At 44.8% G+C, this 72,089-nt stretch overlaps 1 protein-coding gene across 1 annotated transcript; it reads left to right on the top strand.

Moving 5' to 3' along the window:
• The first annotated feature begins 32,817 nt into the window (after window positions 1–32,817).
• Window positions 32,818–60,989, top strand: LOC142588895 (uncharacterized). Its single transcript, XM_075700708.1, has 3 exons — window positions 32,818–32,854; window positions 37,154–37,332; window positions 60,421–60,989. The coding sequence occupies exons 1-3, from the start codon at window positions 32,818–32,820 to the stop codon at window positions 60,523–60,525; spliced, it is 321 nt and encodes a 106-aa protein (XP_075556823.1). The 3' UTR covers window positions 60,526–60,989.
• The last annotated feature ends 11,100 nt before the right edge of the window (window positions 60,990–72,089 follow it).

The following is a 72,089-nucleotide window of genomic DNA, read 5'->3' as shown; positions in this document are numbered from 1 at the left end:
CGAAAATGTCGAGCTGAAATCCTTCACGCCTTATGACGTTTCTTTTTTGGAGAAAGCATGTAGAGAGAGATCTTGCTCAAAAATGTATAACAAGTCCTCCCCAACACAGAGTTTCGTAAGAACACCATTCTTTCGTAGCTGCCGCAGATAAGGCGCTAACAGCCGATACTCCCTAGCGTGCCTCCATTCATTACAGTAAAGATATTAACATTCAACTACAAATACAACATACTCCAGCGCATGTCGCGAATGATGGACATTGCACCGACGCAGCGTCCGTGCATTTGTAGGGATGTGTATTATACAATTTACACACCGTAAGCACGCCCGGACACTTACCCACCTATGCGCACGCGCACAAAAAGCGGACAAAAAAAAAAAAGAGGAGGAACCTGACAGCTTCCACGTGTCATCACTAGCCGTAAATGATAGAGCACAGCTCGCAGCTGCAACTGTTTTAAACAGGCGCCGATAGCCGACATCACCGCGGTGTCAGTATCGCACCCCACGCCGACAGCCGTACTTCTCCAGTCAGGCGAGTCGCCGAGAAGTAACGTGGTACGCTCGTTAATGAGACCTTCACCGAAAACCGGAAGCGCCTCCCGCTCATCCTGTCTTCAAAAACTTGGGAAAACAATACGCCGACTCATCTTTGTCACCGAACAACGCTAGTGATGAAACGGCACGTGCGCCTAGGGTTACACTCGAAACAAGGAAGCCCAGCAGGGTGCGTATTGTAAGCCCCAATCAATAGAGGGCTAGCGGATGAGAGAGAGAGAGAGCTCTCGGAGACGTGGTGGTTTGAAACAGAGCGCGAGGCTCAGAGCCATCTGGCGAGCACTGTGGGCGCTTCACCCCCTCCCTCCCCCCCCCCTTCGTCTCGCCCATTAGAGCGCGAGCGCCAAGTGTTCCGCGAGCCGTAAAACGCAAGCAGGCGCGTAGGGATGACGCTGACGAAGTTATTACGGTGAGCTGGGCGGTGGTAGTACGCGCTGTTCTGGCGCGCCTAAATAGCCCCTGCCTTACGCCACGCAAAGGGAGGCAGGCCCCTGCAAGGCTCACCTAAATATGAAACCCCCTTTTGTTTTAACCCGTCCAGCTTCGCGGCAGAAACCGACGGCGTAACTCACGCTTTACTTCCGTGCTGCGTTTTCGCACCGTGACTCTGGCGCTGGGTTCTCCGAGCGGGACAGGCTGGTTGGTGTGCACAGTGACGAAGGAAAACGTATGAATTACAATATGCTCGCAGAGGTGCTCAGTTCGTTGATTGTGTTTTCGTTTGCCGAGAGGGCGTCACATTTACAGCTTCTCCCCTGCTTTGTTTTCATTGGTCGGGAACGGAAGAGTTGCGATGGTGTACACCCGCGTGCGAGTGGGAACAGCGTGGAGACATAAATACGAAACGTGCTGTTTATTGCGCGGCACGTATGACTCGGCTGCCGCCCCAATAAACTTTGCAGCAGGTGGAGCTTAAGTGCACATATTTTTTTCGTCTTTCTTCTAGTCTGGCGTCGACATATGTTGCGCACCACGGAGGCTTAAAAATCACATTGCAGGTATTGAGCATGCGTGTCCGGTATAACTTTGTTCGCAAGTGTGAACGCTCTGTCGTCAAGTGGGCTGAAGAGAGAAAGAGAGAGGAGGGTACAACTGGGGTGAACAATTAAGCAAGTAAAGTTGTGAGTCAAGCAGGCGCAAATGATACGAAGAAAGGCGCAATAATGTTGCAATGGGCTAGCTGGTTATCGCGAACCAAAGTTTTCAGCACTGCGCCTGCTCTCATGCGTTTTCCTTCTGTACTGGTGACGCACGTTGAAGTCACCAGTGAAAACCAAGGAGCCGGTGGGTGTCAGCAGTAAGTTGCAGTACGTGACAATATATCGTGCATCACAAGCTATGTGGAAGCACCAAGGTTAGCTTCAGACAGCAGAATGACGACAGCCTAACATATCGGCGGAGCACATGCTTGGACTTGATTTCCAGGCACTTTGCTGCGTGCACACACAGTGTTCCCTCTATCCCGTTTTCCTCTTTCTGTTCCCTCTCTCCCTGCCCCCAGTGTAGGGTAGCAAACCGGATGCTCGTCTGGTTGACCTGCCTGCCTTTCCTCTCTTTGCTATCTCTCTCTCTCCCTCTCTCCTTCTGTCCTCGTCTTGTTTGCGCGGCAAAGTTTTTCTAAAAAAATTAAAGGGCTGTCTTCGAGTGTTTGACTAACTTGAGTATCCTCGAGGTACTAAATAATTAGTGCCAGGCTACACAACTAAGTGAGCAAACGGGCCAGTATATAATGTTCTAGAGCAGAAAGTACGTACAGCGTCGCTATAAGGTGTCACGATACCGTGAACTGCAAAACATACCCGTGTTCCGTGGATAAGGCGTGGCGCCGCTTAGCTCGAGATCATTTGTCTGATCCCGGCCGTGGTGGCCGCATTGTGATAGGGAAGGAATGCCAAAAACGCTGGTGTACTTAAATTTAGGCGCACATTAAGGACCCCGAAGGTACAAATTAATCAGCAGTTACGCAATAGGATGTGCCTCATAATAATATCGTGGTTCCGGTACGTAAGCTTCAAGAATTGTTTTTTAAGTGTGAATAATGCAAGTGCAAAGCTAAATGCGAGAGCTTTCCCACGCATCTCAATTCAAAGGTTTTTCTGAAGCACGTAATCTTTTTCCCCAGTCAGCAGGAGAAAAGAAAGGAATAACTGTAAACATAAAAAAAAAGAAAGATAGCTCACCCTTGAAGAGGCGAAAACGAAGAGAGATGTTAACCTGGCTGCTTTTGGGGCAGCAAAACCTGCAAGAGCAGCACTACACGTGGTAATTACCAATGGTGCCGTCAATAGCACTCTGACACCCTTGACTTCACGCGTTCATCGGCCTGTGATATAAGCACAGTCGAAGCAGTGGGTCGCTTTCGGTTCCAAACCGCCCGTGGTCACGGAACGTGAGTGGGCGGCCATCACTTCCGCTCGTGCAGTCACCGTTAAGCACTAAAATTACACGTTCGGTCGGCTTGCCTGGTCTCAGAAAGAGACAATGATGGCTAAAACGTGGGAAACACGCCATCAACATTCTATTTATGTTACTGGAAGACGCTGTATTCGATACACGCAGTACCTTAGGCAGTAACTTGATGCCTTGTGCCTGCATCAATCAAGTCAAAATAACTAGCGTACCAGGTTTTATGTTAAAACATGCAAACATGACCCGTGCTGCCGATTTCCTGTACACATTTCCTGGGTGAATTATAACATACATGTTATTTCTACACATTGCAAAAAGTTGCCAAGGCATCCAAGCGTTCGCAGCTTTGTCATCAATTAGAAAAAAGAGTAATGACCACTGTAAATGTGGGAAAGTGACTTTTATAAAGGTTACCATGTCTAGAGTGTAACTGCGTTAAGCATTTCTCTCCGACTCCCCCCCCCCCCCCTCGTCCTAGCCCCTCCAACACAATTTCTTTCTTTTGAACATTCCCGGCACACAATGTAGGTGTTCCACAGCCACCACTTAACTCGTGCCTTGGCTTTAAAGGTATTGCTTATGTACTCGACATGTCTTTTTTTTTTTTTCGATAGCTCACCCCGTTCAGAGTAGTCGATGGCTTTCCCGTGAAGATTGCACCGCAATCTCACTAAAGTAAAAAAAAAGTGACCTGGAGCATTCAAACACCCCTCCAACGGCGCAGAAAGAATTCAGTCGCCACTTCAATAACCAGTGAAACGAACTAACTGGAAGCACAAAAGGGAACGTTCCCCCGAGCCTGTGGGAAGAAACCCATGCCTCCCCTACTCCCAGGTGCTCTCCAGCTCTCCCCCCCCCCCCTCTCCTACCTCACACACACACGCACGTTACCCATCTTGATCTCTCACCCCTCAACTAAACGCGATCAAGCGGCACCTTTGCTGAAGTTACGGCAAACTCTTTCCAACTGAAAGGGCGCTGTTGTAGCCACCAAAGGGCAGTCGTCGCGCGATGCCGGTAGTGTCCCTTGATGTTCAGACACCATGTTTCTTTAATTTACGCTGTACTTACATGGCGTTAGATTTTGTACTTAGTTTAGCACAGAGGTCCTTAACCTTTTCATGGTTGGTTATGCCAAACTAAGTGTGTCAGCGGTGTAGAGAAAGACGCAAGCAAATAAGGAAAACCGGCCGAGCTTGGTAGACGTTGAGGGCATCTCGTTTAGAAGGGAATGCTGGTACGCATCTATCCATTCGGAATAGCGTTTAGCGGTGAGACGTCTGTGCACACTTGACTCGAACTGAATGCGCCGCTGTTGTGTATAGAGTGATCCTGTGTTATGGGAAACACCCAATTAGTACTTCGCAGCCGACTACAACAAGAGTGCCCGTTCATGCCCAGAGCGCTAAGGCTACATTTACCGGGTTTGCTTAATCATCACAGACTTTCTTTTTCTTGTTGCACGAGAGATGCCTTAATGTTGCTGCACTACTTTCTTTATTACTAGTAAGAGTGGACATTACGCAGTGGTTGAGTATGGGCCCAGTACGTCAGCTTGTTAGATGTTTCTGATGCGGGTTTACGTTAGCGCTTTCTGTGTATTAGCGTTCTGGTCGCCCTGTCCCTTTGAAATTAGGTCTTTGTGCTAATTTGTGCCCCGATGTGGGACTGCTATTTTATTTTAAATCTGCGATGTCTTCATTGCTCATAAATAATGGTTCATAGCGACGTGAAACTGTGCTGAGTGATCTTGAACATTTTTCTGCGCATTTTTCTATCTGTTTTAAGAGAAGGCTTAGCGCGAGCCATAATAAATACTCCGATAGGACTTCTTTTAAAATTATTGTAACATAAAAAAGACAGAACAGGAAAACCCGATAGATATATTCTTTATTTGATGCCAGGTATGTTTTAAGCGAATGTATTTTAATTACGCAACGACACTAAGCAACTAGAATGTATGGTTCAGGCCAATGCGCTGGAGAAGAACTAGGGGCGCCTTTGCTGCACCCAAAGCACAGCCAGCGCTGTTCCATGGTACAAGAGCATGGGTACTGCTCAAGGAATCTGTCGTGTCATTTTAAAGCGGATTTCAGAACAGGTACTGTAGCCTGAAGTGTGCACAAAAGTACAAAACATGAAATTTCACTGCCCACGTTACACAGTGGCAACAGCATGAATTGTTAAATTGTGCTTGGTTTGACTAATACTTCGTAGAAGCGACGTTTATTGTACAAAAGTATGCGCAAGAAAAATCTGTAAAGCTTCGTGTTTTTGCTCACCACTCATGCACAGACGCTGGCACCACTTCTAAACCAAAATGGACGCCACCCACCGCTTGTCTACTTTAATCGGGTCGGCCTCCGCAGGTCACGCACGTGCTGAGGTCATCGGAGATCCAGCTGTGATGCGTCCGGTGAAGCGTGAAGTCAGCGCGCTAAGCTACCTGGTTGGCGCCGGCAGAAAACATGCCAGAGGGAGCCACTGGCGTTTGCGCGATCGAGATCTCGTACGCCACTGCTAATTTGTCAGGCTTACATCGTCAAATAAGCTGCATTTGGCTGAGGAGGCGAGCCTTTTTGCCCCCTGCTGGCAACAGTTGTTATCTTAGCACTCACCAGTGACTCATCTTGACTAAGCATCAGTAAGCACGCTTCTTTCTCCGCTGTGGAGCTAATTTCTCATTGTTTCAAAACGAGGCGACCTGTTTGGGCTGGACTTTCGTGCAACCAATCAGAGAAATCTAATCTTTTCTGACAGTTGCTCAAAGAACGGTTATTGATTGAAGTTTTGCAGAGCCTGTCGCATCGATTTATTGCGCAGTAATGAATTTATACGCAAATGTGTGCTAACGGGATATCGCTTAGAGTTCATGACGTCCTGCAGTGGGTTTCACTACATGAATGACGATGAAGAAAAATTGGAATTGTAGGTTTTAGTGGTTTTGTTATCTTCGTTTGACGGGCTCCTACATGACAAATATGTGCAGTCATGCCTCCTTCAACCACTGACAGTGATATATGCGTTGAATCACGACAAACTATTTAACAGGTATATGGTTCTGTTCGCGCACACAGATTTCTTGCTACTTGAACGCGATAAAGTAAGAAAAAAGGAATAACAATAGAAAAAAGTAATCAGTTTATTGAGGCTCCGCATATACCGGCTGATTTACAAAAAAGCCTGCGGCCGCTACTCTAAAATGTTCCGCGGTTTCGTCCGCGAATGCGAAAGCACATCGCATTTATAGTAGCAGCTGAGAGGCTTCCGGCGACAACACGCCTACCATTTCCGCAGAAAGCACGCTTAACGACATTGGCCATTAGGACCGATTTGGAGCGCACAGTCAACAGACGAGAAAGGTACACAAATTCGCACCTTGACACGTTCCGCTAAAAGGTTCGCACATCTGGCACGAGAAGGTATATATGTTTAATCTTCCAACGGTCTCCACACCTATCGCGGTCACTTTCCTTCGCGTTTTTTGGATAAAATGTACAGACCGCTATTTTCAGCAGCGGAGCTTGGACATGTGCCTGCTGAATATGTGTCAACAAAGGAAGAGTCTGGGTGTGACGCCCCGTCAAACTAGACACGATAGCAAACTTGCTTCAGCTACGAATGTATATATATATATATACTAAAAGCCTTCGCTTGAGCTGCTCCACGCACGAAGCGAGGCGTGCGTCGCCGCCAGCGGTGTGTCGCGCACGCAAGATTCCACTCACGTGAGCGTGGCCGCTACTCACCCTCCAAATTTCAGGGGCTGACCCGTAAGATGAAATAAAAAAGAGGAGGAGAGAAATTAAAGAGAGGAGGCAGGGATGTTAACCAGGAAGGCGTCTGGTTGGATACCTCTCGTTGGAAAGAGCAACCGAAAACTAGAAAGGAGAGAGCGAAAAGAAAGCGGCGAACGTGTGAGCATGCGCGTATAGCGCCCAAAGGCGCTAGCGCAAGCCGGTGGTGTTCGAAAAGCATTAAAGTGCCTTCGCTGCACTCCGGGCCGTAGATAAGCGGGGACGGTGATCCAATAGCTAATAAGCACGGTTAAATGAGAGAGTTCGTGTTGGTTTATGCCGAAAATATAACGCCAAAGCCAGACAAAGACGAATGGAGAGGACACCCTGATGTGTTGTCTCCCTCAGTTTCTGTCTGGCTTCAGCGCTAAATTTTCTAAGTGTTCCAGTGACCTCTGTTCAGATAGTGAGCGACAGTTTAGTCACAGTGATTCGTTGGACATTTTTTCATTTCATTTTTTTTTTCATTTCATTTTTTTCATTTATTATACCCCTCAGGGCCAAGGGCATTACAGAGGGGGAGTGGTAAATACAAAAGGAAGACAAAGACAGTTATTTACATGAGTGTTTAAATGGCACCTGTATATACAATATTAGCTAAGGCTTCACGGAACTGTTCATAATTAATAAGGCCTACAACTTCGGCGGGAAGATGGTTCCAGTCACGCGAGGTTCGCGGCAAGAATGATTGTGAAAAACTTTTAGTGTTGCATGACAAAATACCAACTTTGTACTGGTGATCAATGCGACGGGATACATAAATTGGATGGGGGATGAGGTGATCTCGTAGGGTATGGTGATGGTACAACTTGTGGAAGAGGGCAATACGAGACACTTTTCTGCGAGATGCCAGCGATGGGAGGCAAAGATTAGATTTCATGTTAGTTATACTCGCTGTGCGGTTGTAGTTAGCAAGAATAAAACGTACAGAGTTATTTTGAACCATCTCGAGGTCAGTGATTAGATTTTCATGAGCAGGGTCCCATACCGGAGTCGCGTATTCGAGTTTGGGTCGTATTAATGTTTTATATAACAAAAGTTTCAAATTAGTAGGTACGTTGAAAAAGTTGCGACGTAGGTAGCCAAGCATGCGATTAGCGTTTTTGATTATGTTTTCAGTATGAAGAGACCAGTTCAGGTTAGAAGTGATGTAAACACCAAGATATTTATATGAAGAAACTGATTCCAACGACATGTTGTTAATGTAGTACGACGGTATTATAGATGTTTTCCTAGAAACACGCATGACTTTGCATTTGTTAATATTGAGCTCCATTAACCATTCATTGCACCAGTTCCCTATCGTGGTAAGGTCTGACTGAAGTAATTCAATATCGTTAGCATTGGTAACTTCTCTGAAGATGACGCAATCATCAGCGAATAGATGGATATGGGAGTTGATAAGCGAGGGAAGATCATTAATGTAAATTAGGAACAGTAGGGGTCCAAGGACGGAACCCTGTGGAACACCTGAACGGACTTCTGTAAAACCGGAGTTAATGCCGTTAGCACAAACAAATTGCGAGCGGTTGAGAAGAAAACATTCAATCCATTTCAAAAGGTTACTGTCTATGTTAAGTAGTTTTAGTTTATGAAGTAATAGTTTGTGACACACCTTGTCGAATGCTTTTGAAAAATCTAAGAATATACAATCAGCTAGTGATGATTTGTCAAGAATATGGTGTAGTGCATGTGTAAATGATATTAATTGGGTTTCACAGGAGTAAGATTTCCGAAAACCATGCTGTGCTGACGTAAAAAATGAGTTCAATTCAAGGAAATTAACCAGGTTAGTAAAAATAATATGTTCGAGCATTTTACAGCATGTACTGGTGAGAGAGATGGGACGATAATTATGAGGGGATGCTTTGCTGCCAGATTTATACACTGGAATCACTTTGCCTATTTTCCACTCATTAGGTAGCGTACAATGGTCAAGGGATTGCTGGAAAAGTTTGGATAGTATAATGGAAGAATAATATGAAGTGTTTTTTAAGAATTTCGAGTTAATACAGTCGTATCCGGGAGCAGAATGAATGCTTAGTCCGTCAATAAGCTTAACGACACCGGATGGAGCAACAATTATGGAGGGCATGGTAACATAATTACGGTGCTGTGTACTTGGCATATGTGTGCTGGATGTGGCTGTGAAATTTTCTGAAAATGTATGGTTTAGTATGGTGGCAGAAAGGTCAGAAGGAATTGGAACACCGGAAGAGTCTGTTAAGGCAAGGCTATTGTCAGTCGAAGGCATAATTGCACGCCAAAATTTTTTAACATTAGTGGTAAGCATTGAAGGGAGAACCTGTGATTCGAAGTGCTTTTTGGAGTCTTTGAGCGCTTGCACATATGTGTTCGACGCCGCAGTATACGATGCCCAGCGTTCAATTGTGGGTGAAAGCTTTGCAATGCGGTAGAGACGCTTCTTTTTATTTGATAAACGCTTAATGTAATTATTGTACCAGGGAGAGTTTGTGTGAGTTGTAATGGTGCGTTGAGGAATGTACTGTTCAGTTAGATGGTTGACTATAGCTGTGAACATGTTCCAATTAGTTTGTACACTACGGTGTTCAAAGCCATTAAGGAAAACGTCAATAAACGAAGATAGGGCATTATTTATGGCCTGATAATTTGCTCTGTAGTAGTCTCGTATTATCTTTTTCTTCTTTTTAGTTTTCGGACGGTCTAGTTTAATATCGAACTGTAGAACTAAGTGGTCGCTAATTCCTGGCAGGTACGTTACAGGCGATACTATATCGGGTTGATTAGTGAAGACTAAATCTAATGTATTCGCCGTGGTAGCTGTTATTCTAGTTGCCTGAACGCAGATCTGCACGAGTGAGAATACTGAACACATATCTAAAAAGTCACGAGCTTGAGGTGAGAGTGGGGATATTAAAGGGGGGTCGGTATTCCATGTGATGTTTGGTAAATTAAAATCGCCAAGTAGGAACAGCGGTGATGAAGGAAAGCGTGTTGCAATTGATTGCAATTGCAATTGATTGTCTTTGCATATGAAATTGAAGATAGTGGCACAATATGTGTTCCCTTAGCAGCCGCGAAATTCAAATGAGGCATCGTCAGCCAATCCAATTGGTGCTGAGCAATGAAGGGTTCTCCTTGTCATAAAGGACAGAGAAAAGATGCCTCGCGATGGTGAATTCCGGCTGGAGAAGAAAGAAGCTGCACCCAGTGCCAGTATATGGAATAAATCATCAAAGAGACGCTATAGAAAATGACACTAAACAAACTTAGGCAGGTAACGCATTCTTTGAAAGCACCGTTTTCATTCATTTACCAGAAAAAAAAATGTACTTTTTATGAAGACATTGCACTTCAAATTGCCCATTATTTCCTCAGTTTCGTCCCTAAATCATGGCTTTCAACGTATTTTTTACACTGTATTTGTGCAGTTTCTAAGCTGAAAAAGTTTTATAGACTCGTTGGATTGAATAACTAATTTCTTCAAAATTCAACGTAGTCCTTGCTTGGCGCTCTTCGCGCAGACATGACACATCCGCCATTAAACCTCACGCGTCGTCAGTGTGGGCTTTAATCCCCTGTATCCAGTCAAATGAACCAGAGAAGACGCTGCCAAAATATGTGACGTTGCAGTAAGCGAGCGCGTCAACGTCACGGCGGCATCGCCAGTCCTTCCTTTTTTGCAATTACACTGACCTGCCAAGCATTTTTCATACAGTAATAATGGTTATTTTGCTATTGAAATAGTGTAATTTACATATACAGCTTCGTTAATCCGACTTCATTCTCCAAGTTCAACCCACACAATGTGGCGAAAGGTGGTGCCATTCAGACGAGACAAAACTGAGGCGACGACTGAAGCGATGAGATAATATTTGAACATAATAAAAAAAACGAATTTTAGTTACGAAGCAAGGTCCGGTAACAAGCAGCGCACCAAACAATCTGCACTCGGGTAATCTATCTCGAGACATCGATCCTTCGAGAAAGGGCTAGCTTATTCCCCCAACAACAACGTCAACGAGAAAAACGCCAACGTGACGGCGACGACAGTGTCAGCGTCTCAGATGGCAACCGCTGATGTGGCTATGATGGCTGCGTAACGCTCGCAATGTTGCAAGGTTGCCGCGTAAATTTGGAGACCTTCCGCGGAAGCAAGAAAAAGGAGGAGGTGACACAAACTCGATGCAGGAAACGAAGAGTTCGGTATATGTGTTCCGCAACGGAAGCAGCCGTAACTCAACACGTTGTTCTTACGTACTGTTAACCGTGCTATCAATGGCAGGCACCTGATCATATCGATTTGGTGCAAACTCTTTATCTGCTATTACCTCTCCCTCACTGAGGGATAGTGAACTGGTTCTTCTCTTGCGACTGAGTTCGTGCCTTAACCTTTTCATTTATCTGCTTTTCTATCTCAGCTTTCGTTCTGGAACAGCCGGATGAGGCACTTATCGTTTTTGAGTCAGTGCTTGGTGTAAAGCTCATTTCGCGTCATTAGGCTCCCAGAAATTGCGAAATCTCATTTATTTCTCAGCGTCAAGTTTTCCTTTCAGAGTGACCTGACGAGCGGATCCCGTAAGGAACGCGAATGGGAGGACAGAGGCTACTGCATGGGGGGAGGGGGGGGTTCGTGCAGTAAGCCGATTGCCCTCGATGCCCTCAGTGTAGGGAGGGCGCAGGCCGTATGTAGTTTTATCTGCCTCACCGCCTTTTTTGTTTGTATGTTTCTTTTTTGTCAACTCTTCGCAAAGCTTTCACGTGCTCCTTCATTTTTTTTATATATTTCTTTCTGGCTGGCGGAACACAGACAGGAAAAAGAGGTACTCTATGGCGAAACTGCAGAGTAGCGCACGAGAACCGTATGCTGTGTCACGTTCGATGACACGCCATAATTTCGCGTGACAGAAAGTCACTTATCCCGCCCACGTGATGCGTGCGCAAAATCTGCATGCGTGACCTCTCCATACGCCCTCGTTCGCGTCATTTCACCTCCCGCTTCACTGCTGCCTTACTGTATAGGTAGGCTTCATATCGAAGAGGGGGGTCAGGACGCTTCGTCGGTGTGTGCTGTATACCTGCGACATCTGGATACGATAGAGAGCGAGAGAGGAGGAAGCTCATAGATGAAGATGACTCGCATACAGCATCACCGCGAGTAACGCGTTCATTGTGGATGCTTTGTCCTCGCGACTCAAGCTTAGTCTCTGGCAAATTGCTTGCTTCTGTGCAAACGTATGTTTATACTTTCTTTTTAATTCCTTATAACTAATGCGATGAAATGTTCATAACTGATAAGGCTATCTGAGAAATTAATCCCGCGACTTCCTTAGCACTGTTCAAAGGCAGCTACGTATGACTTACGCTTCTCCTTTTTCCCTTCATCAACGTCAATCCCTTTTATATTCAATTCACGAAGGACGCCCCTCTACGCAATACTGAATTAAATTTCCTTTCATCAGCACTCTCCATCTAATGCCTGCAAATTTTTTTAATTCATCGAGCAGTCTAATCCTTGATTGTCCGCGACGGTGTTTTTCGCTCGTCGGCAACTCATAGTTACTTTAAGATGCCACACGTTGATTGTTGTCGCAATTTATAACTTGCAAATTCATTTCTTCCCCCTAATATAGCGCCAGCTATCCGCGTCTGCACTTTCAGTCATATTGCGTCCTGCTCGTAAATCTATACGCGCAGGTACATTTATATGCAGGATGATACTAACGTCTTCTGCAGAGTTTTAAACAGCGGCAGACGGTGATATAATTATCATAAGCAGACCCTTATTCTGACAAGCGCACAATGTTGGCCTAATGATGACGCAGGCAAGTAAAGTGTTCAAATTGCTGGAGTTCTTATTTCTGAGTTAGAAACACGTTTTCCTGGCTATACCTCCATCGCGCCATTGGGTCATATAAAATTATTTACAAATTTGCACTAAATTGTAACGTTTAGCGTTTGCTCGCTGCCGCAGTCGATATAAGTGACACTTTCGGCCATTCTCATGCGAAAAGCATGGACAAATAGCTTTTAGCAATGTATGCTAGCGTGAGTTTTCTCGGAGTGCAAAAATTTATACAGATAGTCAGACCAGTTCATGGGTTACTTATCGCACTGCACGGCAAAGTACTCAATGAAAACGTGATGTATTTGCGGGCATGGTGCTGCTTGAAACTTTGGCCTCGAGGTGTTTAGTGGTGCAGTGAGAAAGAAGCAATCGCTGACCGAAAGTGCGTGGTATGGTTGCAATGAAATTTGCTTAGTAACAACTGTTAAGCTAAGCTAAGCAAGCAACGACGCTACAAAGCTTTTTTATTGACCGGAATGGTTGAGATAAACTAATTTACAGACACAGGGTAAGGCCGACTGACGGGTGACGTCGACAAGTGAATATCACTGGGAGAAGCTTTCATCAGATTGCGGACGACAAAAAAGAGGCGTTGCATTATAATAATGATGATTACGAGAAATCTTGAGGCAACTTTGCAACACACAGACGAGCTATACCTAACAGCACAAACGCATAACATGGTGTTTCTCAAGCGCGAGGCCACGTTCACGTTTTAAAAAGTTATTTTTCTTTTCTGTTGACATTCCAAGAGTATTTCTTAAAAGCATTAAGGCGGATCCGTGATAAACATAACGGAACTATGTGAAACTGACGTATCTCAAATGTGCTCTAAAACCCATACATACTAACATACATACGAATCATAAATTAATTGCTAAAAAGTAGGTGAATGTTTACTATTGCATTCGCTGTTTAAGGAGAAGAAAAAATGCTGGTTCGGCAGTGCACAGGAAATACGTGAAAGCCGTTTGCATAATGTGCACTAGAAACCTCCTATTCACATAATGGCCACGAAATTAAGCATTGAAGGTTACCCGACGGCTTATTACTAATAATTAGGTTACGATAATAAAGAAGATAACCGAGGCTTCTTCAGATTGCTGCCACCAACATGAAGTTTGTTTCATCCACGTAGACGTTGTCACGTTTTAAAAGAATTCGATATTGGTGTCTTAACAGTGAATAAAAATATTCGTGGCGTTGTTCAGTTTCGGCAAACCGAAGGTGACATCCATGACTCATAGAGAGCAAGAGGCAGGTAGCAGCGGTCGTAATGTAATAATAACAATGTTAAATTCATGAATGACCTAGAGGTTGGAGAAATCGTGCTGACGTCGACAAATAATCATCGAACGATAGGACCCCGTTACACTATCCCATTACAGGCACTCGCAGTAAAGCACGAAGACTTGTGTTTTTTTTTTCAAATCTTATAAAAAGCATATTATCTAGCATGTTCTGGAACACTGGTTCCCACAGATTCGATCCCGTTCGTTACTTCTCCGCTTCCTTCCCACCGGCGAAGTCACACGTTCCATTCGAAAACTACATTTATTATTTAGTTTTCTTTGAACAATCCTCACAATCAATCCTTCATTTCGGGTGTTCTACCTTTACGGCTTTTCAAACTGACTTTTATTTTATTTTTTTGCAGCGGTGGTGTACGCATCGTAACAATAAATCGACGATGAGGGTGGCCCGCTCGAGGCGTTCGGGAACGACCGGCACGCTCGCGAACTCGGCAACGCGTCGAGTGCATTAGGAGCCGAAGTCAAGAGAGCAGGAACCGAATGCGGGGTCGAATTGTGTCAAACACGCGCCAGCGACGGGTCCTGCTCTCGTTCAATGCACGCCTCCCCCGTACGTACAACACCGCACCACCAACCCTCCCCCATTCTGCCCCTCCCCTACCTCAGTAGCACATGGCCCACCCATTCTGCCCAAACACAATGTCGGGGAGCACCGTGCTTCTTGCTTTTCAAGTCCGGTAGGGTATAGAGTTTCGCAAGTAGCGACGCATGGAAAAGGAAAAACGAGAGAAGATTAAGAATAGATAGGAAGAGGTCAGTTCGGATTAGATTGCAAACCAGGGTAGGCGACAAACTAAAACTGACATTAACCGAATGAAGAGTGTGGTAGCGGTGGTGTGTATAGAAAGAGAAAGCTAGGAAACTCAAGGAAGGAATGGAATGATGACACCAGTTGGGCAGGTAGAACGGTAATGGAACGAAAGCCCAAGATCATGGGGCGGAATCGTGTGGGCACTTAGTCTTGGAGGGCTAAATGGTGATTTCAAAAAGCGACTGTCAAACCGGTAAATTTTCCAATTACACTGAGCTACACTTGGCTAATATATTAAATTTCTAAATTTTTTACTCAATACCACCTCCTTCAGTACGCAAGCGCCAGCGCAAGCAGGCGCGTAAGCCCAAGTAGTAAATTACAGAAAAGGCGTTTCATTTATTAGAATTTAAAGGGACGAATGAATCAGCTAACCCACTCCTAAAAACGGCACTGGTCCAACTCGCTGCATTCCGAGGAGCTAAAAGAAGGAAAATTGCGGGGATCTCCATTTTCCGAGGCGGAGTCAGAATGGAATGGAGGAAGCCACACTCCACAATTCTGCCACGTGCCCATAAAAAGAATAATAATAATAAAAAGTGCTAACAAGAAATTTGGCCTTAAAGTATTCAATTTAATTTTCTGAAACAATCTACCTGTAAAAAAATGTGTGATGTTCCGAAGGCTGGCTAATCTATAGACTATCTATAGGCTTCAGAGAAATAAATAAATAAAAAGAAAAACGAGCCGGTTTGCTTCGATGCGCGGAGGGCCTTGACTGCACCATGGCTCTGCGGAGCGCCGCCACGCACTCGTGTGTTCGCACTATGAGTGAATGAGACTGCACCTGAGTGTCCACGGCAATTCGGCGGCGCGCGAGTTGCTCAACAACAAGATTCTTCTTGTAAGTACGATGTGAATCTCGTCAACGTCAAGGGAATAATGTCGAACACTTCTGCTGTACTTCGGCAAACGCTTCTGCGGACACCCCAGATCACGCTTTTCATTTCTTATGCAACACTCCGAACAATAACCTCTCTAAAAAAAAAAAAGCTAGATTGACCGAGTGAGCGTAGAAGCAGATCACAATGGAGACCGGGGTTGAAGGTATTGCGTCACAAAGCGATCTAATGACTTTTAAAATGGTAACGCGAACCGAAGGGGCAAGTTGCAAAACGGGAACAACGCGTACCGCTGCCTCGATTCGCTTCGTTGAAGCATATCGAACCCCCTCTTCGCGCCTTTACAAAGCGAATGGCTGTCATGCACGCTTTTGAAAGCAAAAGCAGAAAAATGTATACGAATAGAAACGAATGCCTAAGACACCGTCATATTTTTTTTCCCATGCGTCGATAGCTCTAGGGGGTCTCGACACCGAACGCGGCACGTGACCGCCCTAGAAAGTTTGAAAGATTTTAAAAAGCGATTAAAGGCTCTATAGACAGACAGTGCGGACGCAGACGGTTATGCATCGGGGTGCCGATGTAGCGATACCGGCAAAGTGAGGGCAGCCACTACAGGAAGGGCAACTTGCGTTCTTGTTGTGACGATTTCTCTTTCGTGCGCTTTTGTTAATGGAACTTGAGCCATCGGTCTTCTTGCCGGTGCATGTCCGAAGAGTTCTATAGAGCTGGGTGCTGATGGAACGAAGAGACAGCGCCTTCTCAACGCCTTCCGGTGCGCGCACGCCGCATTTAACGCATTAGCGCAGTTTCTATTCTGAAGCTTCCTGCATACGATTGTGTCTGTTCGAAATTTAGCGACAGTCTAATGCGCGTGACCAGCACATTGGACAGAGTGAAAAATGCGGCCGAGTTTAATCTACTAGAATGTTAAAGCGCGCGGCTGTGACTCACAAGTGGTCGTGTTGCCCCTTCGTGTTCCGTGTGGGTGCATGACGTAGGAGGCGTGACAAAGTTAAAAGTGAACCTTCTTACGAAAGGACTTAGACGCTGATTTTGTATATTGTCACCACTTCAGCCTAATATGAAAATCTATCTTTAACGTTTTGGACTATTTGCAGAAAAATGGCCTGGAATCGAGGTTTTAGAGATGAATATTGTACAGACGTATCCCTCCTTCTTTTTTCGAACGCGTTTTTTTTTTCGTCTCCTTTCCTCCCTGTCCTGCGCAGAGAATATGAGGCCAGATGCCGCCGTGTCACCACCTTCCATACCATACTTGCTCACGCTGACCTCTGCCATTAGCATAATAAATTCTTTCTCCGCCTCTTATCTATGACGCACGCAGAGTGGAGACATGCACTCGATTTCTTCTGCCCACTTCTTGGTGCTTATGCGCGCGTTATTCCTTGCGCGTACCTTACGTGATTAGCCAGAACATGCCTCCTTTTCCTTAGAGATAGCGATATTTCTCGGTTCGTAATCTCTTCAATTTCTTGTGACAGAAAGTACAGAGGCCTACCATTGTTTTTCTTTTTGGCAGCGTAATCGGACTTTCCCAACCAAACCAAGGAAAATAAAAACCCGCTGCTGCTTCTTATTGATTGTGGCGTTGGGCAGTGGAGCTCGAGGTCACGTGTACGACACAAGGTGCCATGGCCGCATTTATATGGGGACCGAATGAAAAGAACCGCAGACGACCAAAATGAATGTGGAGTAACCCACCCTCCCACCCTTTTACAACGTATCTCATAATCAGATTGTAGTTTTGACCTGTGCAGTCTCACAATTTAATGTTTTAATCAAATAAAATTGTTGCGTTCCGCCTTCTTACTTCATTTCTTCAAATCGAACCTTACCTTATGAGCTGGTACAACGTCCCATCACAAAACAAGCGTGCTTGAAGGACGCCTTGCTGGGAGAGGTTTCGATCTCCATATGGCTAATTGACATGCACCTAAATCTCAATGCACGAGTATTCTTGCATTCCGCTAGTATACCATAAATGCAGTCGCCACTCACCAGGAAACAAATCCGCGACCTAAAGCCATAGCCACTGTAACCACCTTGGTGAAAATATAGCCACTTTCTACTTTATCATGTCTAAGGGTTGTGTTTTGTAATGAGGAACGCGAGCTCAGCGTGTTACAGTGGTCGTCGGGACAAACCTGGCCGTTCAGTATACCGTTGCTCTTGTGGCAGCACAACAGCCTTAGGGCAGGCGTACAGATCGCTTAACGTTATAGGTCGCTGCTCGCTCCTCTGTGGCAGCTCTGGCTGTGCAGACAGTCCGACCAACCCCTCTACACCCCCCCCCCCCTCCCCCGCTGTATCAAACCTCCTGGCGATCGTTCTGCATCCGACGTGAAAGCGAAAACGCGTGCTTGCGTGCCGGAGTACGTCAAACTATACATAGGAAGGGGGAACCCGCGTGTTTTTTTTTCGTCGTCACCGCACAGCAGCCCTCTATACTGGCAAATGCCCTCGCTGCACACTTAAAGCCACACACCCGTCTCCCATACCAACCACCACCCAACCTAACAACTCCTCTTTGGCATGTCAGAATGGTCACCGTTGTACCCAGGCAAGGCTGCTTTACAAACGATTCAAATGACTTTTTGACCGTGAGAAGAGAGTTGGCCGTCCGTAACGTGCAGTCAAAACGATTCCTTTCTTTCTTTCTTTCTTTTTCCTTTTTGTCTTGTTTTTTTTAAATCTATTTCGTTTCCGTCTACTCCCGCCTGTGGCACGGAATTTTAGCTGGCATAAGTAAGATGGTAGGCTGGGAAATGTGGCATTGACTTTACACCTTAAATTAGGGCAATGAGCTTCTTGACCAATTATGACTTGAACATTTCTATACTATGATTTCTCCAGATCTGGTAGTGCCACGGTAGTAATCGGCACTTTATGAAGTACTAATTGCCGCTGTAGAAGTGTATCTGTACTCGTTGAACCAGATGGGGTTTATACAATAGGTCCCACATAGAAATTCTAAGAGACGCCGGTAAAGTATATTTGACCGAAACGAGACAATTAGTCAGCTGGAACATTGCAGCGCCTAAGTTCACAAACTCTCTCGACAATTTGAGTCAGGCGCGTTTATTTAGTAATATATGAAGTCATTCACGAGAAGTGAATAAATGCTTTAGGGATGCTAACTTAAGTTTCCTCCGGGCCCTTTATCTGATTACAGTATTAGTATCAGTTTTCTTTTTCCTTTTACTCTTTCGTTCTCATCAAAAGGCACTTTCTACGGAACTATACAGATTAATGTGTTGGCATCTTCTAAAGACTCCATTAACACTTCTGTGGTTATGTTCAGTTGAAGCACCTGAAGGTAGCGAAAATTAATTCAGCTTTATCCCCCCTCTTCTATTCCTCCTCTGAAAGTCGCCTCCCGTAGCTCGAGAATTTCTCTGCAACAATAAACTGCATCATTATATCAATCAATTAGTCGATAAATCAACCATCCTCGGGAAACAAGCGCCAAGCAAACAAAAATACATACACACAACTAAGGTTTCCTTGTTTCCACAAAGTAACAACTGTTCCCAAACACAAATGCTTAAAACCTGTTACCGAACAAGCCAACGTGCATTTCAGCAAAGGAACAAATTTAACAACGGCACGTACCTCGACAACGCTTTCACACTGTATAACCGTGTACAATAGGATTGAAAAAAAAAAATCGAAATACGTCGAGCCGGGCGTTTAGAAGGTCGGAGGAGTGGGGATCGCTTGCCGGGAAGCCACGCGCTTCGCAAGGAGTATAATGGAGCGAGTCTAAAGTACCGCGCGCATACATTCGCTTCCCGAACCTGGGTCACACCGCACGCGCACATATACGCCCGTGCAAAGACCAGCGGAGAGGAATAAAAGAGTCTCCGCTGCTTTCTACACAGCGAAAAGATAGATGGTGCCGGGAGCCCTCCCTTTTTTTTATCAGCGACATGACACAGGAAGAGCTGTAGAGTGTACACTTCACATGCCCACGTGACAGGCTCCAACGCACGCAAGGCGCAGACGTATACGCATACAGTATACACATACGAACGCATGTGCAGAACTAGAACAAAAGTACGTTCTGGCAGCGTTTACGGAGAGCGCCTTGCCAGCGGGGGTGCTTCCTTCCGTCGATTTCGAAAACACATAGAGACGCATCGGTGTGGTGAGATTGTTTCCCTCTACGCGTGAGCCTCTTTATTCTACGCATCATTTCGGACAACAGACACGGTTGATGGCATCCAAATGGACCGGCGATGAATTGTTCTTAGGTCGCTTGTTGTTGCTGTTTTTTTTCTGCTATATTTATTGAAGTTCTCCCTTTCGCGATGCGAATCAGGTGTACTGACAGTTCTACTTGCGCTGAGAAAATAGCTTGTCTGTCGACAGTTGGGGTAATTAATAGATTAAGCGGGTAAGTTGCGTGTGGTAGCCTGTTTCTACAATTCCTGTCTCATTGATAACTTTAGGATGGGAGTCGTGCGGGCGGCAAGTTTGAGCATCTCTGATTATTGTGAGTCATGCTGTTGCGTGAGCAGAGGGGAAAGCTACCGTCCCGAAGACAACTGTAAGCAAAAAAACTCGTTTTTATTTATTTATTTATTTATTTATTTATTTATTTATTTATTCATTGGGAGTAGCGCGTTTTTGGCAGTGTCGAAGAAAGTCGATTGGGACAGCAAGAACGTTTGACGTTAGGGAAATAATGGGCTAATGCCACCTGCATGAAAATTTCCCGTTATGTTTAGAGTGATATCTTTCACATTCTGCTGTAGAAATATACAGGTCTTTTAGAAAACGCCACGTTTCCTTCGCGTTTCTTCTTCCTGGCGTAATTCGATATATACACGCATTGTCACAATTAGTGAAAATCGATACGATGACAATGCCTTCAGTTGGGCTGCCTGGCACACGTTGCTAAACATATTAGTCAATGCTCTCTCCAGTGGTTCTTTTTATTGTGTCCTGTGTCACGCTGTTTAAGGCTGCTGTTTAATAGCAAAGATATGTTGCGTGCGATCAGGTACACAACTGCTGTGTTTCGAGACCTAAAGCACGCAGCTGATGAAAATACGTTCTTCATGTCTCTGTACGCCAATGATAAGCGGGGAAAAAAATTAAATGTACCCGTTTTCTTATCTGACGTTAGGGCGCCTTTAGCACAACTCAGAAGCAGCTTATTCGAAGAAACAGTCAAAGCCGTCTTTTCATTGGCACTGCACTTTTTTTGTAGTTTTCCTAATGTTGTTTTATTGCTATTAAATTGATAACTTATCACTTATCGTTCACTGGTTTCATTTTGGATGTGCGTCTAATTGTGTTTATAAAATGCCTATCAAGCTGAACGTCTACAATGGCTGCGTTGTAGTCCTTTGAGGCTAGGGGTACCGAGACTCCGTGCGGCGCTCAACACTATTCACAAATGAATTAGGACCAATTAGCTCGGTGGTGCTAGGACCGGCTCGATTGCGAGTGAATATTTCCGCAGCGGCATAATTATAGGCTCCGATCTCAGTCATGGTGGTGCGCCACAAAGCTTTCCTTTGTTGTTTACTTTGTCTTGATGACAGCATGGTTATGAGCGCTTGCTGAAAAGAACTGACACGCAATACATACAGCCAGTTGCAAACTTCTAACTGCTGTCATAGTAACAAGAAGAACAACCATTGCTCAGAAGCTCCACAGGGACATCTATCGACAATGGACAATTGTGTCCGTTTACGGCAAACAAACAAAAAAAGAAAAGCTAAGAGTCCAGCTTTCCACCGGTACTTGCAGCTGGACAGCAGTAACAAAAATAAGGTGAACGTTTTGACGAGCGTTTATGTACCCGTATGGTCATTACTAAAAGGGGGTGACCCCCAGAAACGCTACTGACTGTGCACGTGCTTTTTTTTTCACGCCTCGACATTAAAAAAAAGAAAAGAAAAGACACTAAAGTAGCAAATGCGGAGCCGGTCACCTCAACTGACCACAGGCTAGCCGGTGGTGGAGCAGAAGGTGCCGGACCGGCAGAAACCTTTTGGCAGCTGCGAATTTCGCTGATTGATGACCGACGCCGCACACTGTCTGACAGCTTTCTGCAAACAGACTCGGGGCGCTCAACTCTCCCTTATGAAAATGGTTATGCCCTTTATGTTTACTGTATGTTTCCCGCAGTTCACATGAGGAAATGTCCTTTATGTTTCCTCCATGTTGAAATTTGGCCACTGCTTTTATGTTTCCTTCGTGTGTCCTCCCTTTATGTATCCCTTATGTTACCGTACTTTATGTTTCCTCCATGTTGAAATTTGGCCACTGCTTTTATGTTTCCTTCATGTGTCCTCCCTTTATGTATCCCTTATGTTACCGTACTTTATGTTTCCTCCATGTTGAAATTTGGCCACTGCTTTTATGTTTCCTTCGTGTGTCCTACCTTTATGCATCCTTTGTGTGGCCGCAGTGATGAAATCCTGTATTTTACGTAGACATGCATAGATGAAGAGTTCCGTGTGCACATTTTATTTTTATAAACATTTCCTGAGTTAGAAAGTTTTGCATTGGTTTTCATTGTAAGGTTACTGTTCCCTACATGATGCAGCGCACGGATTGAAACTCTGCTATGGCACAGAAATTCATGCCAATTTGTTCGAAAATTACAAACTAATTAGACTTCATTGATTATTTCAGTATAACACTTGGAGTGCCATGTGTACGTTCCTCACTGCAGTGCTGCTGTTCTCGTTATGTCTTTGTTACTAATATAAAATGTAACGTTTGGATAGAAAGATCAGGTTGGATCAGTGCTCGCACTTTTAAAAGAAAGTTTTGACTATACTTTGCAAAGGTTTGTCTGAAACTACGAACAGTTTATTCGACTATCTGGATGTTACTGCAATTTGCCACGTCTGCTCACAGCAGACCTCTGGAATGTGGTGCTTGGGACCTGAAAAACAAAACAAAAGCCAATCTTTTTCACTCATTCAAAAATATTCATATAAGCAAGAACAGCCTGGCCTGTATGCACACAGCTAAGAAACGTGGAGCAGTCAAAAACAGCTCATAAAAACATCAGGGCAACACAGAAGCTTTTAACTAATTGTTGTTTGAAACAGACTGAGCTGCCAGTCCACTCAGGTATTGAACTGCTCACAAATTCTTTTAAACATTTCTGCAGCAGCTGCTAAGTAGTACATGACATTTAGGAGTAGGCAACTGGCCAACAAATCTTTGTGTGCCTGCTTGTACAGATGTCTCGTAGTTATATCTCAAGTGGTTACACTGTTATATGGTAAAATTCAGGCGGGAATAAAACCAGCAGCAAACATCAGACTACCTGGGAAATTATCACCAAAACTCAAATATCTAGTAAATCAAACGAACAATCGATTACGAAGGATCTAAAACCTAGGCCGCGATTTTGTAGCGATCCCTTTGCCGATGCTACTCCTTTTGCTCATTGATCTGACCGACATTCGGCTATCGTTATTAACTAGAACAGCCAGCCATGGAAGGTGGGTTGTAAGAGTGGCAAACATCGAGCGGAAAGCATCGCAAGAAAATCGCATCCCATATTAGGCAGTGCTACAAGCCACTGTCTTTAAGAATCGCAAGCACTGACATCCTGTTCTTCGGATGAAAATATTAATGAAAACGAGCGTCTGATTGACATGCCTCGATTAAAAAGAAATTTCGCTGCTGTTATGTCGGTCTATATTTGCCCTGCAATATAAAAGACAAATACGCGAGCACGTCGAACACAAACAATGCAGACAAGTTCTCGCGAAGCTGGACTTCAAACTGAACACTATGAATAAAGTAATCTTCACAGAAGCTAATATCTGTTCAAGTGTCAAACATCGCAGTCGTGTGCCAACTCGCGATGCCCGTGACACATCGACATGTATTACACACGTAACTTGCGGAAATTCATATCTACGTAAGGATTTCTTGCCGGGAAACTACCGAGAAAACAGTAACTTTCAGCGTTTACGTAAATATTTGCCCATTAAGTCCCAACGATCAGCGGTGGTAGCACATCACTCCATAAAGCAAGTAAGCGGTAAGAAATAATACATTTCACGGAAACTCCCCTCGTGAAACGCTTTGCTAAATGTGCAGAGCAACATAGTCAACATACGCTCAGAACGTGTTCTGTTGTCGTTCCACAAAGCTTACTACATGAACCAGAAGCTGCGAGAATGCGCGCAAGCATCAGACCTGCTTACCTTCAATGTGGTCGGCAAACGGCTCCTTCGTCTCGCAGGCACCACGCGACGACGCTCTTTCCGGCGCGAACACTGTCGAATTGCCGATGAACACCCGCGCACGAAAGCACAACTTTCAACAAATTCTTCCACGCACCATAATTCGAAGCAAACAGTACCAGGTATTCCACGAGCGAACGCGGACAGGCGAGAACAAAGGCAGCTCGGACGGGCGCTGTAGTACACATAAGACACTGCGTATCACAGGAAACATAAGGCGAACTAATGGCGTTACACGAGTCCAGAGGTTTCTTGATGGTTAATGCACACGGTACGGATCACAGTTTGTTTAGGCACTTCGAAAATACGATTAAATTACCGTGTAACTGCAACGAGCACTCTCACCGCACAGCACAACGTGGCCCAGCTAACCGTCACCCGTTACACTGCGGCAGCGCCGCGCTGCGGTTAACCAGTAAATTTAGCCTCCGAGATCTGCATTTCCTTTTAGAGCGTACATGTTGAAAAAGCACGGCCTTCGAGATTTAAAAAAATCGTAGCTGGAAGGAAGGCTGGTATTTAAACACAAATTATTGAGTTTAAAGTGTCTTGGTGCGCTGCCTTGTTCTTTAAAGTATACAGGGAGATTTTAGACGAACTATGCACGAACTTTTGGCGGCGGACACGAGCCAATCAGCGCGCACCATGTGCAGCTCCGTCTGCTTGCCATGGCGCACGGTGTGCGGGCAGCCGCGATAGCTGTGACACCCACCGATCAGAAATTCGGAATCACCACACATATACACGCTTCTTATGGCGCCCAGTGGCGTGTTTTTGAGAATGTCAGGCCTTATCTTGAATAGGTGGAACCATATTTCCCGTAGCGTAAGGAATAAAGGCAACAAAATGTGGCGATGGCTGGCTTGCAGCGGCAGCGGAACGTCGGCCAACGTGAAGCAGGCGTACTGCTTGCATGCTCGCGTAATCAAATACGGCCATACCCCGCACGCAACTTTCATACTCAGCCAACTCACAATTATAAATTATTTAGTTGTACGCCCAAGCAAGCATTTACAGGATCCGCGCTGCCCTTCTTCTACGCGTGCTAATATCGACACAGCAGTTACTCGTACTTGTGGTCAGCACGAAAGCGACGAGAACAGCTACTTAAATGGTTGTATAATCATATACGCTCACTAGCAAAGCGGCAGATTGGCCGCGGAGGCGTCCGCCTCTATTGCGGTTCATGTAGCGCAAGCCATCGAACACTGCGCGTCGTGCCACCGCGTCTCCAGCCGCCGCGCAATTGTTATTTGTCGTGAGGGATTATTCGCTGCATGAGGCTTTGATGTACGCATGTAGTGTTGATGGCGCGTGGTGATCAATACGGCCAAGATAGCTAGGGAGGGGGAGGCAGGTGCACCCCCCCATTTTTTTTTACTTTGATACGCCAGTAGTTAAAGTTAATACATCGTTCAGGTAGACGATCTATCTGTAGCATATGTAAAAAGATAATCACTATATATAAGCGCACTCTATCTTACCTGGATGTGCACTCGAGGGAGTACACAGCCAGGTAACATAGAGTGCCCACACAGGTAACATAGTGCTCATATATATATATATATATAAATTAAGTAGATTATTTCCCAAACTGGAGGCGAAGCGGAGCATCTGAAAGACGCCTGCTATGAGAACCGTCTTAAACACTCAATCAACTATATTTTATAGCCTAGCTGGCGCACAACTTTCATGAAATTCTTGCATATTAGGTTAAATACTGCAGATTTCTACATATGGCTTGCTACTGGAGAATAGCAGGTTGAAAAAGTAAGAAATACTTTATCTATTAAAAGAATGCATGGCATCAATCATTATATACACCATCCTATTTCATGGCATGCTCGATTTTCCGCACAATATAGCCACAATTAGTGCCGGTCAGCATGTCTAGTGCGAGGGGTGCAAGCAGTGCCTTTTCCTTGAATCTGCCAGTGACTAACATACAGTACAGATAGCTCTAACTGTACTATTCGTAAAAGATGCTTACTGCGCACATTCTGTTACCTACATGTGCACTCAAGTGCACATGTAGGTAACATATAAAGAGTGCATGCACCATATATAGATTAATGCTCTATGTTACCTACGTGTGCACTCAAGTGCACATGTAGGTAACATATAAAGAGTGCATCCACCATATATACATTAATGCTCTATGTTACCTACGTGTGCACTGAAGTGCACACCTAGGTAACATCCCGCCGTAAACACAAAGGGCACATACTACAATAATTATAATAAGGGTTGTTTTCTTGGGGCGAAGGAAAGGATAAGTCAAGATTTAGTACTTACAATGACTCTGCAGAGTGTATCAACGGCTGTCACAAAGTACAGATATATCTGCCTGTATTATATGTACAGACAGTTGTTATGTGCACTCTATGTCACCTACATGTGCACTCAAGTGTACACGCAGGTAACACATAGTACACACCCAGTTAACATCCTGCCGTAAACATAAAGGACACATCCTAGAGGCATAATAAAGGTCACTTCCTCGAGGTATACTTTAGGATGAGTAAACATGTGGTACACACAAAGTTGGCGTCCCGGAGGTCACACAAAGGACAAGGAATCATAAAGGTCACATAGGGTACAAGAAGGAAACATAAAGGAAACATAAAGGCAATGACCATTTTCATAGGGGCTTACACTGGACCATACAAGCCGTTGGCGTCATGACCGGAACACTGTCCAGTTGGGACCAAAAATATATAGCAAGAGAACTGGCGTAGACAGGACAACAGATTTATCTTCACCTAAACACAATACCACTAAAGTATCACTACGACGCCAACCGACATTCGAAGCCGCCGTTGATTTATACATGCTCTCGCAGAAACATATTCCGAAATTGTCTTCGAATTATGCGTGATCGAAACACTACTGTGCTCAACGAATGCTTAAGAAAAACTTGAAGCCACTATTATCCATGTTAAGTTTACGTTGTTATAGGTGCCCATAACGCTAGCAGGTGACTCAGCAGAATCGCATTGTCTAACAACGGCTCCGCACACTCTCCTTAAATACGCAGCCATCAGGTGTCGCTAATGGAGCATTGCCCGTCTTCAGCATCGCTGTAAAACGTGCCCGTCAATCTAAGCACACTAACACAATTACGTAAATGATCAGCGATTTCAAGCCCGCGATCGTTCGAAGTCGAGCACACCCATAAGGCCAGTATAAGACAAGGAACCGAGCAGCTTACATAATTTTTTTACGTGAATGCTCCGCACCTGTGGTTCTTATCGCTTTCAAACCTAATGTGGCACCCTAGAAAAACACGCTTCTTCCAGATCCTTTCTATTTCTACTCTTATTTTAGGGAAGCCTGCAAAAACAATAAAAAATGCACCCGACCCGCTGAGCTTATAAGGACGGTCACCTAGTGTGTAGGCCGGGCGGAGTCAAATCAGATTATCGGAATGTTCCGGGTGCGACAGTTCCCTGGAGACTGTCGCTGAGCTGGCGTGTTATTATTATAGCTCTTAGGAGGACTGGAGTTGGTAATACTCGTCATAAATACCGATAACTGTCGACCTCCGACAGCGCAGCAAATGACTCGCGTGGCTTCCCCTGGTCGGAAGACGAGACAAGGACGGCTTTACGCGCAGGAGATTGTCCAAATTTGTGGGGACTATCGTGTAGCTTCAGCGTTCGCAAGCGTATTCCCTGCACTTGCTGTTTATGAGCCGATCTGTTGCTCGTATACTCCCGGTGCCATAATTACAAGGGCGGATTGTTCTCAGTACTGCTGTTTCCGTTGTCTTGCTGAGCATTACCACTGGCTTGCACCACCCGTAGATGCGACGCATAGGAAACAAGTTGCAGAGCGAAAGTTTTACTTTCTTTTTCTTTTTTTTTTTTAGAGAAGATGCATGGCTACGAAAAATCGGGAAACGCGAACTGTCTTTCGTGAAAGCGAACATTGCCTCCATTCTCGGCAGGATATCACTTGGTGCTTAGCTTTTTTTTTTTTCCTTTTCACTAATAGTATACCAGCAATGTATTTATAATAATGCGATCTTTGGCCAACATACTCATTGCAAGGACTAGCTTTACTGGCCCTTCGAAGATTTGTAGAGGCAAGCGGTATTCTAGGAAAATATTGAATAGAGTGTTTAAATTTGATAGCGCGCATTCTATGCTTTTCTTTTACCCGACTTTGGCCAATCCGATGCCTGGTTTTTTGTAACTTCATAAGACTGTAATCCGTGATTTATTATGTGCCCTTATTTTAGTCTAGCTAAGTGACCGGACTTTGTGTTTACTCAAGTGCACATATGTGACTGGACTCTGTGTTGCTGTGTTACTAAGTTGACTTGTCTTAGTGTTGCATTAGTCTACTTACGCGTGACTGGACTTTGTGTTTTCATGATTTGGAGTTGTCTTTCAGTTACAGTGTGACAGTAGTGTACTTATGTTACCATAATTATTGTTGTTATGACTTGACTATTTTTGTTACGATTTATTCGTTATTTTAAATCCCCATACGAAGAGGAGTAGCCGGCGCCAATTAAAGGTGACGACATCTCCTAAATACTTGAGAATAAAAAAAATGCTATAGCATATAAGCTTTACGGTGTCATTTTGACATGAGGCAATGAAATGCAAATTACATTCTGGGACCTTACGTGTCAAAGCAACATTGTGATTATGAGGTGCGCCGTAGCGTGGGACTCCGCAATTTTAAGCTCGGCGGCCGGGATTTAATTATGCGCTCCCGGGCTTAGTAGTGATTCGCCAAAGCCACTATACGTCACCATGCACCACGACGGGTTATGAAAAACTTGGCATAGGTTCATTGTGACTAGAAGTGCGAAATTTGAGGCAGTTCTGGTTCTTGGTACATCATTAACTGCCACTGGCAGTAAGCAAAGGCCTCACGGTGACTGCCGCAGTACTACACACATCGTCCCAATTTGAAGTTTTCTATTACCCTCTTGCAACCACGCGATCACTACACATTCTATCTTTCCAGCGGTTATCTTGCGCAAGGTTTGTTTTGGGTCACACGAGATGAGATTTCCTTATTTTGGCATCCTACATTTAATGCCACTAATTAAAACCATTTTGTGAACTAAGAAAGTAAGTTATACATTGTTTTTGAAAATTTTATTCGGATAATGCAGTGTTATTACAGTTTCGATTGGGTGCCCGTGTCAATGTAGCGGCCTTTTTTTACTTTTTTAGTTATCTGAGTAAATACAACCCCGAGGTAAGATAATTAACTAGCCAAATTTAGAAAGAAAGTTGTTGGAACACGCAGAAATAATAATGAAGAAGAGCTTTTGATTCTAACAGTTCGTAACCTGATTAATTGTATCTGTTTTTTTTTTAATCGGAAGCGTCAAATCAACGGAGCGACTTCGATGATTTCGGTTAACTAGAACTGCTTCTATAGTCTGTGAAACTGCGATGAAAACCACAGCCTACTGGCAAACGGCGCGTAGAGAGCTGCTTTCTTACTTGAGATGAGGCCATTATTTTTGCCTAGGGATTGGCCATACTGCAATATGTGATAAAAACATTTGAATATCTACCGCATCCCTGATTTGTTTTATTCCACGCCTAAATTACGGGCTTGCTGTAGTTAACGCACAGATGTCCCTTTTCCGCACTTACATCAAATGCGTACAAGAATGAAGGAAACACAAAGGAGAAAGAGATAAAGAAAGAAATAATGTGTATTAACGCGGATGAACTGTGGATCTTCAAAAGCCCATATATGATCATAGAAACACAGTAGGAACATACAGATAAACAAAAAAGAAGACGAAAGAAGAGAAGAGAATGGAAGAGGTCTCCTGTACAGCTTGTCCCCCTTCTTTAGCATTGCATTATACGTTCATTGCGTTTTGACATGTTCGACCAAGTGGTAATGACTGCCTCTTTCCGCATACTAAAAATTTGTGTGTATTTAGAAACAAATATTTTATAATTAAAGACAAATTAAAATGAGGTACCTAAAAACAACTCACGATCTGCAGGACTTCAATAAAGCTTTACGATACCATGCCATACCATACCACATCAAAAAAACAAAGCAGCCCCCCCCCCCCCCCCCATTGCATGCCGAAATAAACCTACGAAGACGTTACGACCCCCATTCAATGCCCCACCGTCTACATTCATCGCCACCCTTCTTTCTACACACATTGCGAGAGAGCCGGCTGTTTCCTTTCATACAAAGGAACGAAGAACGCGGTAGCAACAGTGTGCAGAGGAAGGCGGGGAAGACGCTGCCGGGCGCAACAGCCAGCGAGGCCGGACTTCGCACAGAGTGTCAGCGGGGGAGCGTGCAACACAATCGCAACCCAGCAACGCGTCTAAAGAGCCTCGGCTTCGCTAGCCGTGTCAGCACTAATTTGATAAGCCTCCTCCCCGCTATCCTCCCCTCCCCCACGGGACACGGCTGCCCGCAGACCGAGTTTCGACCGAGAGGGGAGAGGCGAAGTGCAAGGCGATCGATTAGCGGCCTACGGGCGCTGGACAACAGAGGGAGCGCGGGAGCGGAAAGAGGGCGCGCATTGGCCGCGGTCTGTTTCACTATTGGCTGCCCACGGAGAGACACGCTAGCAGGCGAGCGAGCGTTCGTCAGAAGCCGGAGGCATTTTTTGTTGCAGGGAGCTCCGATATAACGATTCTCGCTGTGTAACTAGGAAGACTAGGCAGGCGAGTATTTAATTAGCATACATGGAATGTTGAGACCGCGTTCAACAAGACACACGCGAAAAAAAAAGAAGCGAACTACATGTGAAATGACTTCTTAATAGACGCTTAGATCAGTGCTTGTCGTGAGTGGTGTTTTGTTGACGACGTAGCCAGTGGCGTATCCCTCTTCTAAGCTCTGAATTTAGCTCTCGATCTGAATTGTGTGTGTGGACCTGCCATTCGTCGTAGCACGTGGAGGACTGCGAAGTGTAAAAGCACTTCGGTAGTGGGGTGGACAGTAGTTGGATGTTTGATAAAACTCGCTGCCATGTCATCCTTAGCTGCATTACGATGATTGCAATTCTTCCACCGATTTGTTTACAATTGTAGAAAGTGGACTAATAAGGTATCCTAGTTACGTCTTTACTTAGTCTCTCCTTAACAGCTAATTTACAGCGTTCGCTGTGTCACTAGCGCCCCTTAAAAAGATTAGGTGGCGCCGCACTCTTCAGCTTAACGATAGGCCATCGCCAAGGTGAAGGAATGCAGGCGAAGCGAGTGGCAAAAGGCAAATAAGGAGCACTGACTCCCCTCCTCTCTACGGTCACAGGGACTTCAAAACAGGAGCAAGAGAGAGTGGTGTCCGATTGTCAACCACCGCGTAGCGCCCCCTACACAAATGAACACGATTCGGACTAAAGACGTCGGTGACTTAAGCCTTCGTAGACTCGAAAAGGCATTGATCACGCGCACATGCGTGGTGTGTTTACTCCAAACAGTGCCGTACGGAATAGTGCTGGACAAGCAGCTCATAACATTGCGCCAGCTATCGCATGTAATTGCTTCTCATAATGGGACAAATTTCCGCTTTTAACACGAGTGAACAAAGTGTCATGACTGCTTTACGCTAGGACTTTCTTTCTTTCTTTTCTCTCTCTATTGGATAAAGAGGCTAACATCAAATGCTCCCCTGTTTAAAAAAAAAAAAAATTGACTGAAGCGTGAACTGCTGATTCCGGAACTATTGGGCGCCATCTTTGCACTAGAAAATCTTGTCAGATGTCCCTACAGGTTTACGCGGACATTTCGTCTTCCACCACCGTTTAAACCCTTTCTTTTATTATCTCCTACACTTTCGCGCACGTCTAGTGAGTAACAGTCAACGGGAAATTTATTCTGGATAATCTATCTGTATATCATCTCCTACTTTTCTCTTTATTTCTCATGCTATTAATCCAAATGGCGAGGTTTTCTACCTCGCCATTTCTATCACAGCCGAGTATTAGATCACCACTCATAAGCTGTGATGTAATGGGTCAGGCGCATTCCGTGCAGGATTGCACGACCTCATGCTCACTCAACTTTACCGCAGGTGAAAGATTGCTTAGAACTTGGAGCTACTGCACATTTCACTTTTTTTGCATAATTTATGAACGAGGTAACATACTTCGCGAAAATGGATGTATATAGAATTTAGTAAGTTGCCAGCTTTGTCAAAGGTTAATTGTTTCACCTGTATTTGTGTTTTGTCATTGCACAGCTTAATGTTCTTAATGTCCGGCAAATTGGCGATCAATCATGGCTTTGTGTACACAGCAACGCAATAAATTTCTGCGCACGCGCATAATTATTGCAGGTTGTTGTATTTACAACTCTGCATTTTGTTGAATGTAATCAATTTCCAAAGTCACCAAATATGCAAAGGCCCTTTGAAGACAGAGGGAAGAAGTTTAGGCCAGAATTCTTCACTATTGCTATTTTGGCCGAACCGCCACGCTCGCAGTTCTCGAAGGTGCTGCTAGCACCACAATTCTCCTCAAGTGATTTCTGAGGAAAACTCTACGCGCGGTACGTAATGAGCACGCAGAAGCAGGAAAGAATCCGCGCCTCTGAGCTCCCCAATTCCGTTCGCAACGCTCCCCGCCAACCCTATACGGACGCGCTGCTCCCTTCTCGACTGTGGCGCCACCACCTTTCAGAGAGCGAAAATACGGGACTCGCGCCCTTTCCCCACTATGTTTCCTATCTCTCTCTCCACCCTCTTTTTACCCTCTCGGGAGGCGGCCCGAGAATTCCCCTCGCGTGAGAAAACTCATGGCGGGCGCTCAAAACGCATGTGGCGCTCCTCGGGTGCTGTTCGGCTCGCGCTCGGCGGTCCTCGATATATCGACTGCGCACTGCGTCGGCGAGTGTTGGCTACCGTCGCTCGGCTACAAGGAGCGGTCTAACGAAGGCATGGTGCGTTCGCTCGTGCCGTGTGCCTATGACGCGAGTCAGGTGAGGACCCCCGGCGTTTGTGGCTCGCATTCCGGCGGGAAATTGCTCTTCGCCGCACCTTTACGACTCGCCATGGATGATATCCTCATTTTGGACCGTCTCCACCAAGGTGAGACTCCAACTATCTTATCCCTGCAGCAAGTGCGCGAGGAATGATATAGTGCGTTTAATGCGTCGACTTTTAACTGTTGCTATATCGATGACATGCTCATGCGTAACACCTCACGACATTGACCGTAATGCCATTCGCAACGTAATGTCGCTGCGAAAGCTCATTCGCCTATATATTGCGGCTACCCTTGAATCCAATATTTAAGGTGGCCAGATAACACAGCAATATTAAACAACAAAGTATATATATTTCTTTAGTTTCGGTTAGCATACGAGCGTCCGCACTGGGATAATTTCTAAATATTATTGCAGAGTCTTGTTACCGCATTTGGTGCTAGCTACCGCGTGCTTTGCTTCGAGGCTGTATTGTGCACCGTGAAGAAAAAGAACATTTCCTTAAAATTTTGGTATGGTGTCCAATATAGACAATATTGAAACAATGTCAGATTATAAAAAAGATCTGTTGTTCAGTCATAATGTTAGCAAATTTTAGTCATACTTTCGTCACAAAATTAGAAGATATATCATCGAGGTGTGTAGCACAACAGGTACCACTACCTTTCGTGTTCGTTTAGGCATGGTGTTAGAAGGGCGCTTAGTTAGCATGTTATATGGTGGCATTAGATGTGAAGGCCATAAATTACGTAGACAACGTAGGCCTGAGCAGAAATAATTGGGTTATGAGTTTCAGCATACGATGCTATCTGTGGCAATGCGAATCCCAACGATTATTTATTAAAAGCCCTTGCTCGAAATTAAAAGCTATAAACGAGGTCATTTACCCTAGACATTTCTCCTTCGTCTTCTGACCTTGTGATCAAAACCACCACCATCGCAATTAACAATATTATTATTACGACTATAGTAGTAGCAATAGTAGTAGTAGTGGTCGTTGTAGTAATGGAGATCTACTGCTTATACGGGATTGCATTTCATACGCCGCCTCGTACGCCTTGAACTGCCATTCACGAAATGAAGAAGTGATTTTTACTGAATCCTCAAATGATGAAACTGTCATGTCACTTCCAAACCGAATGGGACGGTGTTACGCGACCTAGAAATATAACTACAAAAAAAAAAGAAATAAAAAAACCGTGCTGGAAGTTACATGGGTAACAGCCCCTTGACATGATCACGCGCCACGGGACAGTTATAGTGCTCTGTATTAAATAATAAAGTTAGCATGTTCCTTGTAACAGGGTTGGGAGAAAATACGAATCAAACAAGAAACTTTTCAAGCAAGCACCTCTTCGGCTTTGCATTAATTCGGTCGGCATAGCTCTGATAAATTGCGGTAATGATGCAGAATGTTATTGAGTAAATCGCCTTGTCGAATAAACATCCACTGCGTTGCGGTCAATTACTCACAGGGGACCCTGATTATGAAAAAAAGTTTCATAAGAATAAAATTGGGCTTGAGTGCTTACGGCAGGCATTACCAAATAATGACTGGGAGCTTGCCGCTGTTGTTGAAAAGAAAAGCGTACAATGATTGCATTCTAGGGGTGCTAACATATGGGCAGAAACTTGGAGGTTTATAACGAAGCTCGAGAACAAATTAAGTACCCCGCAAAGAGCTATGGAACGAAAAATATTAGGCGTAACGTTGACACAGTAAGAGAGCTGTGTGAATGAGTGAGCAAACGAAGATATCCCATATTCTAGTGGACAGTAGGAGAAAAATATAGAGCTGGGCATGCTATGCAATGCGTAAGGTAGATAACCGGTGGACCATTAGAGTTACAGAATGGTTGCTGAAGGAAGGGAAGCAACACTCGAGGGCAGCAGAAATTTCGGTGAGGTAATGAAATTGGGAAATTTGTAGGCGCAAGTTGGAATCAGTTAGTGCAAGACAGGGGTGATCGCAGATCACTGGGAGGGGACTTCGTCCTGCAGTGCACCTAAAGATATGCTCACGATGAATAAGACGACGATGATGATGATGACGCTGCACTTTATTATTCGCGTAACTCCGAAGATACACCGCAGATTTATACATTTTTTTCTTCCAGCTTGCTGTTTAACCCCACGAGAGGCACGCGCTAAGCTTCAGGCGCGAGATACGTCTCTCGCCGCCATCAATCATGCAAGAGCCACTTCCCCTGCCTTGTCAAAACACTCTTGTCGTGGTTTTAATTCGGTGACAAACAGACCGTGAGATTGATATACCGTGACAGCGACTCATGCATGCGGTTTCCTTATAATTGAACACCTGGCCACGGCGCCTGCTAAAGAACCAGCGTGATATGCAATCGCGTGTCGTCCACGTGTACACGTGCTCACAACGCGGTGAGCGGTTGCGTTGTTAATAAATAATAGGACCAAGGGACGAAAACTTGTTTGTGGCTCCGTTTCGATTCTTTTTGAGCACGCGCCAGTGTATGAATGCGTCGTCCGCGTCGCTAATTCAGTTTTGTGAGTGACAGACGCTCAAAGCTGTGTCGACTAGAATGTATGGCCACCGCTGGCAGCAAGACTGCAAGAAGCGAGTATGAAATATGCATTGCCTCCTGTGTGGAACATGCTCTTCGTTGATGCGCGTATAATTGCATGCGTCTCTCCGACAACGTGGCTTGTACTCATCTCCGAAATCCCTGCAACTGGCGTGACTGCACTGTCTCTAAAGCTTTCGCGTGTTGAGACGCTGGCTGGCTCGTGGATTGCTTTCAGGCTTATGAATAGGGAATTGGAAAACGTTTCTTGCGATGGCCTCGAGCCTGTGTGCAAGCAACCGCAGGATAGCAGCGTTGGGTATGCGCAGTCAGAACTTTTTTCCCCACAGACGTCGAGAGAACTTGATGTTTAACTCCAGAGGGATTCACTGATAACGGCCACTGAATTTTTATTTGCATTAATATTCTTTCATTCTCGCGTCGCATGTAGTCAGTGACAAGAATTTTAAGGCCGACGACAGCTGCTTGCTTAGGTGTTGGGGAATTTTAAATTTTCGTTTCTTATCTTTCAAAGGTCTTTCTTTCAGAATTTTGAGGCTTGAAGTTTTCTGGAATTTGGTGATCTATTTATGCAATTTGCTCTCTCACGCTTATATGAGCATTATAATCCCACTCTGAAAAGTCATCATCACCATAAGCCTAGCTTTATTCCTACTGCAGGACGAAGGCCTCTCCCTGTGATATCGAATTACCCCTGTCTTACACTAGCTAATTCGAACTTGCACGCGCAAATTTCCTAATTTCCTCACCTCACCTAATTTTCTCCTGCTTTAAACTGCGCTGCCCTTTCTATGGCAGCCATTCTGTAACTACAATGCTCAACCGGTCCTGTACCTTACGCATTAGTGAAAAATAGACTTCCGTAAAGAACTAGTGGTCTTCAACAACTTTTTTCTTAACAGAAGGCAATTGCTACCTAAGATGCAGTGCTTCGTATTGTGGTGCGTACATTGTAAAGGTCTCACCCTTAATTCAATTGCACGCCAGCCGGAAACACGAAGTGTGCAGGTTTTCCATCACTACCAATTGTGACTTCTCAAATTCATTTTGGCAACATATACGATTCCCCCCCTTACTGCATAATACACATGACAATCCATCGTATTTAATAGCCCAGTATTCGTCCATCGAAGTGTGGAGGCCTCTACCAGCTGCAATCGCCAATCACTCCATTCCACCCCTGTTACCGCCAATCTATGCGTGAAAATTTCGCACCTCCACCTGGTCCTCTGCCCCATCCCTGTCTTCGTTTCCCTTACATTGGCCACCCATTCTCCTGCTCCAGCAGACCACTGGTTACCTGTCCTGCGCATTACGCGACCCGCCCAACTTCATTTATGTCTCTTAATATCTATTAAAATATCAGCCGTAGCAGTTTGTTATGGTTTGTTTTTATTTCATCTCTCGTTGAGCGGTTCTAATCCGCTTCTTAAGGTCCATTGTCATTGTGAAACGATCACTTGTATCAACATTCTCTCAATTTGCGAGAACATCTTCACAACTTGCGAGGAGTACGAGGTTAATGCGCTGAAAACACGAATGTAGCCTTTTGGCATGATGTGTTTCATTTAGCCAGCCGTTTGTCCGCCAGAAATGAGATTTTGCGGAAACCAGTGGAGACTGTTTATACAACAAAATTTTCTGGCAATACTAATTTATTTCTTTATATCAAGCTGTCCACATATTTCACTGCGGTCAAACACAAACGAATGAGCAATAAGCGAGTAGTTAATGAGGTCAAGAAGGATCGAATCCGCGACCACGAGCACACACGTGCAGTTCCATGACCACTATAGGCTACATGCGTAGGCCGTTAACACACTAACATCTCTCTCTGCACGCAGGCTTGTCGGCCACTCCTACGCCCTTGCCCCTTCCCGACTTGGTGACATCGTGTCGAGGGGTGGGCCACTCCTCGACACAAACCGAGCAGACGCCCTACGGTGCGAGCCCCTGTCGAGACGGAGCGAAGGTTGTGGGTCGAAGACTCCGGTATCTCTCAGATACGCTGGACAGTGCACCGGTGAGTAAATATCGAAAGCGCATCATGTCGTTTCGGTAATTTCCACAAGATCTCGGTAATACAAGAAGATGCTTTTAATCAGACTGTTCAGCCTGCTACCATTTATGACTGCTGGCAGAGATGTATCTGATGAATGTAACTCCGAGGAGGCCAAATAAATTATCAACAGCCGTGGCAGTCATAAAGCTGAAAACGAAAAGCTAAACGTGGACAAAAAAAAAATGTTTTAAGAAACAGGAAATAGCAGTACGAGGAACAAGAAACAACAACAGAGGTACGTGATCAGATCATAAATAGTAAGAAAGAAAATCAATGCAAAGTGTATCATCAATCAAAACTTTGACACGCGCACGTACGCGCCTTTTAGAAAATGTTGGCATGACACAAGAGTTTGTAAGAATTATCTGGTGCGAGGAGAACGTTTGGCGTTGTCAGAACATGTCATTTCCCCCCCCCCCCTGTTCTTTATTTAAAGAATTGGCCCGCTAATGCTGTTGCTCTAATCTTTTTTCTGTATTCATTTTTCTTCTGTTTTCATTTCGTTGCTTTCAACTGGTTATGATATTCTCCTGAGTACTTAATCAAATTCGCCATGACGTCTTGATTCTTGGGAACCTCTTGCAAACGGGATGCTGAAGCAATGTAGTATATATATATATAACGAAGATAAGATAGAACAAACGAACGAAAGAAACCAAAGGCAGTAAAGAAACAAAAGCAATCATGTGAAACAACCGAAGTTATCAGTAATAAAGAAAGAACAATCCAAAGAAGTTGAAACAGACACCTATACAGAAGAAACCCACCCTCCACGGCCACTCCCCATTATGCGCTCGACGAAAAAAAAAAAAAATGCGCTCTTCGTGAAGCACGAGAGCAACTCGCCTCGAATATGTAACGAAGAATCATTCCCCGCACCTGCACTATCAATGGTTGGATCGTGCGGTGACCGGACAACATCGTCCGCAACGCGTGCATCATCACATGCAATGAATCCGCGTGAAAAAAGAAATCATAAGGAAATCGAAGCAGAGGTAATTCGCCGCATGCATACGAGACAAGAGCGCCATCGTGTCGCCAGTGCGCGTGAAAAGCGGCAGACGACGATCGCTTTAGGCGACAAAGAACCCACTCTGCCACCTCCGTTGGCGCAAGAGTGCTTTCACGGTATACAGCGGGGTTCGTAAAAAATTGTTCAACGATCGCTGTTCGCGTGCGCCGTGCAGTGTCATGGTAGTCGCCTATACGGAAAGCTCTATACGCTTCGTAATCATGCGAAAGGCGGCAACTCCATTAGTGCCTTGCGTGAAACATTTGCGTGGGTGGGCCTGGGTGGGCGGTGGGGGGTGGGGATGGGGCGAGGAGGGAAGCGATGTTGTGATCGCGACAGCTGTGCAGGATGCTCACTTTCGTAGGCGAAGGTGTCGCTTTAAGCGCGAAAACGCTCAGGTGCGTCGTCGCATCGGCCGCGTCCTGTTTCTTCACTTCTTTATTTCGATGCATTGGTCTTTCGTCGCTTGCACCATATACACGTATACGTGCGCGTGTTGCGCGTGGTATATGCAGAATGAACGCATTGTGATTGGGCCGTTCTTTGTGGAGCGTTCGAAATGGCTCCGCGCGCTGGCGTGTCGGCGCTAATCTTCTTCCTTGCGACAGATGGCGCTTCGAGAGATGACCCGGTGTAGGCGTCACGCGATGGACTTCCGCTGGCCAGAGACCAAGGCGTGTATTGAAGCTTGACTTGTCCCTCTGCGTGACGCGCTGGGAAAAAAATAATAAAGTGGAATCTTCTTTATGAAAATTGAGATGAAAATAATACGATAAATCGGCAAATCTCGAGCGCAATTTTGCCACGATGTCGTTCGACGTCGTTAAGTAGCGAAGCAGAAGAAATAGAGGAGACTCTTAAGAAATGCAGTTTCTTAACGCTGCAACTTTTGAGGTTCTTGTGTTTGAAACCGAGTACACATATTTACATGGACAGTTAATTTACAAATATGAACAGTGTAAGCACAGTGACAAAAGGACCACTTCTGCAACGGTACCTTCATCTATAACCTACAGTGACAAGCACTCTCTTGTCTTAACTTTCGGGCATCGTTAGACGTAAAGAACAGCTTAAATCGACATTGGGTGCTGCACTAAAGAGCCCTCTCTTTTTGGTTAACGCTCGCAAATTTGCCAATAGCGATAGCCAGTGGGACGCTAACAGTTTATTTGATTCCCAAAGGTCAATGTTGATAGTGAGCTGGCGCACGCAGTGTTCATTTACCTAGACCAAATATAGCTGTAGGCGGCCACTAATTATGAAATGTGATTGCCGATGAGAATAAGCTTGGCACTCATTTGTCAAGCGCTCCTTGTTACCGGACTGTGCGAGTCAATGAGGAGAAAGTTCATAAATAGTGTATAATGTTAATAGTTACTTATAGGTTGCCGCAAACTCAAAACCGAACACTACAGAGCTTAGGCGATCGAAGTAAAGCAAAATAGTTAATAGCGACACAAAGTGAGACTATATTCTTTTAACTGGAACTCAAGTGAAGTCATAGAGGAATGAAGTAGTTAGTGAGGCTGCATTTTTTATAGTAACAAGCATATAAACAAACACTTGTTGAAGCTAGAGAAAGCACACTGCAAATTAATCGTTACGTCTTGTTTGAAAATTCGGAAATTGTACGGTAAAAGTAAGTAGGCGAAAAGATATCATGCTATAGGTGGCAGTCGAACCCACGTACTCCGTATTACGCGGATGGTACTTTATCAATTCAGCTATAGTGGCGGCAATGCTTCCGTGCAGTTGCACGGGGATTTCTGTATACGTGTACAAAAATATCCCTAGGAATGTTAGCCAACGTCACTCATGGTCATGGTGGCGGACCATGAAAAAAATACTTTGAACCGCTGACGTCACCTAGTGCGTGAACTTGGGAGCAAGCAACTGGCCAGTGAAGATGAAGAGACCGAATTTTGTGCCAACGAATACGAACACAATAGGGAACCCGCGGTTAGACTAGTACAAGCTAACGACGACGATTGAAAGCTAGTAGCTAGAGCAAGGAACAACGTGCGACGTAATTTCATCGCGATAAGGTGAACCCAGGCAATCGTGGGATGCATGTTGTAACCACACGTAGGTGTCCTAGCTCAGTTTAGGAGTAAATGAATATCGAGATGGTCCATCCGCACAAGAAATAAAGACCGGTAAAGACATGTCAAGACAAGCGCTGGCATGGTCGCAACACTCCGAGCGTTGCCACGCTTTTGTGGGTGGGTTTTTTCCAGCAGTGGAGTAAACGACGCGTACGAAAGTAATAATGATGATTGCGATGATAAATTGAGGCACCAGAAATCTGAAATCTACACTTTATGGAAATAACGCCAGTCTATTTTCTCCTGTTCGAGTTGCTGACCGCCTAATCTAAACTTTATCTTAAGCTAACACACGAGTATAGTGATGTGCGTATACAGTGCGATCTCAACAAGAAGTTTGCTCCTGAAAGCACCGTATTTCTTCTAAAATGGAAGGGATATGGCACGCCATTAGGAGTGATCAATCATTTCACTGTAAAAAGTAACAAAAAACAAGTGACCCTCTTCCAGAAAAAAAAGAGAAGAAGAAAAAAGAAAATGAACAGCAACTAAATGTTCCTTCTTTCACAGCTCAATCTTATTTTGTGTGTGTGCGTATCTAGATGCGTATCCGCGTGCGTGCGTGCGTGCGGGTAGATGTCATTTTATAGACGTTGGAAATAACATGCAAGACGCGGTAAGTTATATGATAGCCGGCAGTAGAAACAAATATAGAATGAATATCAATAGAAAGAAAAATGATATGGAGACTTCATAAGCCCTCCGTAGGGCGCATCCCCATCAAGACAAGCTTGTCTGACAGCCAACTGAAGCCCGCAGAGTATACGTTAGAAAGCGGCGAGCCGGTTCATCTGCTTGCTGTCTGCTGCCGTACACGTGTTCCGGTTCCCATACTTGTCTTTCACTCGCTGAAGCGCAAATAACTCAGAAGAGAAACCCCCTCAGTGCTGCCACGTGAGAGGGCAACATCATCATTCTCTTAAATTACCACAAAGGTGAAGGAGGCGCACTTGGTTGCACGCGATGATCGCCAACAGAGTAGAGACCATGGAGAGGTCGCTCAGAAGTAGGAAAAATTGCAGTACAGCGAAAGTGAGCTGTCGTTGAAGCGATGGAAAGTGAGCGCATAGAAGAAATATAAAGTGCTGCTGAAAGCTGCCAGACTTTGAGAGCACGTTTTCAACGAGTGTGTCCGCCGTGGAATCGACGACTACATTGGGCGTTCCAGTCTGACGTGAAACCTGACGTGTGCGTGGTGAGGCGCAATATATACAGAAACAAACTTCGTCTAAATGTAAATACGTAAACAAATAAACAGGCTCTTTTTAAGACGTCTTTGCCTTTAGCTCTGATGGGTTTATGCAATATGTACTTGCATTATCATTTATTTGTCATTTGTTTATTTCAATTAGGAACTGCGGATAATTTCCCCTATGCTGTCTTTGTTGCCATTGTTGGCTTCTCATGGCAGTATATGTATATTGTTACGTGTGGAAAGAGGCGGACAAAAAGGACTAGGAGAGTTGTAGGGCTCGAGCTTGGCGACGCGTGGACAATGTCACTGGTTGTCGCACCGGTACGAGCACGCACTAGGCGTGGCGAGAATGATTTCAAATATGTGACGCCGGTCCCTCGGCGGAAACCGTGATACGGAACTGTGTAACAGGAGAGTACTTTCCTCAAGAAGGCCAACTTTACGAAATGATGACCAACGCAATACACGAGGATGCCGGGAGAAAAGTGGACATCATGGTGATGCAGGTCGTATATATATATATATATATATATATTTACACTTGGGCTATCACCAACCACGTGATTCTTTCGCAATTCTTTGCTATTGCTTCCTTTGCTCGTGTAGCACTCACCAACGTAATCTTTAACGGTTACTTATGTAGCTATGTTTCAGTTTCGCAAATCAAATATCCTTTTTTTTTTACAAGACTAACGCTACCTTATTTTTGGCGCTGCTTTTGAGAAGATCGATGCACAGTAGTACACGATAAGTATTACGACTATTTAGCTTTTGTAGGTTTTCAAATCAGCTCGCTCTAGTGTAAGACTGAGATGGTGGATTTGTAATAGGTCCAATGCATATATATATATATATATATATATATGAGTGTGTGTGTGTGTGTGTGTGTGTGTGTGTGTGTTTGTGTGTGTGTGTTCACCGCCTGGTCCCTCAATTGCAGAATTATTGCACCATTGACCCATGGCATATGGTTGCGAAAGAACGCTCTCGACATAGGAAATAATAGGAATATAATATATAGATCAAAGTATCGAGTATGCACTATACGCTAACACAATATAAAAACGGGGAAAAAGAAGGGAGCGAACTATAGAATAACCACACCCACTTTGTAAATGCATTTAATGCATCGCCGCATTCGTTTGCTCAACGAACTTCGCCACGCTCTGCGGGAAATGCGTAAAGCAACCAAACACGCTTGCTTTGAGGCGTAACACGCGGCAGCTGGAAGGAGCTATTAGCCAACGCACGAATTAAACTTTGAACAATATTGCTGCATACGAATTATGCGAACTGTCTGATATAGCGACCCTGCTCACCGCTTTGAAAAGTGTCACGCGTGAGAACACTCCGTTATCCGTGGACACACGTTGCAAAATTATTGGCCCCGCTGTGCAACAGCATATGTAACTGCTAGGAACGCGGCTATGCACCATTTTAGGTAACTTGCGACAACGCTGTACAAAAAAAGAGTGGTGGGAATCCATTTTTTTGGAGGGCTCCTCCTTGATTGCTTAAACGAATCCAGTATGCAGGCGACATGGCACAAGGTGTTCATATTAAGAGGCTTACGGTGCAATTTTTCATCTATTGGGAATTCGCTTGTCCTTAGTGGCACATATGCATTATTGAAAAAAAAGAAAAGAATTACGCGCTGTGTTGTCATCGCGCTGCTGAGCTCGAGGTCGTGTGTTCGAATGCCACGGCGGTGGTGGCATTTCAACGGGTCCAAATGAAAAATACTTATGTATGTATAAATAGAAACAATACACAAAACAACAAAAACGAAAAAGAACCCCAGGTGGTGAAAATTACACCGGAGTCCCCCACAACGGCGTGCCTTACTATTAGACCGTGTTTATGGCACGAAAAACACCGTAATTTATATTGTGTTGAGAAAGAAAAACGAATACAAAACATCGCTGTATCAGTGAAAGGCGGCACTGTTCTTTTTTTTTTCTTTTTTCTGTAATTCGTTCTTTAGGGCCACAGCCGTAGTGCAACAAAAGGTATTATAACAAAGGGCTCTGTTAAAAAATACCACATTGAGAATGCTTCAATACGAAAGCTCAAATACCAAGCTAAATATTACATCAGCTTTTTTAAGGTGTCGAAGAAACTAAAACAGTGCGATAGCATGTGCGACCAGTCACCAAGGCATAGTCCCTTTTTTTATTCAGCAATGGTATCGCTGGACATGGCATAAATTTTAATATCTCCGTGCACAATCTCCCAACCCTTTATTCGCCCATCCCTTATGATTGGCTCAACAAGGGGTTTAAATTGGCAACTGCAAGAAAAGCCAGTGCTTGGGAACTACGCTTGCACGTGACTCAGCCATAGACTTCACTCTCCTGGCTTAGTCAATGAAGCATATAGTGTGTACATTGAAAAAGAAAAAGAAAACTGTAACCGAAACAGACAACTTATGGTGGTGAGTAAATGCGAACGCTGGAGTTTCATTCCTGGTACCAGTGATGCGCATGTAAGGATATTTCCGACCCTGTCCTCTCTGGTCTGTGGAGGGAGAACGACATTTGTCGATCGTACAATTGGGCACTCAATTTAGCACGTTTAACCCGTTCTCTTTGTGTGTCCTAACTTAATGGAAGCAGAATAACTTGTTTTAAAACATCCAACGAATAAAGGCGATCTGCAGATTTATCGAAAGCGTCACATTTACACTGGGGGAGCAGTGAGCGTAAGAGGTGACTGGAAGATATGGCACATTTGTTTCGTTCATTATATTTATTTTTATCGTTTGGAGTAAATTATCTTGGATCAGGGGAGACTGATCTACAATTCCGCAGGCATCGAGGCTAAGCTGCAGACCGATTCGAAAAGCTGTCACGGTCTGAAAGAAGCGTAAAAAATTTACTCGCATAGCTAATTTTTTCTCGCTATTTCTATGCTGAACTGAACAAATAATAGAAGGCTTGTTCACCTTACGACGGTAACGGCTATATCATTTCACACCGTATTAATTTAAAAGAAAGATAACGAGAAATGTCCCAGATTTAGAAAGTTAAGTACGAAGAGAGATTATGAGGGTAGACAAGATCCATATAAAGTCCGAGGTGCACAGAAACAAAAGGATCTAAAAATTGGGAGGAGGCTGTGCGTACAATGTATTTTGTTTCCCAAAGACACATATGCAAGATATCGTTATTTCGTCTGTGTCATACAGGCGCATAGATGAGAATAATAGAGAGACGGGGTATTGAGCCCGAGAGCTCCAGGAGCAGTCCGTGAGGAAGGACTTATCTTGAATTCCAATGGAAAATCCAGATCAAGTTTTCCTGCTCTGTATGCAGCAATCCTATTGCAATGGCAGAATGGGAGCGTGAGCTGTGCGTTCCAATGGCAGATTGGGACCAGCCGCTGTTCCCGGATTGCTCCGTGGAGCAAAAGTATTTGCTCCGCCGAAATCGGCAGATTTGACCGGAAGTCCTCGTGACGTATTTCCTTCACCCGCCTCTGCTTCCTGTCACGGTCGCCTGTTTCCGGTCGCGGGCAGCTATGGACGACATGGGAAACGGGGACGCCACTTCGCGCCGTGCGATTTTGTTCGCGCTCCTAGACAGCTCCGACTCAGACAGTACAATTTCCAAGTCGAGTGATGATTCTTCTGACACGGACAGTGAAATGGGGTGGTGGGTGGCGCTTCCGAGTGCTTGTACCTCTCTCTATTCTAGCGCCCTCTCACTTGATTTTCCTGTACTAAGTGCCCCCGCGGGAGCGCATGCATTCCCTTCGCAGACATGGTGTGAGCAGATGAGAGCGATCTCAGTAGGAGCGACGCGCTCCGTTCGTGATCCGGCCGAGCGCTCGCGATCTACCATTGGAATTCAACATTAGTAAGAGCACATGGGCTTAACATCGCGAAAGTGTGCCTGCTTGCGCTAGTTGGTAAATCCTTACTTCAGACAAGCGAAAATCGATTCTATAGTGCGCAAAAACGAGGAAGGAAGGCCCGAGGCGATAAATCGGACAGTGTGCTCTGTTCTGTCACCGTCTTCTTTTCTTCCATATTTCGTGCTCTAGAAAGGGTCTTCGCTTGTCTGAAATAAGGATTAATATTGTTATCTGCATACATGAAGATCTAAGAACCTCAGAAAAAATGCGGGAAGAAGACCGTTTTAAGGATGGACATGGCGACCAAAACTGCACAAGCTGTCAAGAAATAACGAGCGTTTGGATTTGTCGAATACAATTTTTAGCACGGGTTGTTCTTTATCGCTTCTCAATCTAAACGTACGAGTGTCTTGCGCTGCGCCATGGTGAGAATACAACCGCCATCGTTGAGATTCGATGTCTCTGCATAACATAGCGATAACATCCTAATATGTACCTGCCACCGACCCAAGTAGAAAAGAAAACGCATACAAACGTTGAAAAACTGTCAGAAATGCATGATTTGTTCCACGACTTCCTACCAACTTGAGCATCTCTCATGCATTCTCAATTGCTCTCTGTACGTGGCGTTTTTTATGACAAAGCGACCAGTGTGCGCGATATAATAGAACAGCATGCAAACACACTTCACGCGTAACCGCCTCGGCATCTGAATCAAGGCTCGCTGTTGGAAGCGTTAGCAGCTTTTCTTTCGCTGCGTTTAAAACACCTACAGGTATGTGTAAGCACTTTAGATTTCAATAAATATAGAGCGGTTCCTGGTACGGCTCTTCAAAAAAGGTGGCGTGAAACGCGACGTACTGCTTACTAAAAGCGTTGTGATCGTTGCACTTTAGACCAAAGAGAAGAATGACGTAGCTGTACACAGAATGCCACCCAACAAGTTTTTTTTTTCTTACAACGAGGCTTTTCTTTAGGGACTCAGACATTGCATACGAGATCTCACGGGAAGCTGAACGCATTTGTACTCTGCGTAGTTTAATTGGAAGCTAAAACGAAAATGTGTGGACGCACATACAACTCCTGAGAGAGACGAAAACGCTAAACAAATGCACTCCTTACAAACACACCTCCGTGTCAACAGGTGGGGGAAAAAAATGACACGCCTCAATGCAGAAACCGTTGTTCCCCAATTGTCCCTACTAAGTAAACCCACGTAAGTGATGCGTGAAACACGGACGGCAAAATGGATGAACTGCCGAAAAAAATACATACTGTTTGGCTGGGGACTGACAACGCGTAGACGGAAGGGTTTAACGCAGCGTCACCACGTGTTTTCAGGGATGGGGAAGAGCTGTTGAAAAGGGGCCCGCGACTTGCCGCTTCCGTCAACAATTCCAGACTCACTCAAATGTACACGCGTCCCATTGCGGTTCGAACAGAAAGCGCGAGTAACAACACCCCGTTCAGAAAACCGGTCAGTCAGTCAGTCAGTCCCCCTTAGCCTAACCCTTTTCTTTGCACTAGCCGCACTTATCGTTATTTTTTCGGAGGAGGGGGGGTGGGGGGTGGCTCATCCCACAAAGACCTGTTTGAGGTTGACCTGCCCCGACCTTCTTTCAAACGGAGGAAGGAAGACCAAGTGCTGTTCGGTGTCCCTCAGTGGACTTAGCAAGAAGCGAGTGGTTGTGCATGACACATAAAAGTACCGACATACGGAACATACACTGTACACATGTGTTCCTCCCGTTTCCACAAAAAGAGCGGGCGCAGCAGACAGGAACCGACCGTCACAATAGCAGCGTCCTAATGAAAGCGGAGTGCGGCAAATGGAAAAGTAAAGGGTAAGTGAAGAAATCGCGAATGGCGCGGCTTCTACAGTACCGCGGGCTCCCTCAGAGACACACAATGCCGGCACTCGAAGAGGCTGGGAAAGACAATTAAGAAAATAAAAGGTGACAAGCTTCCACTAAAGAGAGCACCGGTTCTTTTTTTTTTTATTCTCTAAGTCGGTGCTTCGTTCTCCCAGCACGTGTATTAGTCACGTACATGGCAGTCGGGGCCACAAGTGCCCGATTCGAAAGCGGAAAAAAAATATACATAGAGAAATGTGAAGTTCGCGCACATATATAAACGGGATGCACTTAACTCCTGAGTAGTGCGCCAACACCTGACTCGTTGCAGAGTAGAGTCTGATGGCGGCGACATAGCGCCGCGACCACCCCCTGGTGGCTAGAGTGGCGCCGTTTGAGTGGCACGACCCCTGGTGGTTTCGACGGCAACGCCGTTTGAGTGGGGGATATTTTTAAGGAGAGAGGAGGGTGGGTGGGGAGTTGTGCGAAGAGGGACGCCTATGGTCGGTTTTTGACGGCGAAGGGGGGTAGGGGAGGGGTGGTTTGAAAGTGCGGGCAAAGATCCTGTTCCCATGAGCTCGGGTAAGCGTCCCCTTATTGTAAAGGCCCCGTCGTTTATTCGTTTCACTCGTCATTGAAGTAGCGGCTGGTTCCTCACATCGTGGTGTTAGTGTTTGTTTGTGATTAGCACACTGCTTTTTTTTTTCTTGGAAGGGTGGTAGGCGTTTCGTGGGAGTACATTTGACGATTGCGAAAGGGCGAAAGCGACGGGAAAGTTTTAGCTCCGAAACAGCACTGGCAAAATGAAAGCTCCGGGATAGGCTCGATTGGTATATAAGCATTCGCATCGTTTCTAGGGTTACAAGAAGAGAAGGACGCTACGTGGGCTTTATTAATTTCAGTGTAAGCAGAGGGGGTTAGTAGCTACGTTCCAAACCCCGGGAAAGAATGCAGAGGGAGGGTTCGTTAAAATAAAGTGCTAAGCGTTCTAAGGAGTTTGTCGAAATGCATAGTGAGACTACTGCGGTACCGATTTTTAAAAATTTATTTCGCAATTCCTCCGAGAGAAGAGCTGGCACTTGGCTCACCTGCAGAAGTACTACAGATGTGACTACACATAGGCCGATTCGCTACATGAACGCTGTCTTGTGTGTGAGCTGTTGGTCAAGACAACTGCAGCATCATGAGCCACGGTCAGCAAAGTTCCGCATGGTTCGCAAAGAAAGAGGCCAATTAGAAATCGCGATGAGCACCGACCAACCTGCTCAGTGACAGGGAAAATGGAAGGCGTCCGCATACTTTTCAGCTCATATGTAGGTAGTCGGCGTATAGCGAACTCGGATCTGAGACGCACAGGCGCCATTGTAGCTCATTCAAGCGTGCAACTCACTTGGCTCGGCGGCCGGGGGACGGGGAGTGGTTGTTGAAAGGGGGGGGGGGGGAGGATGAGAGCGCCACCGTTACCGACCACCTGCGGCGGGGGTGCCGGGTTCCGCCGGGCGAAAGCACGCATGGATGAGCCCACTGATGAGGTTCGCCACACTCGGAACTCGGAAGGGTGCTAGCGGATGCCGATTTACGGCTTCGCAGCCGCTCCATTTGATTATTACTATTTTGAATTGGTGGAACGGACACGGTCTTCGAAGATAACTCTTGTGAACTATAGGTTCTCTCGGGCAGCGAGTCGTTCATCGATCCTTCAGGATTACCCAATGCTACATGCGTGTTCCCGTCTTCTCAAACAAAGAATTTCTTTCTTTTTACCCAGCTGTTGAGCTCTTTCCGGAAAACCAGCAAATTTACCGAATTGGTGTCTGCATATAACGGGTGCAACCGTGTGTATCCCGCGCGCAATTTTTTCTCCTTCTGGTCTCTTCCTGTTATATAGCATAATTATCTCGGTAGATTATCGAGATAACTTCGCTTCACATTTTATGAAGAGAAAAAACAATCGAATTTTCTCCTGAAACATCGATTGCGAGAGAGAGAGAGAGAGAGAGAGAGAGAGAGAGAGAGAGAGAGTTTCTCCTCAGAATCGAAAAGAAAAAGCTTCTTGCTGGTGTTAGGATGAAGAGAGAGGGTATCCTTTTTCAATCGCCAAGTCATTCCCGGGTTTTCATGCGACACTTTTCTCCTATAACTTCGGAGACACAAATTACAAGACGATGGTGTTTTGGGAAAACATACGAGAAGCTTCACAAGGAAAAATACAGCACGATTTGGTTAAGGCGTTTAATGGGGACGTCATTTACTTCGTTTCTATCCTACAGGCCACCTACTAGAACATATAAATTGCCTGTGGCTGTGCTGGACCCACTGTGATTTTAATGCTATTAAAAACAAAGTCGAACGTTTAGTTCTCGCCCATTCGGGCTGTATCGTTGTGTCTTCGGAAACGGCGAAAAAAACAAGTGAAGCGCCTGTATAATTGTGCAAGTTCAGACAAAAATCAGGTATGCAGCATGAAAATGCAAACCCACCACGTTATGTTACCTGTTTATGCCTTCATTTAAGCCAATAACTTGTGTTTTCCCCAAGAGTAAGGAGGAGACGCTTATTTCCTGCTCTTACACGGACATGCTTCTCTCGGCATCTAACTGGCGTATTTAAACAAAACAATTAGTCTTTAACCTTCGTAACCTAACAGTCCGTATTGTCACTTAGGACCGACTTGAAAGTCCCCGTTTCCCCGAGCGGTCTTGGGGTCCGAGAGGCTAGAGTACTAATTATTTTGTCTATCTTCATTTCAGCTAGGCCACACTTCTATATGTACAAAAAACACGCAAGAGTGAGCGCGAACAAAGAAATGCTTGAACGACCACTGCTGTGTTTTCCCACGTGACAACTCTCAAGTGCGATCTGCTTTGAAGAACCGGTGTTTCGACCGAGCGTGAAACCTGTGTGGTTAACTGCGGCTGCACGAGCGGAAGCGATATCAGCCCGCTCAGGCCCACAAGCGACGGGTGGTCTAGGGCAGGCCCAAACCGACCCGCTGCTTAAAGGGGGTTCCAACTCCACTTAGCACGTTGAATGTGTGAGGTCGAGGGCGTCGGAGGGTTTGCGTACTCGCCGCTGGTAATTACATAGTGGAGCGTGGTTTCTGGAGTCCTGCTTGAGGACGGACTCTACCACGTTATGCTTTGTGCTGATTCATGTTTTTTTTTTATTCTCGCATAGTTCATCGCTCTTCTGATTTTTGTTTTCTTCTAACAGCGAAACCGAGTTAGCGGACGTAGGGCAAGTTTTACGAGTGCCTAGGCGTGGGAAAAGTAACAGGGCTCATTTTTTCGAACTGTTTGAACTGCTTTTCTTGCGACATCACCGCCCAGTGATATTTATAAAGTTCAATCTATGCCAGAATTACCATAGTCATGGTCATCAACCCTGATGCAAGTTTCTTTATTACGCACACTATATATAGGGCGTGCGTAACTGTATGTGCTGTAAAGTGCATACAATTACACTGCACATATCATAATCGTCACCCAGCACCCGGAATAGCCGTGTCAGGCTAATATCTACCGCTTACCACTAAAGCTTGTATCTATGTATTTCCAGTTACGTTCGTGATTTCCAGGAGGCGCCGTTAAAAGCAAGCTTGAGGACGCCTTTCAGCGGCTGTTTGTTTGCTCGGTTAGCACATTTGCTTGTGTTTTAGTTTGCCCTTTCAGTAACTTTTCAACATGGTTTCTGACGTTACCTTCCACGCTAATGAAATTCCTTTCGCATACTGACTGCAGAAAATGAGCTATGAGGCAATGTTCATTCATTGTCGCCAACTTGATGCTTGCCGCGCTGCCGCTTTCGAGAATTGCGTGCCCGATTCCCGAGTCAAAAAAAGAAAAAGAAAAAAAATATTTTGCTGAAGACTCAGCTGCTGCCACGTTTATCTGCACTCGGCCGAATCGTGTGCATGACAATAAACGTTGCTCTTCCTTTTCTACACGTTAACCTTTATATCGCAAGCTGATTCACTACAATAGTGGGTCTTCAACGGGGCAGCAATAAAAACGTAATACGCTAAATTAAGCGTCGCAAGGTGCTGTGTCATAAGGCAAACAAAAGCACGACAGTCGTTGTTCTATAAGCAGCTTCGCCGGGATGTTGTAATGCATACCCCTTCCTCGCCACATCATTTGCTTACCAGAGCACAACGTGCACGTGCTATTAAGGCAGGGGTGCAAATGTTGGTGGAGGGATGCGAGGGTGGGCGGGTAGTGTTGGGGAGAGGACTGTGAAGAAAGCGTTAAATATGCCGCCAACTTCATGTGCCTCGACAGGGGGACGCGCTAAATCAACGGGCATGAGTTTAGGCGAGCGTTGTATGCCCGTCTGTTTGCCTCCCTTAGCGCGGCAGGTTGCGATCGCTTGGCGAGCCTTACTCAGCATTCACCGCGGCACAGTTTTCATTCCTCCTACCATTGGTAAGCCTGCTCGCGTTTTACGCCTCGCGTAACTTGGCGTGTACGCTCTAATGGGCACGACGAAGGGGAAGCGTGCCCGCTGTGCTCAACAGATGGCACTGCGGTTCACGCTTTCTTTTCGAAGCCCTATCAGGATGCCTCAGAACACGCACCTATAAAGTGAGGTATAACAAGGAAGAAGAAGCATGTGCTTGCTGCGGTAAAGCTAGGGAAACAAAGCTAGGGAGCATTTGTTATTGCTATTCCCCGAAAGCGTTTCTCTTCGGCTAAAGAATGAATTTACTCGGCTGACTATGAGGATTGCAAGTGAAATTAATTGTTGGACGATATCGTGTATGATGGCGAATTAATCACGTGAGAGAAACGAAATAAACGCTGAGCTGTGAAAAGACGTTTCGCCTTTCACACGGGAGTCGTGTTTACTGTTCCATGTGAACATGTTTAATGTTCCGTGTGAACATTAAAATGTCAGTGCATAGGCGCTCGCTAAGGAGTAATGCCTACTCCCATGTCGCGCGGCGTTGCTCTGAACATGGGTGCACTCCAATCTATGAAGACACCAAAATACATTCCGCGCATAGCAATCAGACTACGAGGGAGATTGTTGAGGCCTATTATATCAGGAAACAAGGATTGCGTTGTGTAAGCATGCCATCATTAAATTTGTATGGCAGGGAATTTGAATTTTTAAACAGCTTCATAGAGTAACATTAGATTATAGGGTTTCACATTTTTGCCTAACACTGATAATGACACCATCTATGAGAGAGCACGTGGGTATGGGTTATAGTACACAATTTTGTGTATGGGCCTTCAATCAAAGTTAGTTGTGAGTTCAGCGCTGTCCTGTGTGTTTCCTGCCTTTTGTCTTCGTCCTCTTGCGCTTACTCTTCAAGATGTTTACACCATGATTGTTCATTTGATTGGCAACGGCAGTCTATACGGCCTATAAAACTAGTAACCTCGTTTCATGTAGTTGTCTAGTACTTTGCTATAACTATCAATGCTTCGCCATTCGGGTGAAACAGTAATTGCTTTCCTCCTTATTGGTATCTGGGACATTAACTGAGCGCTGAAGCACGACGCACCAACCACACCTTTTCATGTCTTCTACAACGTGCCGTCCGCAATTAAAGTTGACGCAGCACCAAATAGGGAAATAAACAAAAGAAAAGAAAAAAAAAATCTGCCGGAGTCTGTGAACATAGCATCAAATTAAATTTTAGTTAGTAGTATACGTCCTGTTACCTACATAGCAACCGATTAAATTAGTACTGTCATGCCTTGAGAAATCAAGAGTTCACGTTTGCCATCGAGGTCATGTTCCGTAAACTTTTCCGGCTGGATGTGAAGCCTGCTCAGCAACGATGTAATTTTTCCAAATACCACAGAAGCACAGCAGAGCACACGTACGTGAAACATTTTGCATTGTACATGATAATCGAGCCGAAACAGGCGTTAGCAATTGCAATAACAAAAAGATGTGTATAAATGAACAGCGTCTTGCGACGATATGGCCGGATATGTGTTGAAGTGCAGGAGGTAAAATGAAAACGCGACAATGTATGGATAATTCATGAAAAGAACCACATATCTGCACGACGACATGAACCAGTCACGCAATAACTGAACTGTTTATGTAAACCGGGACCATAGAAACAGAAAAGTTCGCACGTACGCAATTGATGGGAAGGTGCAAACCGTTGAAAAAAATTGCGCAAATGTTCAGACGGAACTCAGAATAGCGACACACGCAAAGCTCATATCTGCGAAGATAACAAACCCCCCAAATTTCCAACGCAAGTCGGGTGCCACACACAAGCATTCAGAATCTAGGAAATGTCGATAGGAGTTCTACCAGCTTGCATAATTCAGAACGTACGTCATCTCGTGACGGCGTTGAGGCGGCGTGTGGTTTCAATGTTTCGATGAAGGGCACCTAAAAAGATGAATTTGGTTTGCGCATTGCAAATGTGCATAAAATTATCACTTCCGACAGCACCCTGGCAGCAAGAATGCCACTCAAGTAGCGTATTGTAGCGACATTCTGTTATTCTACCTGCCTTGCTTCCTTGGTCTTCAACAGATATTGCCGTCTGGTGTCGAGTTTCTCTACTTAGTTGAAGGAGCCGACAGCTGCGTGGACGATCCGTCATTTCAGGTTCTTGCTAACCCGTGTGATATGACAGTAACGCTGCTTTTGTAACAGTAATCAAGAATCGGCAACCTATAATTAGTGTCAACAATTTAATTTTCAAAAGTGTTATGTAGCTAGCTCTTTCACATGAGTGGCTTACGCGCACTCTACATTTTGGTAGGCTTATGTTTTTATCAAGTGCAAGCATCAGAAATCCTATCAGGATGTGCGCTTACAAAGAAGGATTGTACTCAAAGTAAACAAAACATTGAACCTGATGAACTTTAATATTGCTTGCTGGAGAGCTGGTTATCATGCATTATTCGTAGCAGCATTAATGCACATGTACAAATCGTGCGCAATACAATAAGGGACGGCGCTCTGCTCTGTCCCTTCTTGTTTTTCCTATAAGATTTGCTTTTCTGTAACACAGCTACGAACAGCCTAGTAAGTGTAGAGAACTTTGAACAAAACGGCTGGGAGACGCGGAAGAATATCGAAATATTTAGCGCTAATGTAGATCGTAACATCTTCACAACGTACCTGCACCGTGTGTCAAATAAGAAATTCGTAAACAATGCTTTGTCCTTTATATTATCCGCCAATAGGCAACCATTGTGCGCCAAATCAAGTCCAATCAAGTCTTGAAGAAAACACCTTATCAGATCAAAACATAGTGTCGTAACCTCAGCCTAGTATATTGTTGTAAGCGAATTATAATGTTGTAAAAAGAGCAAGCATAGTCTTGCTCGTAAGTGTGCCCCAGAGAATATACATGGGCCCGCAAAGCTTTATTTACCGGCCTTTCTTGCTGGGAAACAAGCAACGAACACCCTGCAACATTCTGCTAACGTTCTTCAAGCAGGAAGGCGCTAGAGGAAATGGCGCTAGCACCACCCAGAAAGCTGTACGCGGCTTGGTTCCTTCACCGGCACTTATACGGACTTATGAGTAGATTTGCAGTAGGCGCCAACGACTGTCAGGATCTCGTGGCTGGCAATCCATCACACTGGGCCACGGAGTCCCCGCTAGTATGAACGGGAAGACCGCTGCGTCGGAAAAACGCAATTAGGGTGAAGGAAGGCGTAGGAATAGGATCGAGGTTGGTGCATCACGCTAACGATGATGGGCTGATACAGAGTCTGTTACAATACGGACTTGTGATGGATGAATGTCTGTGGACCCGTCGCCCTCTGTCCCCGCTGAATATTTACAGCCCTCGCGACAGCAGCCTGTTGCTTACGTTCTGATCTGCTGTCGCTTAACGTACTCAAACGCTTCTGAACAGGTGGAGCGATTTTGCATTTTTCGTGAGGGTGTCTAACAGTGAGGTGAACGACCCACTGTCAGGTTGGCCGCAAAATGGCTAAGAAACCAAGTAGATCCACCATCACGCTCTGCTCCGATGAACTTGTCAACGGAGCCAAGGAGGTTCTAAAAGAGCGGAGTCAAGACAGTGTTCTATAATGCGATGTTGTCATGAGCATTGTGCGCATGCGCACTGGCGTTGTGACGGAACGCCTATCTGCGCAGTTTCTTCGGATTGAAAGATGTCAGCACAGCAGACTCGAAGCGTTCCGCTAAAACTCTCTTTGATACAGTCTTGAACTGAATTTAGATCTGACATAAGCGAAGCACGGATAAGAAAACATTCGTATTTAAAACTGAAGACAACCAAGCGAGGGCCGAACCTGGGACTTTTACAAGTTTCGTAGCAGAATAGCTCTTTCAAATATCTGCTAGGATGTGGGCTTGTAAATTTTCCTCTTAAATCTTTTATTTTTCCTATCTATACATCATCGTCTTTATTTCGGAAGCGCGAAAAAGAATAGATATATTTGCAAGTATACCTAATTTTACGTTCTATATATAGAGGGATACAAATGAGCACATAGTTGCTTTTTAATAGCTTGGCGCTCATTTCGTTTCAAATCGCGTCAAGTGAGAATTCACTGGCAGGAGATTTTTTACTCGACTCACAGAAAACCAACGCAGGGAGACGGCATAAAACGGAAAGAAGCACACAAACACTGCTCCGTGTGTATGTGTGCTCCTTTCTTTCTTTTACCCTCTTCCAGCGCTGGTTCTCTGCGCGTCAAGTAGTCGCAATGACTCCATCAACATTGTAGTTGTTCAGTGCGATAGATGGCTACATAGCAAAACAATAAATGAAATAAGGGAATTGAAATAGGCATAAACTGTGAACCTCCGCTTCACGATGATGGAATGACATGCCAAAATCGAAAAGGCGTTAAACGAGCAACGAACATTATGACAATTGTACATATGAACGCGGGTGTTGCTCCACTATTGCTCACGAGTATGGTTTAAAAAGCAATGACCTAAGGAGGCTGAAATAATGGCAGCAAGTCTATCTTGTAACACGCGCCTTTCTTATTCTGCTCTTTAAGACGTCCTTTTAATATATTTCTCGATGTACCCAACTTCCCTGCGCGTAACGTGGTCTTCTAGGCAAGAGGGATGTTTTACGACATGTGAGCGCTGCCTTTTAATCACGCTCGTCACCCTCCGTTCAGTGCGACGCGAGGCTTCAGAACACGCGCAAATATCCGCGGGCCCCCTCCTGGAAAACAAATTAGCATAAAGCTATGCCAAGCATTCATGCGTGCACGGGTAATAAATGATGGAGACGGACATACTCGGGATTTAAATTAAGCTGTTAGATAAAGAACGCCTGGCCTCACACGACACTGAAGAAATGTGGGGAGGTCAGTGTGCACGTAGCTCATTTCCATTCTCGATTACGCGCTGATACGGGGGAAATTTTTTTTCAAAGCTGCGTGACGTAATTAATGTAAGTAATGCATTCATCGCCGCTTCGTTAGGTGTGGTGTGGAACTTAGTATTTAGGCGTAAGGGTGCCCGGCGGCCCATGTTGAGTTGAAACCGGGCGAGAGAAGAAAGGAGGGGAGGCGGAGTTAGTGGGAGAGGAGTTAAGTTTCGCGCATAGGTCTTAATCAAACGTCGCGTGTGGAAGTACGTTTCCATTCAGTTCCGCTGATGTGGCGCTACTTAGGGAGACGGAGTTGGTCGCATGATAGGCCTTAGGAATTGTGTTTCACGGGTCGATGAAACTTCATTTTGGGAAGCTACAGCTCTTAGTGCGTTAGCCGCGATTTTATGCAGTGCTCCTCGCTCACAGTATGTTGCCGGCTGTCAGTACGTGTTAGATGCACTCGTGTAACAGCGCATGCAACGGGCACTGGTGGAAAGAGTCGGTACTTTAGAAACAGATGTCACGGATAGAGATTAATATTTGTAGCAAGTCATTGACATTGAAGGAATACTTTCATTTTGTTTCGGGGACAGCTGCTCAATAGGACATTTAAGAGGGGAAACCAAAAGAAAGTGAGGATGCACAGTGAATAAAAAAATGCAGTCACAGCTTCGTTCAGCTAACTAAACTTGCCATATGAATGAGTCGCAGGCTGTCAGAGTGCAGTAAGAGTAGAACTATGGATAAGCCTTTCCTGTTTCCGCGAACAGCATGAACAGAACGCACAATGTTTTAAGATCTCTTAGCCCAAGGGTGCACTTCTCGTGCGGTAATGGTAAGACACAACTTGCACGATACACTTACCGCATGCCGAACACCACTTTATGTCTTCGGCATACTCGTCAGTGTCGAAGTCGTCTCGCTAACTTCTCTCTAAGCAAAAGCCAAGCCGACATTGAGGTTTACGTCTTAAGACTCGACTCGTGCGAGCGTGAAGTTGTCTTGGCAAACAAAACGAACCGGATAGCAGGTAAATAATTAGACTCTTTCGTTATTCACCGCACGAAGACTGGATTGAACACGCGGATAAAGACGAAGAAGGCTGTGAGTGACAGAAGCGGCGTTGCACTATCGAACAAAGAGTTACTTACCAAGAAACCAGGGGTATATGTATTGAGAGTGTTTATTAATGATTTACTGATTCTTCTATGAAAGTCTAGTTGCAAATGGCCCTGCTTTTTTTACACTTCCCCCCCCCCCCCCTTTTTTCATCACTGTACGCTTGTGTGCTGTGGACTTGAAGTCGAGAAGAAAACTTTTCTTTTTTCTTCCGACAGTCTGTAGATTCAGCCCGTGTGCGTTCAGCCACTTAATATGTTTATCGCGTAGACCAATGTGGTAATTCGGCTACTTTCTAGTGGCGTTTACAGAAGTTCAGATTTCGCTTGACCAAAACCATCAATCGCGCGGTAATCGTCAGCAAGCAAGCAACTGCTGCCGAGATTGGAACGAGTACTCCCCCCGACTTCTCGCTTTATCCAGGGCTGCGATAAAGGATAGCGACACCTTGGGGAATTATAAATTGAAGGGGGAGAGCTGGTCAAGGCCTTCCCCAGTTGGAATCTCAATGCGTGCTTTAGGGCTCTGATAACGTTGTCCTGCTATAGCCTGCCTAGCCTCAAATACAGTGCGCAAGCCAGTTGTGTTGCGTAGAAGATGGGACGCCAACAGTCAAACCGACATGCGTATCTTAAACAGAAATCCGAGCTCTTCAACTGCTATCGCTCTTTCGGAAGCACTACGGTATGTCCAACGAAGGCAGGAATTTCATAAATAATTCACTATTCCCGGAACGAGGACTTAAATTAAGAAAAATTAAATAAAAGGCAGATAGTATGGTCGTTCACTAACTGTCGGCGAGGTCGTTCCGCTGGTCTCACAAATGAACCGCAATCGAATTAGGTGACGGGGCACACCCAACCTTCTCCTCCCCTTTTCCCCAATCCCGCGCGTGCTTGCACTGTCCGTAAATCGCATGCTTATTTGTCCCTCTGAAGTTCGTGCGATAATCCGGTAAGTGCAAAAGAGAAGGCAGTCTTGCGGTGACTGACAAATGAAGTGGGTTGGCGCATTACAACGTTTGTTTAGCTTTCCTCACGACAGGCGACGGATAACACACTGTCATGCAAGTTTGCACCAATCTTTCCTGTTTTCTATGCAATGTACTGTCGCTGATTTATAGTGTAGTATTTGTAGCGATGTTCTTTTTCGATGTGGACAATAAGCTTTTTTTTTCGTATGTGTGCGTGTTTTATGAGCAGATTGTGCTAAGATTTCAATAATGCGTGCACTTATTAGACGTTCACGCAGGTCCGACATATAGCACTCTGACTATATAAAAACAGCATATATGACTGGCTATATTCTAAATTTAAGGGACGTGTTATGCTTACGATGTGCTTACTTTCTTGCACTGCGGTTCTCTTTGTATTCGTATTTCTGAGTCACATTGATTTATTTTTAATGTCTGGGATTAGCAGCCACTCGGGGTACTACGTGTATAGAATCGCGCCATTTAATAAACAACACAGAAATCTGCAGCAGTGTCGTGCGCTATCTTACTCACTGACATGGCTGCTGACGTCGTGCTCCTGACACAATTTGCGGCGTCTAAGGGCTTTCCTTTGGCTGCAGTAAGTAACGACGGTCTGACGCGTTTAGCCGCTTTCAAGCGTTTGTGATCAATAACTTTGTGAATGACCATGCGTGTGTTCTTTTCTTGAAATTTAAGGGACATAAGAGCAGAACTATGTTTCTTGTGGCGATGATTACATTTCCATCCTCGTTTCTCTTGACTTGAAGATGCCTTTTGCGTATTGTAGTGACGTGTACTCTTGGCATGAGAAATGAATCAAGTTGTTAGGTTTTGCATCAGCAACAGTGTTGGCATTTAGGCCACTGATCAGTATGAGTTGGCCCCAACCAGTGCTCGGAAAGTCGCCGCCATCTGGTGTTCTTGAAGCGAAATGTTTTTTATCACCACGTATACTCTTGCGAAGATGCCAGAGAACCGAGACAATATAGAAAATTATTCATGTGAATAGACCTTCTTTCAAAATCCAGAGCTACTGGGAGCCAGTATTCAATGTCATGTCCAATCGGGAGCCTAGTGTCACGCTTGATTCTGGAAGGCTTGATTATGGATTGACGCAGCATATAAACGCAGATGTGGTGCCGCTTGTGTGACCTGGCTTGTGGACTAGGCTGTGATATTTTACTTATTTATTTATTTATTTATTTACTCATTGATTTGGCAGAGTTGGAAATGTAGACGATGTTCTTTGGTGATTTTTCAACATTTGATTCCTACGGGCTGAAATGTTTGTCATTCTGTTTATTTTATTTTTTCTGTTTCTCTTAACACTTCTGTCTATAAGGAGATCTTAAAAAACGCAGATATATAATAATGATTGCTTATGCAACGAGTGAACCGAGTAGTTGAGCAGCGTTAATATGCAATGGCACGAATAAAAAAAGATAGCAAACAGAAGTATCCAAATGAGTGCTAATCCACGTTCCAGTCTTTTTCAACAGACAAGAAGGCAGTGAAAGAAATTGCCGGCATTGCATTGACTTATCAGTATACTCCTCTGTACCACTGAGATTCTCTATGCTTCTGTTATCATGTTGATTACAGTGTTTCAATTTTCTTTATTTTTTTCTTTGTGCAGAGAAAGCAGCACAAGACCGGAGAAGTAGTTATTCACGACTGGCTCACGGTCTTCTTGGCGACGTGCATGAGCTCAGTGGTCACGTGGTGGAAGAGCTCGGTGTGAAGGAACAATGAGGGTGTGAAATTTGAGCATGAGTGAAAAAAAAAAACGTATTGTGACCTTGGACTTATACGGGCCACGACCGTAGTTCAGCAGTGCAAGAACTTCATCGGCAGCTGCGACTGTTTCATCGCCTCCACGGCCATGGAAGTACTGTCACACCAAGAACTCATCACCCTTGCATACATTCAAGCGCACACACTGCCAAGAACTGTTTTTATTTACGCATCGCATCACCAGATGGCTTTTAACGATTTGATAAAACGAGTGACATTTCGCGTAAACGTGCAAGTGCTGCTTCGTTCGTAGCAAATCTACGAGAATGGCACAAATTGAGTGTTCTTTATGCCTACGCATCGAAGACGTGACCACCAGTCATTGACCAAGAACATGGCAAAGGGGAAGGAAGGTTCATGAAAGGAAAAATTGACGTTCTCCCGCGTGTAGCATGAAGCTATAAAAGAAACCCAAACGCGCTTCTCAGAGACGGAGTTTCGTAGTTCAATATTTTTTTTTTTAACGACGAGGCTTTATTTTTGAGAAACCAGCATAGTTTTCCTTTGTAGCTTTGCGTCACATACGGGTGAATGTCAATTTTTCCTTTCATAAAGATTGAGCGTAAGTGAAGTGTAGGCGTGTGCACATGCGAGAATTAAGAATTGAAGCAAAAATTCAAGAGCCGGATTGCAGAACACAGACTAGTACTGAGATCAACTTTTACACGTTTTCTTTGAAACCTGTTTCTTATTTTTATCCACACTTCACTTATGCCTCATTCTGGGTCATTGAATTGGCTGTGGTTCGTACTTTTCAAACACAAATACTGTGTGGGCTCCAAATTCCATTTTCATACTCCAAGCCTAGTCTATGAAGTTTAAAGATTACACAGATTCAGCCCAGAGAAACAATGTACTTGCTCATTGGAAGCTCCCGATTGGTATATTTTATCCAGCGGCACTGTCATCAAAATCGGCAACCTCAGGTGTAATTAGTGAGGAGCATAAGAAAAAAGCATACGGAAAATTTTTAACGTTAGTGTAAGTTGCTCATACTTTGAACATTCCTGCCACGTAATAGAAGCTTGTGAATGGAAATATTACTTCATTCTCGCACAGTGTATTTTGATAAGACGCAAAAAACAAAAATGAGCAATAAAATACATATTGCACAAGTTCTGAACTGGTCTCCTTACTTTGAATTTCAGCATTAATTTTTATGGACAGTAGGGATTCCAACACTTTGATATACTTTGTGGGCATTTAATTGAAACCCTTTGGGTTAACATCAGTCATGTAATTGAACGTCAATATAACACGTCAAATGCACGTTTAGCTTGTATTGAGGATATGCTGCTCCCGGCTTTCATTGCTGACTATAGCTTGTAGCAAATACGAAGTATGCACATCTGTAAAAGGAAGAGGTAAATAATTATCCCGTAAGGGTGCATTTTTTGCTGCTTTTATACGGTTAAAACACAGCTTCTGGATCTATAGTTGAGGACATGCAGTTATGTTATCGCTACAATATTCGTGTTTACGATATTTTGGGCACATGCAACATTCCAATCCACAGAGCTGGCCGAACTCTGTTCAACTGCAGTGCATCTCAGGAGCGTACTCAAGCACATTCTTTTTTTTCTCCAGCGACAACCTATATTAAATGACGTAGCGATAACCCAGGCTTGAGTGCGTAATACCCGTAAGCTCACACGCCCAATGAATCACCTTGCATTCTCTCCACACCTAGACTTCATAACTAAGTGGAGTGCAGATAACCCAGACCTCGCTTGACAAATGTTTCCGCATGCTGAGCATGCGCGAATGGTGGAATGAACAGAATTCTTGTGATTCCGCCATTACTTCCACAAACGTGAGCCGACTGGAAGTTCATTTGTCGTGTTGCTGGGAGAAGGGAAAGAGCTAATACGTCCCTCTTCTTACGGTTCTCCAGTGCACATGACAAATTTGTAAAGAAAGATATAGATAACGAAAAGAAATAGAGAAATTATGTATTTTCCCGGAAGATAGAAAAGCAATCAATTTCCTTCCCCCCCCCCTCAACCTTCCACCGTTTGTAGCCGTGGGTAAGGTCTGAGTTGTTTTGCTATCCTATACTTCTTACAGCACTGAAGAGCCTTTGTCATGCTCTGTTGACCTAGTGTCACAAGACAACAGAAGAGAACATAGCTTCCAGGCCAAGTTTATCATCCGGTCCTGTCCGCTTCGTTGCCATTCACCCGTGCGGGATCGCCCACCGCGCCATAAATAACTCATGTGTGACGGCGACCAACAGTGTCCCCCCCCCCCCCCCCCCCCGAGGCGGCATTGTTCTGTTTTACTTTGCTTCTGCATGCCTCTTTCGACCGCAGTTTAATGGAGTGACGCCTCGGCTGAAGGGCAGTTGGTGTAAAGTGTGAGGATGGCAATTTAATTGGCCTCTCCACTGACCGCAACGTTTAGTGGAGTTCATGAAGCGGACATATTCCTCCCATCGAGAAAGTAACGCATGATATTATGTACCTTATTTTGACTGTCGTCTAGATGTTCAGTGAAAGAAGCAATGTAACTGTTCCTTCAAGGCATGGTAAAACAGCCCGAATAGTGTGGACACACAATGGCATGCACCTAATATATATATATATATATATATATATATATATATATATATATATATATATATAGAGAGAGAGAGAGAGAGAGAGAGAGAGAGAAAGAGAGATACAAAGATAGCTGCCATGTGTCGATTGATCTCCCTCCTTGTCCATGTTTATGACGCTGCTTTTCCAGCCCCACTCTCTTATGCCGACTGACACATGCCTCCATGCTGGTTATCTATATATAATGTACTACGAAATACCATTCGAAAAATAGCAAAGTATTGAGAATAATCTTCAAGGAATTTAGCATGAACTTTTCGAACGCTAAAGTATGCACGAAATTACTGGATCGCGTACGAGAATGTCTTTCCATTAACATACTTACAAGATTTGTGGCACAATTCAATGATTCTGCGTGAATAACACTATGACGACGAGCACTGCTGTGCGATTAGTGCAGCAGAAGGAGGTAATCGTGATTGCTCCTCCTTGAAAAAATTGTGCATGCTACATTTACTCCCGTAAAGAACGAGCCTTCTTGGAAATAAAGGGATACGTATGCTTCGATACAGCCGCTGGGACATTTTAGCGTAAATTAAATTAATAGGGTCACAAAGACAGAGGTTGCAGAAAGGAGATAATGTGCAAGGCCAACCAGGGCACAAATATCGTTTCCCTATCTTACACTGTGGCTGGAGAAGCATCACGACAATAAGGAAATACAGCAGCAAGACAATACTTTCTCACGCATGCAGCGTTCAAAACAATTTGGGACGCTGAGTGCTCAAGTGCACATACCTGAGGCCCTCAAATGTACACTAAAAAACAAAAAAATTCGGAATATACGTGCCAAAATGGCAACATGATTACGAGGGACGCCATAGCGGAGGTCTCTGGAATAACTTTGGCCATCTGAGATTCCTTAACGTGCAATTAAGCCTATGTGCTCAAACGCTTTTGCATTTCGCCCTTATTGACATGCGGTCAGAATGACCTGCACGGAACCCGCAAAAGGACCACTAAATAAAAAAAAAAACTTAAGCTGCAATAATGAATTACACTTCCGTACGGAATTCAGGATAAGTCGCTGCTACCGTTGTGTGGAACCGGTAAGTTTCCGCTTTGGTTTAGCTTCGTGTTCAATATTCTGCATATATTACGGTTCGGATAAGGTCCTGCTTTGGTGTATAGAATCTAACGGTTCGAACCACTTTATACGCGTTCATAACAGCTCACAAGTAGGTGCAATTAATGCTTTATATATATATATATATATATATATATATATATATATATATATATATGCAAAGCAAGATTTAGCGCGTCTGCGGTTTTCCGAAGGCCACTGAGAGAGAGAGAGAGAGAGAGAGAGAGAGAGAGAGAGAGAGAGAGAGAGAGAGAAATAGAAGACAGGTAAGGCAGGGAAAAGGCCACTGAGAGATTTGTCTTTATTTAGTACGGAGGCTAAAATTAACGCTGTCCAGCCATTTGTATATAGTGAGGTAGTGAGCTTCATTTCATAACTGAATGCGAGTTATGCAAAAAAAGAAGAGCGCTAGAACAAGCAAGAGCGTTTATTCGTTAATGTCAAGTGGTTTACCAAAGTCACTTAAACGAACAAAATTACCGTGGAACCTGCTTCCATATATCGAAAATCTTCAAGTAAATTATTTTTTGATGTTGATGATTTTGGCAGCCCACGAAAAAGTGAAAAAGTCTACCTTTAGAGAAACCCTGTGTAATCGACGGGCAAGGTTCTATTTAGAACCTAAATTCAGGGCCACGTATCGAAAGCATGGAAAGCTTTCCGATAGTGTGACGAATGCTTCCGGTCACCGCCAAGTAATCGTAGAGAACGAGCTCTAAAAAGCACCGAGTGTAGCATCACAGCTGGTAAGATTCGATTCGCCATTACCGTAGATTAATGATAGAACGCCCTACTGCATTTGTTTAGTGCTGCAAGCTGTGTAAGAGTGTTTTTTTTTTTTTGCGTGTTGCTATAGAACGAGCAGAAAGGTTTAGTTTTCGGTGGAGGCGTGTCTTGTCGGGAGGTCGGAAGAAACTTCAACGCCAGGACAGTGCCACGCTTCCGGTCTTGGGGCGACCGACTTCCGATTCCCTCTAAAAGAAATTAGGAAAGCTGGAGGGCGAAGCTCTGACTTTGAGTGCATGTATCCCCCATCTGTGAATCCCGAAAGAATTATAGTGGTGAAAGTGGCTTACATCATGGAAGTCATTTCTATTTCTTTTCCATTTCTGGCTTTTTATTTATATTTAGAGTCAATTTATTCTTTATTGTAGCTGTGACAAATGGTATGATTTGCAACTGGAACGGCTGGGCATCCCACAATTCTTGCGAAAAGGAAAAAAAAAAAGCTATGCGTAGAGAAAGCGAGAAGAGTACACAAAATAGCAAAACGCTATCGAATGATTCAATGAAGCGCGGAAGGAAACAGGACGACTATTGAATGACTAACTCTACCAGGCTTTCAAGACCATAAGTTTCTTTCGAGGGCTACCAGAACGCTAACAGACCATGAACACCATTAGTCATTCAACGGCACATACACCAGCTCTTATACATTTCCTACGACAGCCCTACTTGTGACACATGCAGCTTCACAAGCATCACCTCTGTCTGAGTTGTGTACGGAGCGCATGGGCAAGTTATGTTCAAAATTCTTGACGAGCTCAACAATCGTCACTATCACAACCAATACGTGCTCCTAAAAACAAAATTAAAAATAAAGACAATAACTCCGCACGACGATAGAACAGACAATCGACATTTTGCTAACGTTCTGGTAGCCTGGGCTCAATTCATCAGCTTAGAAAATTAAAACGGGCGTTCTTTTACACATTTCGAGGCGAAAGACTTGAGTGCCTGACTGTAGAAGCATTGGTCATCTTGCTGCGTGGGCGCAGGGTTTGAACTCATGCCTTGTCTTTCTCTCTTTCACTCCACCCTCCCGTTGTATGAGGTACCAAACTGGAGAAAGCGTAGTAACCTCCCTGCCTTCCCGTTCTTCCCCCCCACCTCTCTCTCTTCTCGCCGCACACGACAACAGCAGCCTATAACACGCCGCATACAAAAGGTACCATGTCTATTCAATACAAGATGATTTCATTTTCATACGACTTTTGTTGCTGAGGGCCAATTTCGATGACAGACACGATAATAATATCTAAGACGGGAGGCTCCAAAACATTACGGAGTTCCCCTGTTTTCATAATAGCTGCAAAAATAAAGAAGCGGCGTATTCGGACTGCTCGTATACTGTTGTCGCGTAATCACCGTTATTTATAGAGTGTTCGACACGAGCATAGCGCGCGATTCAATAGATTTCGCACGTGTGAGTGCGGACTGTGATGTGTGCGTTCACTCGTGCGAAACTGAAGAGCACACAGCGTCGCGAGCAAGCTCGGTCCTTCGGCTTTCAATCAGGAAATCCGATCACGAAGCTCTCCGAACCCTCCTGCTGCGCACACCTGCACGAGCGAGCAGAAAACCGTGTTTCTCGTGTGCACGGTGGTTTAGCTGCACCGTACACATGAAAACGAGGGGGTGCGGCGGAGATACATCAGAGTCGTGTTTACTCTGGGTGCCCCCCTCCCTATTGGACGGGAGCTTCGGCCGATTTGCAATTTTTCAGAAGTTGCGTGCAGTCGCGAGTTAATGGTGAAGGCGAGAGAAATGCTTTAGTACTAGGTCGCACGTCTTTGAGGTCCCCGATTCATTATTTAAACCGCGTTGTTGACCACATTGCAAATTGTTTGCTGAGGGGCTCACTCGACACACGCCTTCCTCTTCCAGGAGTGAAGAGCAACTGACGGTGTGTGCAGAATAGGCCACCGTCAGGCGCGAGTTGTATTATGTATATATATATATATGTGCACATTACGAGCTTCACACACACTTCACGCACACACATTTTTTCCGCGTTGACACTCCTAATGCTCACGCATTAGCATAGAAGTTTCTAATTAATACGAAATATTATTTCATCGCATGTCCGGACGTAAAAGCTGTTGTTGATGTACAAATCTTTGTAGTCCGATTTGTTTCTCCGGTCATCATGCCGCCGTAGATTTTATATAGTCACGACAGATTTCTCTCAGAAGCATTGCATTTCTTGATAAATCAAGACTTGGACTATCGGGCGCTCACTCTCGTGAGTGTCCCGTTAAAACTCGTTAACTGAAGAAAGGGTAATATCACGAACACCTTTTCGAAAAGGCCGCGTCATGCATGTGTTCTAGGACTTGTTCTATGCTCTCTTTCACTACACGAGGAAGGCATAAGTACGGTAAGTTTCGGTGATGTTATGTTGAGACTGTCGCTAGGATTTTCCTTGCTTACAGCGTAACATGTCTAGTAGATGTACTCCCGAGACGGTAAATATGGCTTAAGGGTGACACGGCTATTCAAAAATCGTGTTTCATAAGGCTGGCTGTCCATTATATCTTGCTCAGCACTGCACGTAACTAGATCACTGGAGCTTTGAGTTCATGGCGAGGGGCGCAGCTGGACCCATGATGACCTCACGGCTTCGCATGACCTGTGAACGGACGGCGGGGTGCGCGGTTCATTTGGGTGGTCCTTTTTCGAGCGGAATAAGAGACGGACAGTCTGCCCATTCCCACATTACGGAGCACTCAACTCGATACCTGCACTTCTCCGAAAAAGAGCTCAGGCTTAGGTTTCTAATCACGTAAACCATATCTGTAGTTTAAGATTGGCTCGTGATCCTAATGTGATAAAGATTTGTGTGTATGCGTTTTCTGTTGATGGGTCGAAAGCGTCCTGGGACACGAAAGCAACGACGACGCGTCCTAGATGAGTGGAACGTGGGTGTTTATTTAAAAGGCGTGCTTGGGCATGCGCCCCAGCTGCCGTACCAAGTGGAGTTTAGTGCTGAATTATTTATTACTCATATGATGGCGCGTTCTTCGTGATGGCACTTCGTGACAGTGTCGCTGTGAATACAGACGAGGTTCATGGCTCTTTCATAGAGGTAGAGATACCTCGAATACATGAATACGCTCAGTGTTTGATCGAATCGCTCTATCAGTAAAAATGTTGTCTTATTCAGCTTAAGTAGATTAATCAAGCTCTCGCGTCAATTTAAGTAAGGTAAGGTGACCAAACTACGTACCTTATTGGTGGATATATTTTGAAAGTTTAATATTGCTCTCGAACGAGGAATATGCCAAGGGAAAAACACACAATATGGCTGAAATTGTCCGTTGAAGGAAATGCTATGGACCAGCCCTGAGGCAGCCCCGAGGTTGTCCTTACCACATGCAGGTTATTATGTGACATATAAAGGTAGCGAAATGAAACTGAGAATTTCGAGCATACATTTGGCCAACAGAATTGCTAAATATTGCATTATTGAGGTATATGGAAGGACAGAAACATCTAGCTACATTACATGAACAATGTACATGCTTAAGGTTATCCTTGAAGAGATGATCGAATAACTGTGCCGTTCAACAGAATCCTTAACTAAATTACAGAGGGCAGTAGTACTGCTCATCTGTGGCGGTTTGGACCATGGGAAGTGGAGCCGAAGCTGTGTTGCGGAGTCCGGAAACACTTCTTATCTTGACAAGCTCGGATAAAGAAACGCACGTAAGCAAGCAAGTACTCGCGGAGACACGCACCAACACATGTACAGACACACGCGCAAATGCACACGTTAACACAGGCACTGATAAAGTGCTGATCGGCAGGACTGAGAACACTGATTTTATTCACAAAGACTTCATAGGGAGAAGGTGTAGTGTGGGAGAGAGCGGAGGTGAGGGGGGCGCAGGACGCACAGCAAGCACCTAATATTTGCTTCTGTCCTGAATGCGCACGTCATTATTTCCGCGGTGGACAAAACAGCAGAGACGTGGAGAGGTGCAATTTGAACTTGAATAGTGGTAAAATCCACGGACATGTTGCTTAGCCCTAATTTCTTACCTTTCAACTTAACTCTACTTGACTCACCGCCACACATTCTACGCCTACCACCAGAAAAAGACTCGCAATGTTAGACTCGCAAGACAGGGACAACGAGACAGTGCGGGTACTGAGTTTTTGCTTTTGCTCCTTTATTTCTTGCGTTATAACAGTTGCGTGGAACGAACAGGCGTGAAATGAAAGTAGCAACAAAAGAAAACAAAACAAGACTATAAAAGTAGAAACGCATGTTTCGGCTCTCTCATGGGGCGGGACATCCGGTTTGTGCTCCCTCGGACGACGCAATGACGGCTGCACCGGACGGCAGTCCAGTCTTTCAAAACCAAAATCACCCTCCTGCTTCCAGACACGCTTAGTGAGCGTCCTACCAAGGGATCTGGTTCTGTAATACAAGCCTTCGGCTGACTTGACTGAATGAATGAACGGAAAAGCTTTAAGGCCAGAAAGAAAGGGGATAAATAGCCGTTCTGAGAGAGCAGTCTTCTTACTCTTGCCAGTTCAGTGCACTGTCGGCGGACGCTGCACTGAATGTGAGGCACATTCCTTCAACACATAGTTAAAGCTAAATCTTGCGCTTTGGTCTCAAATCTGCTGTGCACAAATAAAGTTTATTCCTCCTCCTCCTCCTCTGCACCTTTGAAGCTCACTCTCATTCCGGCATACCACTAGAAAAATTTTTGTACTTCAGACAATATAAATAAACATTGCTGATGTCGATTGTGATTCGATGCAAAATATGAAAAAAAAAGATTATGCACTTGCATGAAAGGACCACTTGTCATACCGGTGCAGTGTCTAACTTGAAGTTTATTGTAGTCATGGTACAACATTAAGTGCATGCATTAGTATAGGCAATAGGGCAGCACTAATACTGATGTCCTGAAGTGTTATGCCAAAAGATCTAGACTAATTGAAATATATATGTTGAAGATTAGCGTGCTCTTCGTCCTGTTCCAATGCCTTCTTCTGAACTGTCCTATTGTTTTCTTTCTACTTGTGGCAAATGTCCTAACTGTCGAATAACAATAGAACTGCATCCTTTCTATAGCGGAACGAGTGTAGTAGTGAAGCCTAAGCTATGACTCCATGTAACATAGAAGGTCAATTTTGAGCCTTCATCAATATTTACCTTCTGCTGGAACAACTTTCGCTAAACAGAGGCAAAGTGAAATGTGTGTATGGGTGCGGGGCAGAAAGTGAAATGTTCGTTACTATTTTATCTCGCCGATCACGTGTTGCACTGATCCTCATCAACTGAATACATGAGGCGTATTCCGTGTAAATAATGACTTCAGTAAACATAACTGATCTTGCCTCATTAGTATTAACGCCGTACCATTACGAGCTAATCAGTGGCGAACACGCAAAAGGAACACATTCGCTGTGCACCTTCCTGGCGTGCAAAGAATCGATGGACACTGTGGCACTTTCGCGTTCCCCTATAATTTACGCGGCGATATCGCCCAGAGCCCATCTCGCTCACTCCTCGTTTCCATTGAATACGATCGTCATCGGTGAAAGGTCCCGGTGGCTGGGTCGTTGCGTTTAACTGCTGCTCCTCGTCGATGTCACAGCGTATACGCTGGTATCTATCGATTGAATCTGAGTGCTCGACCGCACACAGTGTTTGGGGCTCGGGGCCGGAGCTCGTACGCACGAGACGTGTCGACAGAAAACGACTGTTAGCGTGCAGTCTATTCCTTGCAGAGCCGCGGGGGAAGCACGCATATGGCTTGGGGTCGGCGCAGACCAATGATGGAAATGCGTCGAGGAGTTCAGACAGGTGCGATGGTGCGCGACGAATCGACCCTAGCGACGAGTCGAAGGCGGCTGGACCGAGGCAAGGCGTTTCGTGATTTATGAATCGTGCGAGAACGAGAACAACAAGAAGAAGAAGTCTTCCTTTCGCAAGCTGCTAGCCGTTGCCAGAAGAAACGGATTGATTCATGATGTGCTGAATTTTTATTAGCATCCTACGGGCTTTCGCAAGGCTATAAGGACTGTGTGCGCTCGGTACCGGAGAAGTGTCAAAAATTTGGTGTCTTATAGGGGAACTTCCAACTGCAGAAGCTGTGTTTTGCATCTGAAAAAATTGGTCTGGCGGGATAAACATGCAACTGACGTTAAAATGTGGAAAAGAAAGAGACCAAAAGACATCGTAATTGGTGCATCTAACAATGTTGTAGTTGGCACACCTAGAGCCTAGAAACATATGGACCATAAAATATTTTACTTTTTGCGCGTGCTACAGCAAGCATTCATTATTAATACAGAAAATAGGCGTCAAACTTCCTATAAAAATTTATGAACTAAGGGATGGTAGTGAAGACGTCATTTGTTTGATAATTACCTGAGAGTACTTGATGAACACATGAGGTGGACTGACCGACCACATAATATACATTGCGCCAAAGTTGTCACGCGTACTTAATTCAAAAAAAAAAAAAATCCTTGATGTTCTGAGCCACTACATACAAAGTATACAAGGATATTCATTATCACCCATCCCAGTGCTTTCACTCCCCTTCCCTCTTCCCGAATTCAGAGTAGCAGACTAGAGCACACTAGCTCAGGTTGACCTCTCCATCTTTTCTGTCAATAAATTCTATCTATATATCTACAAGGATACCGTATACATTTTCTTATTCTCGTGTGTGGTGTTATTTTCGATATTTAATTTCTCAACGCTTTGTATCGCATCTTGTGTCCATCATAGTTGAAAGGTTATCCCCTCATTGCATGCCGACATAAAGAGTGCAGCACCCTTGTACGTTGTACGCTGGTATACTTGTTTTCTGGGTCCCTGAATTCATCCAGCCACCGTCTAGTAGCCCTTTGTCTGGAGTTCATTCTGTAGGAGTCTGAGATGAATGAAACATTCATTCATTCATTCATTCAAACATTACTGGACACATGGCAGTTCGATGCGTTTATGAGCGTATTTCCGGGCAAGAAAAAATTGAGCTTCCAAGTTTGAATACCCATCGGTAGGTCTTAAGA

Source organism: Dermacentor variabilis, chromosome 7, assembly GCF_050947875.1.
Source record: "Dermacentor variabilis isolate Ectoservices chromosome 7, ASM5094787v1, whole genome shotgun sequence".
NCBI lineage: Eukaryota > Metazoa > Arthropoda > Arachnida > Ixodida > Ixodidae > Dermacentor > Dermacentor variabilis.
Note: the sequence above shows the minus strand (reverse complement) of the source record. Positions and strands in the feature narration are given on the sequence as shown.

Excerpts from the sequence above, each read along its gene's own strand:
- LOC142588895 (XM_075700708.1), top strand. The coding sequence starts at position 32,818 with ATGGATGATATCCTCATTTTGGACCGTCTCCACCAAG. Across the intron at positions 32,855-37,153 it reads TTTGGACCGTCTCCACCAAG|GCTTGTCGGCCACTCCTACG; the intron begins GTGAGACTCCAA and ends CTCTGCACGCAG. Across the intron at positions 37,333-60,420 it reads ATACGCTGGACAGTGCACCG|AGAAAGCAGCACAAGACCGG; the intron begins GTGAGTAAATAT and ends TTCTTTGTGCAG.